The sequence below is a fragment of the Dicentrarchus labrax genome, unplaced genomic scaffold, assembly GCF_905237075.1.
Source record: "Dicentrarchus labrax unplaced genomic scaffold, dlabrax2021, whole genome shotgun sequence".
Classification (NCBI taxonomy): domain Eukaryota; kingdom Metazoa; phylum Chordata; class Actinopteri; family Moronidae; genus Dicentrarchus; species Dicentrarchus labrax.
This window is the reverse complement of record NW_026136714.1, coordinates 25,844,260-25,915,777: the sequence shown is the minus strand read 5'-3', so window position 1 is coordinate 25,915,777 and position 71,518 is coordinate 25,844,260. Positions and strand designations below refer to the sequence as shown.

The 71,518-nt window shown below is 39.2% G+C and overlaps 1 long non-coding RNA gene across 1 annotated transcript; it reads left to right on the top strand.

The window, feature by feature from the left end:
- Positions 1-21,222: 21,222 nt before the first annotated feature.
- Positions 21,223-52,704, top strand: LOC127376466 (uncharacterized). The gene is made up of 3 exons (XR_007887529.1): positions 21,223-21,576; positions 45,440-45,492; positions 52,515-52,704. It is a non-coding gene; the product is annotated as an uncharacterized LOC127376466 (long non-coding RNA).
- Positions 52,705-71,518: the final 18,814 nt, after the last annotated feature.

The following is a 71,518-nucleotide window of genomic DNA, read 5'->3' as shown; positions in this document are numbered from 1 at the left end:
ATGCATCTTTTCTGTTGGGTGACAGTTTGGTTTAGCTAAAGATCATGTTGGATATATCATTCGTTTATTTTCAAGGTAGGTGAAGGGAAAATTTTGAGCAGCAGGGAAAGTTTCTTGCTCGGAACATTTGTACAATGTTCATATTGAATGAATGGGTAATGTAATTTGGTAACTAGTTAATGTGATACATTTTAAATACTGTTTAATTTTATATTTATGCTGCATAGTATTACCTACAGTATACTATTGTTGCTGATTTAAACAAAAAAACATACATACATACATAATACATTTTTACTGTATGGGATAAAGGAAAAACAGGATACAACAAAAGTCCACTTTCTTTGTGATGACTGAACAGTGTTTTTTTTGTCTGACACAGGATAAGGTACACGAGTGTGGCTCAGATGACAAACAGTCTTTTTGTCCACAGCACAAACTTGCTCCTCTGTGTGTTATTGTTCTAACTGCTAGTCCTTTAACTTTGAAAAAGGACCTCTGCTGAAAACAAAAACTTGCAACAATGTTACCATCGCTTGTTCCCTTGAGTTCTGAAAAACTTCCCCAGTACCAAATTACAGCTACACAGAAAGTTTCTAAGGCAACAGTGCAGCTGGAGAGATTCATCCAAAAGCGAGTCATTTTCACCACAAGTAAGACCAGGCTGCATCTGAAGACTGTCTTTATTATGACAGAACATCATCAGCATCCAAAATCCAGTGCAAAGGCTGCACTCTGCAGAGGCATGTCCTCCCTCCCAGCCATCCGTTCTGTGGAAGAGATTTTATTTTTCCTGCAGGACCTTAAACATGCGCTGAAGCTCTGCCAGGCCTGTTTGAAGTCCAAGGAGGAGCAAGTGGTGCTGACTGCATGACTTTCCCTGCACAGTCATCAGACCTTAACAACACTGAACAGCTCTGGCAACATGTGAAAAGGCAAAACATACTGTAACACCTTGAGGCTCTCTCTGGGACGCTCTGACAGAGCTGGAATAAAGTGGATCCTCAAGTTCTGCACAAAAACGCACTGTGCAAACTGTGAAGCAAAGACTGGTCTCATATTGGGAAGTCTTGCCTTTCGAAAACATATTTTACCTACAGCAGTGAATAAAAATATAATCTGCCCTGAGAAATACATCTGGATAAAAATATAATTTTGGTACCGATATATGGAACCCAAAAATAATAATTAATAATAAATTGCCTAAATTATATAAATGAAATAATAATTTGTGAAATGATTTAACAAATCAATCAGATAAAAACTATATTATTATATTATGAAATGTTACTTTATTCATTTTCTCTATTTCTTTCTATTACCTTATATATTTTATCTTTAGACAACTCCATCAGAGCAAAATGTAATCTTTCTCTAGCCAACAGGAGCTACCTGCTAACACTGGTTCTTCATTCTGATACTGAGTAACAATATTAAACAAACTGGGGCTCCATACTGAATTGAGCTTTTGGTGGTTCTGTACATTTAAACCGGTTTATTTGTACTTATCACAACCAAAGTGTTAGTACTCACATTAATACCTGACATCATAATAATATAGCATGAGATTGTAACATTAGGCCCTGAAATGTTTTTCAATACGCTGAAATAAGCAGTGCCTCTGTCTAATTTAATAAGTAACCACAGGTTATTATTATTTTTTAGAGCAGTGAAATTCTGAGACATTCAAATTACACAAATAAATGCTTACCATACGAGCTAAAGTTCAGTAAACTCCACAGGCATAAATCACTTAATATGTTATTGTTATAAAGGCAAGGCAAGTTTATCTGTGTACCTTTCTACAACAAGGCGTTACATAAGACACAAAGGCATTCACTAAATATATTTAAAAAAAACACGGGAATATAAAAAGGCATGCATAAATATGATTTTAAAAATAGTAGACTAAAATAAAATAATAGGTAAGATAAGATAAAACACTAAAAAAAACGCAGTGGGTTTCAGGCCCTTGTTTAAAAGAAGAGTTTGAGCAAGTTTTCTGGGAATTGTATGCACCAGATATGTGGTGCATAAAAACTGAATGCTGTTTCTCCGTGCTTAGCCTTGACTCTGGGGACAGAGAGCAGACCTGTCCCAGACGACCAGAGAGGTGGATGGATCATACCAGAGCAGCAGATCACAACTGTTTTTTCTGGCCCTATACCCTTCAGTGCTTTATAAACTAACAGGTTTGGGAACCACTGAATTATGGTAGAGGCCTAACCTTTTCTACCAGTTAATATTAGCCTGTCTGTATGCTTGCCATGCCTCCTTGGACTGTCACACTGCTGTCACATTACATCCATTCCTCAGTTTGTGACTCAGCTCAGGATGAGTTTCCCACACACCTGTAAGTCCCATAAGTCCCACATGTGTACAAGTGTTATTGGAAGAGAGGATGACATTTTAAACAAATTGTCACCTAATCTGTCTCGGTAAGGGCAGTACTTGATAGGTGAACTTGGAACTTTGAGGGAGATAGCTTTTGAAATGTCAGCTGCAATAAAAAATAACACAATGGCTCCCAGATAAAGGAAAATATACTCCATGCTCCCAAGGGCTCAACAGAGACTCTGGTGCTGCCATGAATTAAATGGAGTAACTACATCACAGCTCAGTAACTTGTGAGATTCATACTCAGCATGGATATTTTGAAACCAAATTTTGTTAGTGTGCATTTACTTTCCAATTTGATATATATATATATATATATATATATATATATATATATATATATATATAGTATTTTCTTTTTAAGCTTTTTTACCTTATCCTACAAAACCCATTGGTACTATAATATCTCCTTATTTTCACACCATCCAAAGATCTTTCTTGATTTTAGAAAGATCCATAATAAAAAACAATCATCCGCTCTGCAGGGAGAAATTAGAGTGTGTCTTTTGAGGCAATGGCACCAGATGCACAGCATGGTGAGGCAGACAGTAATATACAGTAAGAGGGATGAGCCAATCCAAATACTGATAAAACACTGGCAAGTAGCCTCACTCTGGGAACTATAGAGGAGCTGGCTGGTAATCTACTTCAAAAGTGGCTTGCACTGGGTAGGGAGACATGCAGAGTTAAAAGCAGGAACAAATCCCCCCATCCAAATGTGCACCTCTCTTTCTCCCCATGACTGACAGTTGTTGCAGTGAAATACTGGGCTCCAGGCACTGCCAGAAGGAATAAAACCTCCACTGATTCTGATCCAATTTGTGGGAGCCAGGTTACAGACTTGTGCATTCATTGAAAAAGACAAGAGTTTTGGAATTGACATTCTGCAAGGTGCTCTTGGAGTGTGCAGACGGGCAGTGTTACATTTGGGGGATCGATGGTGTTTTCTGGCACGGTGCAAAGCACACACACACACACACTCGTCCGTCAACAGTTCTCTAGGCTGGGCTGATAGTAGACCCTGAAGATGAAACCCAGCACTCTAATCCAGTAGTCCACTGTAAAGCCACTGCCCTCCTGAAGGCTCTGCTTTCACATGTCAGCGCCTCCACGTGTTCCCACAATAATTGGGATAGAGAGAGCTTTGGGTAGTGGGCGGTGGTTTGTGTTATTCTGCTGGAGAAAAGAATTTGCGGTTTCCACTGCGAACAGGAATAGAATTATGTAATTCTGGTCCCATTCCTTAATCATTTTACACCGCATGTTTCCTATGACTCCCTTCCAGACTGTAATTGCAACAATGAGGCAATGTACACAGAAGAATAGCTTAGTATGCTGAATGAAGTAAGCCATGAACAAATTTGTACATTGTAAATAGGTGTGTAATGAGAAGCATGCTTTTCTACACAAACTGTTTATTACACATGTGCTCTGAGAGCTGCATTCATCAAATGTGCATTTTCATTTTCAAGTTTTTCTTGCAGTCTGAATACTGGGTAAGCAGCAGCGATTGAATCCATCTTACTCTGCTGTTTTTGCTGTACCAAATGGCTTATATAGTTAGTTTTACTGCAGCAGCCCCACAAGCTAACACCTCCTGCAGCTAATAAGCCTTCTTGTGCTGAGTAATCACAACCATGTACCTCCGGTGCAACTGAAAGTGCAGTTTAAACATCTTGAAAAACCACGAAAATCATCAGGTTTGATGAAAATGCCACCTTTGAGGTGTCACTTGTTTTTCTTTTCTGGAATACTGTTGTGGCTTAATCGCATTACAAAGACTAAAGAGGCTCTTTCCCGGTGGCTGTATTGAAGCAAACTCTTCAAGAAAAAAGTTGTGCTTGAGAGATTAGCACATTATCCAGTGTGATGATTTCTGGAGGACTCTGTTGGTTGTGGAACATATGGAGCAATTTCAGAGTCACACCAAACTTGTAACATACAGTATATCTTCAAGATCATGGTCTTTTAGAATTAGGTGTGGATTTAAGGGCTGCAGGAGGATATCTTCATCTCAAATGACTTCTCCTCATGTGCACATACTATACATTTTTCTTGCTCTGCATTTTTAGAGGCATATAACTGACAATTTTTTAAGCCCTGCCCCTCAGTTACTGTTGCTATATGCACTTTCTGTTTTGGCACAGCACAATGGATTTATAACTGAACGGGCATACTTGGCACCGAGCAGCAACCTCTGTGGCGGGCGAATGAAGCTGACACAGGAGTAACAGTTGCTCGAACAGCCACAGGCTGGCTACAAAGAAAGCTCAACTTTGCAGCAGAAATGATCATGTTAAGAGCCTGGTAAAAAACGGTGTCCACAGCTAAATGACCCATTTGTGATAACTGTACAGGGGGTGTATTTTTATATAATTCACCCATTTAAATAATGTTGAATCAAAGTTAAACTTCATTAAGGGCGTGGCTGGTCTTCAGATCTGGGTGTTTGCCTTATTTAGTGGCCCATTGCTTCATAATCTTACTCTTTACATTACTCTTAACTCTAATATACTGGCATCTTAGTCCCAAATAGGTGTTTTTGAACATAACTGGTAACCCCACTTAATAGTGTAATTAGCTAATGACATACCCCTTACCTTTAAAAAAAGGTACAAGGTGTAAATAGTAAGCTTGTAGCTGGTCATGCATAAAAGTTTCCAGTTTAAAGAGCAGATAAGAACACATGTTTGTTTTGGGATTTTGGAAGGGTGATTATTATTATTATTATTATTATTATTATTGTTATTATTATTGCCTCATACTCAGCGTTTAGGCATATGGAGAAATCACAGACCTGCCAAGCCTTGTTACAGTTGCTGGAATTTTCAGGAGCGTGGTTTAATGAAATCCACCAGTCCAAAAAGAGGACCACATCTGCATTGCTCCTCATTGTCCCTACTCATCTTGGAGAGCTCTTCAGCTCTGAAAGGCAATGTGAATGTTCCCCTTACTTTCAGCTTGGAGGGGACTGTTCTCTTGTTTGGCATGCTGGCTTCCTCCCAGCTATTATTCTGTTTCCTCTCTGGATTTCTCTTGATGAAAACTGAATTTGTGCTTGTTTGGCCATGATAACTATACAGTTTTCTTCTATTTATTCCAAAAACAATGTGCTGTCATTGCCATGAAGGTGAATGTCCTATCTGCACAAACATTGTTTGCCTTGTGAAAGTGGAAGTGGGTTTGCTTAAAATCCATGCACATTTTGGCTTAGTGGAGTCCACTGAAGAAATTATGAAGATTGAATATTTGAATACAAATGCATGCAAATAATGATCTCTTAACTTCCTCTTGTATGTCAGCACTGATAAATCCGACAAACATTTTCTTTCTTTTTGTCATTATGTTCTGACAAAAGTGCATCAAACTAAATGGGCTGGCAGACAAATAATAAGCAGAACAAATCACAAGTGGAACAGGTTTGTTAATGTTTTGTGAAATAACTCAACCGTTATGTCATACTCTTCACCTTGGCTGAGGGGGTCTCCTCCCTGCCACTAAAACACTCCTGGCTGCCCACCTTCCAACAATCATTTGCAATATTTGTGAGCACACATTATAATAAAAGGACAGCATCTGTTCACTGGACATGTACCATAAAATCTGGTTTGTTGGGATAGTTTATGCCGTACATATTAAACAATTTAGATAAATTATGTGTGTGTTTATGTGTTGATTAATCATCTTTAGATGTGTTGGCAGATGTATTTTTGAACTTTGTAAATATCTAGGCTAGCTGTTTCCCTCTGGTTCCAGTCTTTATGTTAAACTAAGACAATTACTATTTATTTTATTTATTATGGCATATCGTAATCATGATCAACTTAAATAACATGGATTGACTTGAAATAACTGTCTATTGATTTATTTTGAACAAGGGAGTAGTTGCAGTATGTTTTTGTGCCATTTTAAAAGCATGGTTATCACGATATATTGTGTATTGTAATTATTTGGCCAAGATAATTGTGGCATAAAATGTTCATATGGTCCCATGCCTAGCCTCCTTGCATCAGCTACATACTTAACACACTGTCATGACAGTTGTATTGATCTCATGTAATTGTCAACAAGAAAGCGAATAAAAGTATTTCACAAAATGTTGAATCATTTGTTGATGTGTTCTTTTAATGAGAGCAGCTGATAATGCTGTTTTTACTGACCTCTAGTGGTTGGAGTTCTCACTTTGCTGCAGTGACGTAGAAATGTACTCAGGGAGTGATCAGTACAAATCCAGGGTTGGATCAGATTACTTTGAAATATAGTCACTTACTGGATACAAATTACATGGCAATTTTTTTGATTAGTAAAGTAATCCACCGGATTACGACAAAAACTGTAATCTGAATGTTTTGAATACATTTGTGTTTTTCGAAGTGTGATGATGATGAGTGATGCCGATATTGCCAGCAATGGAGGGCTGTTCTGAAGGGACTGCTGCTGCTTGAGCCTTCCATATTAACTCAACACTATTCTGTTTTCTCCCACCAGGTGCACCATAAAGTGGAGCACTTCTCTACGTAAAAACCCCACAGGTGTTTCTTTCATTAGTTAATAGAGCATTGGCTATCATGAAAAATGTTTCATACTGTTTTTCAAGACGTAATCAAAAATGTAATCGAGCAATCCTTGACAGCATAGCTATAATGTGATTACACATTTTTTCAAATGTAATCTGGGCTGACTATGGTTACTTATTTCATGCAATCTGATTATGTAATCCCAAATTACTGTACATGTAATCCCTGTGCTGACATCACTCATTTGTGGTTACAGATGCAGCAAAGAAACGCAACATAGATTTATTACTACTGATTATCAACTCAATACAGAGTAACAAATCAGATTAAAAAGATAATCCAAGATCATAACATTCATTTCCACATCAATCTCACAGTGTAAATGAAACTAATATCAGCACTAATGGAACAGTTTACATTACTCAAACGTGATATGCATTTGTCCTGGAACATTAAGATCCATTATGAATAAATATGTGCTATAATGCGCTCATACACATAACATACATTCACATCCCACATGTGGGATGTCAGTTCCCGCTCCAGAGAATTTCATGGAATATATCTCATTCCATCTTATAAATTGTTAAAGAAAGTGTGTGCTGCGGTGGAACAAGCTTGGTTCCCAGGAGAGCGTGGCCCAGTCAGATGTTGGGGGGTGAAATGCTACCTGCCTGAGGAAAGTCAAGTGAGGCTCAGTGTGGAGGCGACAGACAAGGAGGCCTGTTTGATCCCGCCAGTGTCTCCCTTTCCGGGGCTCACGTCTGATTGATGGAAGCTGTCATGTGCTAAACAGATCTATTTTTCTCCCGCCGCTTCGTATGCTAAGGCTAGATTGTAAACAAACATGCTGTTGAGTTACCGTGTACCAGTTGCCCTCACCACTTCCTGTCAGCTTTGATCTGCTGGAGGGAACTTGTTCTCTTTCTTTTTTTTATTTTGTCATTGAAAATGCATAGGCGTCAGTACTCTTTTAGCACAAAGTGGGTGACTAACAGTAAAAGCCAGGATTTCTAATGTGTATAGCATACATCATTGCCATGAACAGGCCCCAGCGCTAAATATTAAACAGGAGAGCCTTGGCTTTAAGTAGGAAGGCCATGGCTGCTCCTCCGAGAATGGTCATTTGCTTCAATACTCCTGCTTCTCTTCTTCCCATTTGGCTCAAATTAGTGTGCTGGAGCTCTATTAAATGGAGGACAGAAAATGAAGATTTGATAAAGCCCGTGCCATAGTCTCAACAGGGCATGTTTTATGGATGTGCGCAGCCGCAGCTGAATTCCAGCCCGCTCTTCACCCTCTCTCTGCGGTTTATTCATGACAGCCTGATGTTTTGCTGTTTTGCTAGCTGCTTACCTTTTTTTATTAGGGTGTTAATCTCTCCAGAGTTGAATGACAGCATAAAACCTGTTCATTTGTTGATCGCTGGGTGCCACACTCGGGCTTAGGTCTTGCTTTCATTAATGTCTCAGAAATCCACCGAAGGGCATTAACAGGGAAGACCCTGTTATACACACGCAGGTACAGGGATTTTGGGAAAAAGTTGCATTAACACGATTTACAGTTTGTCTGCTCTGTGAACATATTCAGAACATTGGCAAGACATATAGAGACTAATTTTAGACTGACGCCTTGCAGTGGTTATAAATGAGTGACATGAACGACACACTACATAATTAAAAGTTGTCTCTCAGATGGCACACATTGTTTTCATGTGCGTTCCAGCACCAAGTGCTAGAAAAACACTGCCACTGTTGACTCACATCAGTCTGGACTACTAAATGTCTTTGTTGGGGATGTGAGAACATCTGCTGGAGGTGATGGGTGAAAACAATTCACCTTTCTTTGCCTTGTTACATACAGTAAGTTTCTTCAAGTCCGTTTTTCTAACTTTGTAAGATTTGAGTGTCTGAGTTTGACCTGCAGGTGGGAATGTATCTTTTCATAATGGTTGTAACCTTTTACAGCATGTAAAGCTTGTTGTTGGTGGCTTGGTGTTGGTAGTTGGATATAATGTGGCTTCCGAAGAGATGCCCTTTAGCTTGTGGCTGATATTTGTGTTATTGTTGTAAGACCTTTTTTTTCTTTTTTTCCAGAGTTTAAAAATTTGCTTTGGTTTGTTTGCTTCTAATTGGTAGTTGGAGGTACGCACTAATGGTGTGTCGTTCAGCTCTATAAACCTGCTGCTTTGTGAATAATGATTTTTTTTTTTTAATTGTTATTGTAAAATGAATACAAGACAGACTCATAAGATGATCCTTATATTAATGAAAGAAACGTCTCACTTTTGTAATAACATTAAGACTGAAGCATGGTGAGATACAACATACAAAATGTTGAATACACACTACAAACACTGTTTGATGTTTTGGTGGTTTTAAACTATGGTATTCTGGAGATCTGACAAACGGCTGTAAAACGGTGGATGAATTTTTATTTAGCATCCACACCCTCGCAAAATGATCAGAATTTCTTCCATTTGGTCCGATAACATTTGAAAGTTATTTTATCCCCATTCAAATGGGTAGATTTTTTGGCTTCTCTATGCATCGAACTGCCGAGATCCAGTGTTGAAATTTGCAGGTTCCACAGGAGTGAACGGAGCCCGCCTCCAACGCTGTATCCAGTTCTCCTTCATACATCCATGATTTCAAACTTGCCATTTGCCCAAAGAAAAGATGGGACTGAGTTTGAAACTTGAAAAAATAAAACATAACTGGCACATGAATTATTATTATTATTGTTATTATAAGAGACTGGAGTTCACTGGGTTGCTGTGTGGGTTAGGTTTAGGCTACAAAAGCGCCTTGGTAAAAGTTTTGGTTGAAAATTCAAAAAACTGTGCCAGGTGTCACCACTGACTTTTTCAAAATTTGACCAAGGCAACAATCTTTCTCTGACTGTAACCAAGTGCTTTCAGTTGCCTAAACAACAGAAACATGATATTGTTGGGGGAAAAAACGATATGTTGTTAATAAATGTTTTGCAGATACAATCAGTTGATATGTTAATAAAAAAATACCTATGTTGTATTAAATATAAATATAATTTGAGGGATAATTTAGAAACATATTTTCTGTTGCAAATGAGCTGCATGTAAACTTTACACTTTAGGATTGCCTTAAGACAGTGCTCTCTCCAGGCTTGGTGCCATGTTAGGGCTATACCTATGTTGCCTGGGAGGGGGCACCACCTTGAAGTCTAAAGTCTGTAGGAACAAAAGTCTTCCTGTGCAGTACATGCCAGAAATCATCTGAAAGACTGGAACATGATTGGCTGCAGTGTTGCTCTGCAAGATGGGTTCTCTGGTTACGTTTAGTTACCTTCTACCACTGCATATACCACCTAAGTGTGTTTTCTAAAGCACTGTACTGTATTTTGCAGTTTCTGTCGGATTTACTGACTAGAATACATCTAAACAGTTTCTATAATACCGATGAGAGAGGAACTGATCTGACTCGGCTCCAATTTTTACCTTGCTCTCTGCTTTTAAGATTTATGAGCGTGAAATGGATTTCTTTTGCCCCGAGTTTCGCCTCCCAGGCAACATAAAGGCTGTGTTACCTTATTGCTAGAGGTTGTTGAGGGACGTATACAGCCTTTGTCAAAGACTGCAGTCACTATACATGTTTCTATTTACAATTAACACTTTTTTTGAGGTTGTGTTTTGTCATAAAATATCTTTTAAGAAAACTAAGCACTGGCAGGGTTAATACAGTCTATCTAAATTTCGGGTTTTCCATGTCATTTTCTATACCTGCATAATTTTGAAAAACATGATAATGACTTCATATAAATGTGTATAAAGGGAGGAAATTGCATTCACTTTTTTCTGGTTGAAGGACTTGTGATTTTATTTGTCTCCCCCAGTTCTACCATCACTCCTACACGCTTGCATATAGTTTATACTGGATCACCCTGAGCAAAGCCATTCTACTTAATGAGTACTTTAACCTTTGACACTCAAAGTAAATGTTGTTGCTACTCTTTACTCTGTGGCACTGTTACTTTTTCTGCAGTAAAAGTTTTGAATATGTCTTTCACCTCTGGGTAGACCGTAAATTCCCCCTGGAAAGTAGAATAAGAATAATCGGTAATATAATCATAATGAAAACCTAATAAGTTAGTTTAAAAGTTACAGATGTAATAGAATATATAAGGTCATATTTGCAATATTTCTGAAACCCGATAATGACCTTGATTCAGAGACAGAGATCTTGTGATGCAGCCATGAATAATTTTGTGCAGCACTAAATTTTCAGGGCGCTACATTTCCTGCCGGCAAATAATAAAACACTTCTCACCTCATATATTATAACCTCACCTTCACCCGCTCAGCGAGACGCATCATCATTCCAGCAGAGGAAATAGGATGGGATGTGTCTTCTGAGAGTTTATTTTAGTTAATTTTGTTTTGTATATTTAGCGCTCGCGATATGTTTTTACACTTTTAAACCCATTAATCATCAGCGAGTTATCAGTTGCTTTCATACGGGTGCAAGCATTACAAATCCTGTTTCTACTGGAAGAAAAACCATGTTTAGCCGCACATACATGTTGGGGGTTTAATATTTGAACACCCATGTTGTGTATTTGTAGACGGTTATCATATTGTTTGTGTTGGGATTACCGTTGAACCTCCAGATGTCATTATAATGAAGTAAACAATAAACTTTGTAAATAAAGATATTGACAATTCTTATCAGTGCTCGAATATATGCCACCTCTGTTGAAATTAGATTTAATTAGCTGCTTTAAATAACCTGGACTTTAATTAACCAGATCAGCTTAATCGAAACTGTACACAAACAACTTAATTAAAATCGCTTTATCTGGCGCTAAGATGACCGCTAATACCTCACCTCCTAATCACACTGCGCCCTCAAAGGCGGTATCGCAGTGAAGAGGAAGTGAAGTGAAGCACAACTGAAGAGAAGAGAAGAAGGTCTGGCTGACTTGTAATAAGGGTGGTGTTACTGATGGAAGCATAGCGTGCAATATGTTATGGATTAGTGTCGTACAGGATACAATTTCTGGCCTGCAAACACTCACATTGCATATTCAGCGGGGATGATGTCTTAATGATTTCACTATTGCTCATATCTTCAGGCTGGCTCGCTTACTGCACTGTGATCCGATTTATAGCCGTGGGTGTTCCAGCCCGTATATAACTGTGTCCAAGTTGGGTTTGGTTTATGTCTGGGCAACAAAGTCATGACGGTAAATTCTGCTGAAGTAAATAATATGTAAATCTCTATGACAGGAAGATATATGATCTTTATTCCAAAATAAGAGCGCTACCATTTCACAAAATCACAGCATGATTATAACAAAAGCAATTTATTGCATTCAAACTCATAGCTGCATGGTGGTTGAAGTGCTTTGTTTACAAAATCAAACCATTTTTATAGTCTGCACTATTTTCCAACAGCCTGGGGCCTTGTTAACAAAAATCCTCTGGGCTAAGATGAAGTCAGCCTTAAGATTCTTCTAGGAAAGTGGGCCCAGAGAGGTGCAAAAGGCAGACATCCTGTAAAGTTATGTAAGTAAATTTTTCCTTGAATGCTAATGTTTAACAGCCAGGTTTGTGATGCTTTACACCAATGGAAACCCAAGGGAGTAAAGATGATTTGTCATTGGTGAGTGCAGCTTCCTCTGGACGGACTGCTCTACTTACTGATGTGTGTACAGTTCGGATTTCATGATGTTCAAGCAGTCATGGAAATCCTGAACCTATTGCTGTTATACTATATTTATGTAAACATATTATCACACTTCTGAAAAATGAAGAAACTGCACCTTCAGTCAACAGTCAACATGTCTGCTTTAGGCTTAAAAGCACAATAATAGAACCCAGTTCACGTGTATAAAAACAGAGTATATAGCCTATAGCTTGCTGCGTTTTTATTCCCTGTGTTGAATGTCATTAAAGGGATAATATCGCTGAGAGCTGCTGCCTGTCTCTCATTCAGTGCTTCTTGACACAATATGTTTTTTTTCTTTTTTAATTTTCTAAAGCGCTAATGACACGCCTCCGCACAACCCTGCGGGATGGAGCCGGATTTTACGTGAATGCAGCCACTGCAAGCTCTCTGTAAAACCTGCAGCTCTTTATACATCCATGACACAGACGGAGAGCAGAGGAGAGAGATGGAGACAGCAATGTAACCTGGTCTCTATGTTTTTATAGTCCCGACCACACACCTGCACACTGGCCAAAGGTTGACGCCCAGAATCGTTCCAGTGAAGATAAGAAGAAAAACTCACCTTAGTCTGATGTGTTTTTAGTTTTTTACTATTTGATGTTGTTTTGCTGCTTTTATGCTTTTATGTAAAGTGTCTTTGAGTATTTAGAAAAGTGCTTATAAATAAAATGTATTATTATTAATAATATTCTATTTGTGTTCCCTATAATTTCCAATCTTTCAATATAAATACAGTTTTAATCATTTAGGTAACTCCAGAGTACTTGGTTAGGGTTAGGGTAAGATTGTGATTTATACTTGTTGGAATTTTGTTGGAAACATGAATATATCAATATACAGCACTTGCCTAAACTCAAGCAAAACCAGGCCATAATCACTGGACATAATCCAAACTGCATTTGACTACAAACACATTTGGCAAAACAAATTAGTATAGAAATGAATTTCTATGAAATTATCAGGAGGAGAGACAAAGCACAAACACACTATTCCTGACCATGTAAATAATATATTTATATTTTCATAAACACCACAGAACACACCAAATAGTTCAACGGTGATAAATAGTTGTGTTTTCTTTAGGTTGTATTCACACATCTCGTTTGCAGTGTTTGTTTAGGCATATGTGAACACAGTAATTGCACTCAGATGCGGGGCAAAACAAGCAGGCCGATATTACCAAGAAAGTGTGGTCTCCGCATGACTCACAACTACTCATAAATGAATGTGTTTTGGGGCACCCTACCTAGTAGAGCTGGCGCCCTGTGCACCAAGGCTAAGTGCTTGGTGCAGTGGCCATGGGTGAGTCCGACCTTTGGCCCTTTAAGCCATACATATTTAAGTGATCCCAAAGTAATAAGCCTCGAATCATTACTGCACAAGATGCCTCCTTTTTGTCCTGTCTCTACCTGTTAGTCATTATTTATAGCATGCAGTCTATTTACAGTGTGATAATGCTAATAAGGCTTACAATCTGTTATTTCTTTGGGAGCTCTTTGAGAAACTAATACAAAAAATAATAATAACATAAATATACCCATCAGACGCATTAAAGGGCTCCATAAACTTCTGTCATGGTGAGTGTGCGTACTGGTATATATCTTTCACACCATGATGTTGTGAGCTGGCAAAAAAAAAAAAAGGGGGAGTGTGAATTTCGGTGACACTTTATTTAGAGCTTTTTTGTTTCACTACCCTGTTATCTGTCATTTAAATAAAAACTTCACTAACATAGGGATGCGTGTGTGATTAACAACCTTTTTGACAAGCCTTAATTCCGTTCTATCTTGAGTAAATGTTTGTCACTCGAGAAAATAATTATTATGATAATAATCGTTATATAAATAATCAAATACATGATCTTGAAAAAAAACGTCCATTATTCGACTGTATTATTGGGGAATAACTATAGCCCACACCTTCAATTGACAGGTTGTTAAAGTGCCACTAGCCATGCAAAATGGATGTGCCAGTGATACAGCTGCTGCTTTGGCGCTGCTGGAAGATATTGCTACTGTGCAATTTAGACGAGAACAAGTATTTAGAGGGCATTTGAAGTCAGACCACCTTTTTATCAATCTCCTCCAGGGTCCAAGGCTAAAAGCTAATGGTGTTCACTTCCTCTGTTACATTCTGCCATTCACCATACTTCATTCAATTGTTTATCCCAGAGGTTAGGGATCCAAATAACACCCCTATTATTTTGTCAGTTCACCATTAGTGCCAGTTCACATTCTGTAAAATGTGCCTCTTCTTCTTCATTTGTTTCTTTGATGCTTCTGCCAGTTCTCCTCCAAACGTTTCTAAACACTGATCCTTCATAAGCACATGAAGGGGGGAGCCATTTATAGTAAATCGTGGTCAGAAGGCACGTGCAGGTGCGCACAATTTCCAGATGATTGAGATTTATGAAAAACACATAGGAACAGACGTACGTAAGGGTTTTATAAATGTGATGAAAAGACTGCATATGCATGTTTCCTGTTGTGTGTGTCTACAGATGTCTGCATCTAAATATACACAGAATTTTATGCATCGGGCCCCTGGTGTTGCTTATAGATGCTGACCTGTAGCACAGGTGCTACAGTGAGATTGACGCACACATGATTCTCACCTGTCAAGTAGCTCAGTAACATGTTAGCAGGTGTTCATTTCTAAACCTGCTGGCAAGTATTGTGTGGTTGCTGTACACCTTCTGACACGCAACCTGAAATAATGTTTAACATCAATTAACATCAAAGTGTTTCACCAAGCTGCTCCCATATAGGCATCTATACATTAAAATCTTCACTCACAGAGCTTTCCTCTTTCATCCTCTGTGGTGGATTCTTGCCTTTGCAGAAAGGAAACCCCTTATATATTGAGTCTCTTCAAGCAATTGAATCGAGGGAAGCTTTTATTAGAGTCCACAAAAAGTCCAGCTGAGCTCACAGTCCAGCAATAGCCAAGCAGTGTCTTTCAGCCGGACAGACCGTGGCCTATTACCAGTGTTGTTCGCATGCCTGAGATGAATGAGAGAATGGAACCCTCTGCTGAAACACTGAATGTATTTCCATAATGATTCACTGTAAGGTACTGAATTCCAGGGCTGGATTCATTTCTCAGGACTCCAGAAACATGAGATATAATGTGATATCTGACCTTTGAAGAAATTAAATCTTTGGCTCACTTTATGCACAGACTGGTATTACTGTATACGCTGGCCAAAGATGGGATTCGCATGAGATTTGAAGCCATTTTTTAAACATACATTATATGCTAAAAAAAGGGGCAATAAAACCAGTTTGAATGCCAAAAATACATTTTCCATTAACAGACGGACATTTGCGGTAATATTCATACTTCTGAAAACTTTAGTATAGGAAAACTTTTATATTCTTAGACCAGCTCTTTCAGAACATTCAGATCACATTACTGCATCATTAACATACAAAGTACTGTAGTGTTTACCATGCACAACAATGTAAATAATTGTGTCTTGGAGTTGTTTTAAGACAAGTCTGAGAGATTTTTAAAACTTGGATAGATAAAATAAACTGCCTTCTAAAGTTTAACTGGTTGCATAAAACGGTGGTTCCCAACGTGGGGCTTGGGACCCCACTAGGGGTTGCCAAAGCTTCACAGGAGGTTGCAAGTCCTTCTTAATTTTAGGGGTGTAAGAAAACTTAAAAATATACACAATATGGCCTATATTTCAGCATTTTGTTAATTTCTGGGGGGGAAAAATCATTTTAAAAGTTTAGATTATTATTTAAGATCTAAACTCTGAAGACCTGAACACATGCTATATTCACAGAGCCTTCACTCTCTGATAAACAGCCTCATCCTGCATTAGAAAACAACCAAGAGCTAATAGAACAATGGCCAAGCACCAGATAGAATAAAACACTGAATTTGTCCAAAAACAGAAGCCTACTAAGATTGTTGCAATGCAGTATATAATCTGCTTATTTTTACAAAAACTTCTGCAGTTATTGTGTGTATTTAGCTTCATTGGCTCACAACAGAGCCACTAATCAGAAGGTCTGCGGTTTGATCCCCGAGTAAAAGGTGCTTTGAGTGGCCGGAAGACTAGAAAAGCGCTACACAAATACAGTCAATTTACCATTTAATTGTTATGCATTGAATATAATATGAAAAATATACATAAACTATGTCACTCGTTTACTCAATGATAGAAAAGACAAACGGTTGGCAACCACTGGCTTAAATCTTATTACACTAAATATAGAACATGTCATTTCTGCTGCTAAGGGGTCTCTCACATCAAAACAATAACAAAATACTAAGTTTGATGACATTGTGAATTAACATGGGATCATGGGAGTGGTTGTCTTCACCAGCATTGTTGTCATTGCAGTCAGCTTGTCCTGGTTAAGATTTCTTTAGTTTTCATCAGGAGGTTTTTAACAGGAGCTGAATTATCCACAAACTAGTCTGCTGATTAAAACCAGTAAAAACACTGAATTAAACAGTTTAATTTAAAAATCTGTGTTTCTGCAACACTGTTTGGTGGACAGACAAAGGATGTTCTAGGGGCTGTGAGCCGAGCTGCTGCTAATGTTAGCTCAGCCAAAACTGACTCATTTCCACAAAGATCAACAATGTGTATCATAAATGTGTACAAAAAGTAAACTGGATAAACAGTCAATGTATGTCAGCTTCTGGCAGACAACCACAACGCTGACGCATGGACAAAGGGGATATGACGCCATCGACAGGCGACCGGTGAAACGCAGCGTTACCTGAATAAAGTTACAGATTTCTCTGATTTTGAACATTGTCGGAAACATTTGGATAATGTAAGTACACAACTCGACTACATATAGAACATAGTGTTTATAGACATTTTGATGTGGAAATTATACATCTTTAAGAAAGACTGGCTGCTTAAACCATATTACACTGAACTGGAGCCGCTGTGAAACATTAAAAGTCAGGACAAATAACCTGGAGGAAACCACAGGTAACACAAAGGTAAGGTAAAAAAATAACAGGTTGCGTTGAGAGCTGTTCTCTCCGGTAAAGTAACTTTGTAATGCCTCTTAATTTGTTTTTCTCCTGCTCTCTCTCCCTGTCAGTATCTCATTGTTACATCCCGGCTATAGTCTCTCACCCTTTATTGCCCGATAAAACAGTGCTGCAGATTTTACACCTGCTTTTCATGTTCCCTCTGTCGCAGTGGTCTGTCTGCAGAGATAAAACAGGTGCTGAGTGTATTTGTGTTCATTTCCACCTTCTCCTGTCTTATTTTGTTTTTTTTAATTGGAACACCTTAAAATACATATTGCATGAGCCCACGCACGCAATTGTCAGTAGTGCTGCTGTAGTTACATTTTAGCAGCGCAAAAGCAAGATGTACTGCTTTAGTAAATAAGGAAAAGACGCAATTTGACCGTTTGCCTGAGAATGACAAAAATGGTGTTCTCATTACTTAAGTCTGTCTTAAGTCCAAGGCTTAAGTCCGCTTTGGAAGATTAAAAATGCCTAATGCCTCTAGTTGTTTTTCATTTTGGCACGGCTGATAAGTCTCTATCTCAAAAAAGGAGAAATGCTTTGTATTTAGTAGGGGCAGCTCTCTGAAATGCAGTGCATCTCTTCACTTTGTTTCCTGTGTTGTGGTTTGATTTTAGTGTGGCAAACAACATTCATGTCACAATGAAAAATAATTGATTCAGCTATAGCATACTAAATGCTAACTACTTATTTTCTTAACATATTCTTTTACTTAGAGGTGTGTTACATTTAGGAGGATCTATCTATCTATAAATGGAATAGATAATTCCATAGGTGTATATAGGTTTTCATTAGTTTATAATCACCGGAAAATAACAATCGTTGCGATTTCGCTACCTTGGAATGAGATGTTTTTATCTATAGATGTGGGTCGCCTCTGTGGAGGCCTTTATTTTGGGCAGTCATGTTTCTACAGTAGCCCAGAAGGGGCAAAACAACCACTAGCTCTAGATGAAGCAAGGGTGAAGCAAGTGAGTTGCAATCTGCAACTATACCTCTAGATGCCACATGCCACAATAAATTAATACATAAAAATAAAATACATATTGCAATTTTTATTTATTTCACATTATTTTTTCGTTATTTAGGCATTTTAATTCTTCCATATATTATATCTGCCATACTGGCACCACTCTAACACACAAGCACCTGCCACTGTGGTGATGGACAGCTAAAAGCGGCTGTCTAAACATAGAGTAGTTATTGCTGTAGTTAGCATGGAATCTACTATCAACACATTGTTGGCCAATGCTATCTCAGTATGGATCTCACCTAGACTGTTCTCAGCTGGTCTCAGTGAAATCCACACAGCTGCTGATCCTCTCTTCGCTCTACAGCTCCCAATGCCTGTGCACTAATCTTGATCATTTAATATTACATCTCCAAACGACCTGGTTGATTAGATGTTTGATTATCATCATGCTGGAGTGGCCCGTGGAGCTTGTGATAGCAGTCTAATTCCACATGCACTGTGCCTGCATGCTTCAGTGATTATAGGCCTCGGCCAATGAAAGCCTTCTCCAGGGCTATATGAGAGTATTGGCAACAACAATTACTTTGCTGCGAGACTTGCTCTACACACTTCAAACTGAATGCCAAGACTGCAGTGCCAGGGCAGATAAGATGAAGAAGAGATCAAAATAATTTTTTTTGCCTCATCAGACGGCTACTGGGTGCTGGAACGATTGTAGCTGCATGTTGAAGGCTGACTCTCATATAGTTTAAATTTATTTTGTCAGATTCTGTCAGTCCTATAAGACAAAATCCCATCCGAGGTGTAATGTCATAACACAGGCTAATGAGTGTGTGCAATGTGTTTTTACAGCCATGGTTTAATGTGCAGAGGCAGCAGTTAATATATTCCTGTAGTGTTTATACCTTGTGTCTTGAGTGCTGCCACCTCATCAGGAGAGCCACTGATCTCTCTGTTGTTGCTTTGTTTGGGGGGGAAAGACCAAGCCGGGCCCCCTGCTGTTCCTGGTGCTGCTGTAATTATTCTGTTGTTTGAGGAATATTTGGCCTGACATTTTGTATTCCCTTTGCAAGCCAGAGAGATTGGAACAAAAGCAAGCATTATGGCTTGCCATGTGGCAAGCTTATTGCTTTGGATGTATATGTCTTGGTTTTTACCGAGCTGGATTGCACTGTTTGATCATTGCTGGGTTGCATTTGACGTAGTGTTGTGTTTAAGTCCATTTTTATGTGATGCTGCTTTCAGCTGTGTGCACTCATGCAGAAAATGCTTTGGAAATATAAGAATTATTCTTACAATTGCAGCAGAGTTAAATGTTTGCCTATTGCAGTCTATATATGGAAGCACAGTGCCTAAAAAATCAGTGTTAGTTTAAAGCAGGGAGGAAGAGGGAACTTTCAGTGCATCTATTTGTGGCTATGTAAGATTAATAATGGCAATATGACAATGTTCAACAAAGTAAACTTTGTTTAGTACTGTACACCTAGGTAACATGGGACTGATCCAATAGCTATATTGGGTGATACTCCACACAGATCCACGTACCAATCCAGATTCCATGACCAATATTTTTATGGATATGCAATAGTTTGATTTTGAGCCCATAGCCCAATTATTGATAATAGTTCTACAAAGATATCCAGTAGTCCCCATATTTTGTCACCTAGAATTTTATGAGTCACACAAGCAGGCTGAGCTTGGACCATAAACTCCCTGTATCTTCCAGGGTCCAGTGTCTAACATTGAGGAGGATCTATTTGCAGAAATTGAATATAATATTCATAGGTATGTTTTCATGAATCACCTGAAAATATTAATAGTTGTGTTTTTGTTACCTTAATGATCCAATGTTATCCACAGAGGGAGAAGGTCCTCTTCCCCACATGCTGCCATGTTGAACCGCAATGTTTCTACAGTAGCCCAGAACAGACAAACCAAACACAGGCTCTACATCGGGCCATTCGTGTTTTTTCACGCGTTTTGCTGCCACTGTAGTTTCCCCAACGCACTTGGAAGGCTGAGCTGTATCCAAATGGTTACAATCTGCAACTTCCTCACTAGATGCCACTGCATGCTAAACACAGATTTAACAAGACACAATCTGCAACTGAGTGAGCTAGAAATAGTTGGCTCACTCAACATGTCCTTAGTTTGTAGATATTTTAGCCTCAAAACACAGAAAAGCAAGACAGCAACTTGTAATGTGTGTAAAGCCAACATGTATTTGTAGCTGGGTGTAAAAGTACAAGGGGTTAAAACAAGTTCATTTGTAATACAAATAATTATTTCAATTATTTAATTAAATAATTCAGTAATGCAAGTAAACTGAAAGTAATTTAGGTTAAAAGCAGTGAAAGATGAAATGTTAACCGAGAGATTAACATAAATTCATAATAAATAAAGCAGAGTAAATAGTTCATTAAGTAGTTACATTAAACTGTTCTATAGCAGCTGAAGAAAAGTGTGGGGTAAACCAAACATGAATATTTTTTGTGTCATTGGTTCATGCTGTTTCATTTAATTGGTTGCTGTATATGTCACTCAGTGTCACCTGTTGGTAATTGGCCATAGGTAAGGGAGTGAGCGAAAAAGGGGCGGGAAGAAAAAAAGCGACAAGAAGAGAGACGGGAGAATCGAAGAGAAGGAGAGAAGAGAAAATAGAGAGAACTGTGGAGCTGAAGTAAAGTTAAGAAGTAATGACATTTTGGTAGATAGTTTGCTGAATGTTTCAGTAACAGAAGAAGCTGTAGCTGAGGACAGTAATTTGGACACAGTGGATTAGGACGCTTGAGTTTTGCCAGAGTGACTGTGCTAACTGAGCTAAAGCAAGCGAGCTGCTAGCCAAGAGGACGCCATTGCTGAACGGGAAGGACTGTTTCGCGCTTCCTGAGGAGGACTTTGCTTCTGCTGCCGTTGGCTTTCTTCTCCATCTCTTCATGAACTGTTTCTCCAGGACTTATTCCAGACCGTGAGTTGGATTTTCTGTGTGACTGTTAATTGCCACTGAGGATAAGGATTTGCCTGCCACACCACACCGAGCAACACACAGGCCTGCAACTTTTATTGTTTTTGTGTGTGTGTGTGTGTGTGTGTGTGTGTGTGGGCGGGCCCACTGTTTTGTTTAGAGTTTAGTTAAGTACCATATTTGATCTGAGTCTGATGAGTACAGAGAAATCATATTTAGAGAAGAACTAGGAATTTTAGAGACCTGAGACAATTTAAGTTTTGAATAGTATTTCGATATTGCTAATTCTATTTTGCTTATTAAAAGTGTCTGACTTTAACCTCCCCGTTCTCTCTAAGATTCTGGAGAAAGTAGTCGCCAAAGAGTTGTGTGACTTAACAATAGTTTATTTGAGGATTTTCCGTCAGGATTTTTTAAAGGTCATCACAGCACAGAGACAGCTCTGGTTAAAGTTAATAATGACCTTTTGATTGCTTCAGACTAAGGACTTGTGTCTGTACTTGTATTATTAGATCTTAGTGCTGCATTTGACACCATTGACCATAATATTCTTTTACAGAGACTTGAGCATCTAATTGGCATTAAAGGCATACTATGCAGTTTTCCGGTTTTTGTCAAACAGCTACCCCTAGAGTTGCTGCGGAGTACTTGTATTTAACGTTAGCTGTCGTAAATACCACTCACCAGAGCCGTCTCTATATACGGCTCTGCATCTCTGCACTCACGGCCTGATCCCCTCCCCCCTGTATACCGGTAGATAGATAGATAGATAGATAGATAGATAGATAACTTTATTAATCCCACAATGGGGAAATTCAATTGTCACAGCAACATTTGAGTGAAATAAATACAGATATAAAAAACAGGAACATTTGCATACAGCAGGTCAAAGGTCTCATTGTCTCTGGTGGTGCATGTGACAAACTGGTGGAAGGTTGGGAGTGTGGACGAGAGAGAAACATGGTTGAAGTCCCCTGTGATGATGATGAAGGCCCCTGTGGTGATGATGATGAAAGCCTCCGGGTGTTTCGTTTGTAGTCCTGCAGTCACAGTGTGGATGACGTCACACGCTGCTTCTGCTTTCCCAGACAGAGGAATATAGACAGTGATGGCAATAACACTGGAAAGGTCCCGTGGCAGATAATATGGACGAAGTCCGACGGCAACAAGCTCGATGTCCAGGCTGCAGACGCTCTTTCATACGGACGTGCCCGGGGTTACACCACCTGTTGTTTATGAGCACGGCAAGTCCCCCTCCTTTCTTCTTGCCATTCGTGGTGGTGTCCCTGTCGGCTCGAACCGTCTGGAAGCCGGGCATGGTGACATTGGAGTCCAGTATCTGCTCAGGTAGCCACGTTTGTTTCCAGTGATGACTGCAGGGATGTAGAGTTTAAACTTCCTCTTCTTCATCCTCCGTTTAACCCCCGCTCTGCAGTCTCCTCCTCAGCTCCTCCGGTATGGAGGGTCTCTCTCCAATCAGGATGCTCGGGTGCCTCAGGGCAATCATTTGGTTGCGGGTGTAAACAATGCGACTCCCCATCGCCATGGAGACCCGTGCAAACAAAAAATAAAACGTGCTGAAAAATGCCAAAAAAGTATTTAGGTGACGTGAACAAAGTAGTAAGAAAGTAAGAAAAGAGTTAAAAATAGCAAAAAACACACTGAAAACACACATGTTCAGTGGGATGGAAGCTCGGACATCGAACAGGCAAAGATAGACTCCGAAGATGTCTACTGATCAGGTAACGTCTGCAGGTCTACAGTCTGCATGCTGAAAAACACTTTGTCTAATTTTGCAGGGAATCGTACCCAGTGACAGGCCTTTAGAATAACTATAAAAATGGGATGTAGGTCATATAGAGGCATCAGAAATAAATTGAGACTGTTTCATAACCTGTTGAAAACGTATTGTTGCAGCTTTAAGTAGCAGACTGACTAATACATGTGACAAGTCCCTGCATGGTGCACAGCAAACATGTTCCTTCCTACTGTGTACCAATCAAATTTAAAGCCCTGGGGTTGTATTCACTCACTCACTTCATTCATCTTACCACTATGAGTCCACTAAAATGGCCCTAAAAGTTCCTCACACATAGTTTGCTCTTGAGAGCTTTTCACAAAGCTGCAGAGAGCAACTATTACTGGGGGACTGAGAGATCTCCTAGAGGTAGGCCCAATTGCTACAGATGACGTGTTTCATGAATGAATTAATTTGTACATTTAAATAACTGAGTTGAAAGTTGTTGAGTTGGATTTTAGGAAAGAAAAGTCAAAATAAAATGTTTATGCTCTGTTGAGGTGGAAAGGTTGGTGTATCAATAAAAGCAATGCTGCAAAGTGCAATGGAAACAAGCTTATCAAATTAAGCAATGACATACATGAAGCATGTGACTAAACTTTAATTTTTTTAACCAGTTATTATGGAAGACTCGAAGCCGTAGTTGTCCAATGAGTTGTTATTTTAGCTGCTACAGTAAAAAGTTAATGACCGGAAATGCCTGACCCATTGACAGTGTATATAATGGACAGAGCTTCTGGGTCTGTGAAGTGAAGCCAGTGCAGAAGTGTCTTAAACCTGCATTCTATGTAAAGGCCCGCACGGGGAGCTCCACTGGCTGCAATAAAAACCAATACCATTCACTCTAATGGAGAAATGGGCCTACTTTTGACTTGATTTATGAGCTCAGTAAACAGTTTCCTAATAAGTTTATGGTCTTAATCTCTAGTTTCAAGTCTTCCATACAGCATGATGTTCATTTAGTAAATTATGGTCCCATTTAAAGTAAAATAGACCCTAAAGCAGGGTATGCTTTAGGGCTGGGTATTGTTAAGAACCTCGTGATTCGATTTGATTTTGATTCTTTAGGTCACAATTCAATTCGATAACGTTTCGATTCGATATTGATGTAAATGCTTCGATATCGATTCAGTAATGAGTAGAATTACAGCTTCGGGACGGACGACTTCCGTCATGTGTTTGCGTGTTAGTATGGCGTATCGTGGTTCGAGTGTGTATACCATCTTCTTAAAACCCCTGTTTTCCACCACACTGTACGGTTGTAGGTCCTTACATATGAAGACGGCCACAGACTCCGTTATCTTCTGTGCGCGGGCAGAGTTTGGCGGCAGTTTGCAAAGGAAGGATCTGTCAAGTTGCGTCTGTTTTGAATCCACAGGTTTAGCCGCAGGTTGCTGCAGAGCATCTGGATGATGTCGGCTTAAGTGGTTGCGCAAATTTGTTGTGTTACTGCAGTATTTAGTACTGCCTGGCACAGCTCACACACTACCTTACTTTTGTCTATTTCCTGTGTTCCGGGTTTACACTGGAATCCAAAATGACTCCAAACGTCTGCTTTTGAAGGCCTCCATCCGTACAACGCAAATCACACAAAGGTGTTGCTCACCGCGCCCCCACTGGCCAGGGGCTTGAATCGATTCAGAGGATTTAATGAATCGATATTGAATTGGGAAAAAATATATTGCAATGCATTGATGAATCGATATTTTTACCCACCCCTACTGCGTTGCCTATTTCTCAGCCAAAATGCTTTTAGCAATATATTTTAGTGTAGCTGTAACACGTGATCATGTGTGACCAGGCGAGCCACCACTGTTTTCAGTTACAGACGACTCGAAACTGCGCAGCCAATGAGAGAAGCTCAACAAGCAGTACGTCACCTCCGCTGGCTCCGACAAACTATCATGGTGACGGCCATGAGGAGGACCAAACAGTCTGTGAGGATCATGTGACACACTGAGACAAGGACAGAGATGACCTGTGTGCTGTCCTGTGCTCTGCTATTGTGGCCATATGGTCATTTTACACAAGAGGACATGAAGTGATTCATCACTTACTTGAGGAGAACCAAACATAAATAATCAAGTCTTCTCTATATCTTGATCTGTGATATTGTGAAAATAACATACCCACTAACATGGCTCTGTTCAAAGAGTTTTACTCAGTGACTTTGAAGACATCACAGTCAGAACAGACCCTGACAGAAGCACCGATAATTCCACTGAGGTATACCTGCTAAGGTGAAACCTCTCCAGTTCAAAACTGCAAACTGACCTGATTTGAAGGATTTCAGGGGAGCCAATCAAGAGCATGTCCAACTGTGATGGATTTACTGGAGAAATGGCCTGGAGGAACGGATGAAAATTTAAAAAGTTGTTTCTTTAAATTTAACCTTGTGTAAAATATTTACTAAACAAGAGGAAATTATAATTTGACACAGGAGTTTACTTAAGGCTAGTTGTAAATAAACATTCTGTCATATAGTGTAAAGTGCAATCACTGAGTATGAGAGTCTCTGAAACCTCTGCTCTACCACCCAAAACTCTCTGAGCCACTGTGCTATAGCTGTTTTGCCTTTTTCTGTAACTCTTGGAAGCAGCAGTGTGATTTGTCTATGCTAGGTTAAGTACAATACCACTCATGGCTGCTAGTTTCTGGCTCCATTTAATCTTTGAATGAATGGATTCCATTCAAATAGTCCTACCTTTTTCCTGCCCATAAAAGCAGAAGTTGTTTATTTTTTCCTCGTCTAATGTTTGGAGCAGCGACTAAAGGAGGAAACATTAAAGGTAGATTTTCTTGTAAACAGTTATGTACATACGTTCAGTGTTTCTCACAAAAGTATGGTGTCCTTGAGGCCAAACAAACATCATGAATATATTTGTTGCTCATAAAAACATTTGCAAAGATGATTTTAAAAAAGGAAGATCTGTTTTTTTTGGTCTCAAGTAAGTGAAAGATACAGTATGTGAAACGTCCAATTTAGTCTTGATTTGATTGATTTTGATTGTTTTTCTGAAGTAATATTTGACCAGTATTCCCACCACAAAAGGCTGCCTTAGGGCCGATTCAGACCAATTCATGCCCTGCAGTAAATACCCAAGTCCTCTCAATCATTTGAGTGGGGGTAGTCGGTTTAGGTTGCAACGGTGGGGAGAAACACAACCCGAAGTCATGCTGCAGCGGCCGATCCGACGATCAAACTTGTTAAACTGCTCCACAGTCAGCCTGAAATATCACTAAAACGGGCGCTTTCCAGGCCAAGTCCATGGACCAAACCATGATAGACTCCCAGCTGTGTCTTTGTTTGGTTTATTTTGTGTACCCAGCTTTGACGTCGGTCTATCCTGAAAAATAGCAATACTAAGGAGCTTCCTTTGGTTTGTGTCTATTTGAGAGAGAGAGTAAGAGAGAGAGAGATAACGTGGAGAGGGAACACAGGTAGCAAGAAGGCTGGGGAATCTGAGAAATAAATGTTATTTTCTGATTGTTTCACAGTGGTTACAATCACAAATAAATAACACAAATAAATGCCTGGTATGGTCTGAATACAGCCACACAGCACTGTATTGAATTATTCGATTATTCTATATTCTGCTCACTGATTCAGAAAGCGAGCCTGGTGATGTAGTGTATTTCTCTTATTGTCAACTAATCCAATGAAAAGACCAAATGCTATTTCAACCTTACTCACAAGTATGGTCTGTAAATCTAAAGCCTTATGTCTTATTCTTCTGTGCCTGTTCCTCTGTGTGGAATAAGGCTTCATCTGATGAAAATGTCACTGAAAGACGGACAAAATTAACACAGAGACACAAAACAACCAGGCATATTACGTAGCAATATGACTGCAAAAGATGCAAAATAAGCACAAAGAGACGTGTGTGTCTTGCCCATTTGTAGGAGGGGTGGGGAGGCCTTTTTACATGAATAGGTACATACCATCCTGCTGCCCAGAAATACTTAATAGAGCACCAAATGTAATGTGTGTTAATCTGTGAAAAATTCTGAAAACTACAGTTCTCAGCTGTTTAAGGAAATTACTAACCCTTTTTAAAATAGGAAACTACATATTTGTGAGCTGTCTTTAGTTATTTTCATCTTCAGAAGGAATTGATGAGCTTGGGGCCTAAGAGAGGGTAAGGAAGTGGAAAAGTACTGAAAGATGAACAAACACATTGTTGGTTTGTGAGCAACAAACATTTCATTTTGTTTTTTATTTGTTTTACCACAAAAATGTATCATCAGAAGGCTAAAGCCATCAACAGTAGTGGTCCAGCAAACACATTACAGACTGCAACACCAGACACACACTACTCTTTTCTCAGGATGCTCTGACTTTAAACTAATATTTAAACTAAGCTTTAAATATAGATATTCTGTATGTTATAGTTGACACTGGTGGCTGCAGTGTTTTTAGTGTTTTACACTCGGTGATGAAATGAGTAATTCAATTTGTCTTTACACTGATCAAAATATACTCCGCATGACCACGTTAAATCAATTAAGAGGGGTGTTGTGTAACAGTAATAAAAGTAGAGAAAATGAAGCATTTATAATTCATACGTAAGACTGCTTGATTGAAATTAAGAATTAGAAATGTATCATTGTTATACCAGCATTGCATTACTATAATCACTTTAGAGTTAATTTAAAATGTGGGATTATTAGATTCAAATTATTCAAAGCGATTGCCTGCCAGCGATCCGAACGATACTGTAGACGTCTACTTTGATTGAAAGTTAGAAACAACAGTGAAACTTCTGCAACACCTGAATTATTGAAGGTAAAAACTGCCTTTATTCTTCAACCCTTCTCTGCAACCTATTCTTGTCGAAGTGAGCCTGTGAGAAACTTTCACAATGAAAGCACTTTTGTGTCTCAGAAGAACGTGTTTGCAGAATTCACTAAGAGCGGCACTGAAACCAAAATGTGGCCATACGAGTAACCAAAAGTGAAAAAAATGACCTCCTGCTCCGAAGGCTCCCCTCATCCTGCAGCTCTGAATCACTCCTCATACATCCATCACCTGACACGCAGGTCCCCTAACTAAACTGAGCACACTCCCCCCTTCTCCACATGTTCATGTTTCACATTAAAAGCCCTGTGGCTGTGATGTATTGAGGGTGTGTGTGGGGGGGTATGCTATGTAGTGCGTATGCTATGCAACATCAAACCAGTCTAACAAAGTTGCACTCTGATCCTCTGTCAGGCTTTCTTCTGGTAATGGTAAAGTGATCACAGGGGGGAGAGCTTTAGGAGCCGCTACATGACATACTGTGTTTGTCTTCATTCGCAACATCTGAGGAGTGGGGCATCTCAAATGTTGGTAACCATGTAGCTGTTGGAAACTGGGGCATCCAAAGGCTGGAATATTTGTTCACAGCAGGAAAAAATTATGCCTCCATCCTAAGAGGAGAAATCCACATTGATGCTTTTATCCCGTTCTGCGGCGTGTTTATCAGCTCAGAGTAGGAAATAATTCCTAACTGGCCAGAAATTCTCAGAGGGATGCATTTTTGGTCCTACTTTCAAGACTAAAAGCATTTTATCAACTTTCTTAACTTAGGAAATCCCTCCAATCACTGCTAATGTTGAGCAGACTGCCAGAGCTGTCCTAACCAGAGATTCAATCAGAAGAGAGGTTTTGGGAACACTTATTAAAAGTCCATTTTGTCAAAAGCTGAATAATTTTTGAGACTGCCTTTGTCTGAGATAGAGGAGAATACGTGATGTCTCTTCAGAAACCAGTTTCCTCGCAATGATGACTTTTTTGGAACAGTGAAAATGCAGCGGTGCAACACCGATGGTTCTGTCAGAACCAACAGCTTCGGCAGTCATAAATGAAACTTTGATCACGCTTATTTGCCTCATAAAGATAATGCACATGACGAGGCTTCTCGGTGAGAACAGACTATAGCCCCGTTTAAAATCCAGACTTTAATTTGCCCTAACCCGCGTATATTTTTGTCATCGTCATCTGCATAATGAAATAATAAATCACAAAATCAAGAGATCATGTGCGAATCCATCTTGCCAGGCTTCAATCTATGTGCTCTAAATAACAGTGGTTTGGACCAATCAGTGTGAGAAGGTGGCATGGAGATTTTAAGGAGTGGCCAAAGTATATGCTGATTTAACTGCAAACACATATGTCAGTAGCCTGGAAAAGTCCCCAAATTAAGACAAAACATTCAATTATTGCATCACATTAGTAAAGTGTAAAATAGAAAATCAGGCTACAGTCAGCCTGTGTACAAGATGCTGCACTGTTATAGTCTGTGAAATGATGTGTAACATATAGGCTACATTTATTTTTTTAAAACATGTGAGTGGTTTGACAATGTTTATTTAGAGTGTAAATGGCATATTTGCAAATATCAGTCTGACAAAATGATTTCTACATATTTATATAAAAGAGGCTTCATATATTAGTCTCAAGTCCTGCTCTGAGGTAGGAGTGGTCTTTGCTCTGAGGTAGGAGTGGTCTTGTCCAAGGTTTACTGTCAGCACCATGTGGTAAAAGTGATTTTGAGAGGCTAATAAATATGGTCCTTGATGTTCAGTTTATTCTAGAAGATACATTGTGTGTGATTTCACTTTCTTTTAACTTGCCTCACAAACTTTTCCTTTTGAGTTCCTTCCCAAAACCCAGAGACCCCATCTTGACTTGTTGCATCCAGTCACAATTCTTACTTGAGAGTGACCCAGCTCCCCAAAGCGCTTTCTAAGCCCTCGGCCCCGTGCACTGAGCCTCCCTTCTTGCAATTCCTAGCCAGCCATCTGAAACAGAGTCAACCAAAGTGCAGCCTTAAACTTAAGTACTATCCCAGAGGGCACTGCAAGTCAAGTCACTACCCAGAGAGAGCAAAACCGAGAGAAATAAGAAGAGAATATTATGCAGCACATTAGAATCTGAGCTAAAATTTGCCTTAAGTGGAAGCTGAGTGATGTACTGAATGTGCTGTATGATGAATCCTGTTGGTATTTAATGTACATATTTTTACTTTGTGCTAAGACAAACTACCTATGACAAAGTGCCTTTCTAAAAATGAATTAAAAGATGTTGAAATACTGAATATAAACTTACATATATTCAGTATTTACTGACTAAAACCTAAAACAAAGGGATTCTGAAGAGGCCATAGCACAGAAACTGAGTTGTTAAACAGTTAAACTGCCTCAGACAAAGTGATGATGTAGGAAAAAGTCACTGCACTGGTCCTGTTCGATTTAAGTGCTGTATAGTTATAACAGATTACACTGTGCTGATAGAAACATGTAGTTATCACTTGAAAGGCCCTAAACTGGTCCACTACCTATTTAACAGGTTTTGTAAGTATTGATGACCATGTTTCAAATACCATTTCCATATAATAAAATTAAAATTGAGGAGTTCTGCATTGGTACAATAAGTTACACTATGCTGATAGAAACATGTAGTAAATATCTCTGGTAAGGTCTTAAACTGGTTCCATATTTAACATGAAGACAGTTTTTTGTAAGTATTGATGACCATGTTTACATATGGTGTTCTACAGGGTTCAATACTTGGTCCATTCCTTATTTCATTACACATGCTTTCACTCAGCCAAGTTTATGATTATATAATACAAATTGTACATTGTGTAACTATTTGAAAATAATAATTGAGGATAAAAACAAAAAAATATATATATTGGATTGTCGCTGATTCTTAAAGAGACACAATTCTGGAAATAAAACTCTGGCATAGCTGACTCAATCTAGGGATCAAAGCCCAGGTGTCCTCATAGATGTTGATTTTAAAACAGTTGGTGTTTTGGTGGAAACAATGGCAGTCCTTCTCACATTGCTTTTCTACTTCCCTACCCTGTCAGACACTTGGCCCCAAGCCCATTGGTTCCTACTGAACCAACTATGAATTTTGTGCTCAGTAACTTTCCAAAACTGCTGGTCATTGTAGTTTTTGGCAAACTCAAACGGGCAAATAGTGCATTTGTCTGTCTGGGATTAGTTTCAGTTGTGGATTAATACACATTTGGTACTTGGTGGAGTATTAACAGGTAGCAGGATGGCAAATGTAGGACTGAGTCAATGTATGTCCTCATGGTGATGCAATAGTGTGGTTCATAGATATGATTTTTAAGTGAAGCTTTATGGCGCAGGGGAATTTGATGTATACAAACACAATACTCGTTAATTTGATACATTCATTGTTGGTCTTCATGGGATTTGTTGACAAAATCTAGCTACAGCTATAATAAGAAAGCTACATTGATCAATATGTTTATGTTATGGAAAAATGACGATGATGTTTCTGTGGGAAGATGGGTCATGGCTGTGTCACTGTTCGTACATGCTGTAAAAACATAGGTTCAGAATTCACCTTCTCTTGTTGGTTTTGTTACGTCTACCGATTGTTGTCTTAATTTCCTTGTCATGCCTTTATGATTCTGTGGGAGAAGTAAACTTGTCTTTGTTCAGTCGCTCCTGTTTCCAACCCCTCCTCTACTCTCAAAGGGGACAAAGGCCACAGTATTGTCTCCCACAGTGTGTGCAGACAGGGAATATACTGTGCAATAAGACGTCGGCTATAACTCTATTTCCTCCTCTGTAACGCTCCACTTGCAGGACATACTGGGCTCAATATGAGGCAACGACATAGTACGTTAATACATTTTGCATTGAGCCGCCAGGAGTCAGATTCTTATCAGTGCCTCCATCTTGGCTCAAGGGGTAGAGTTCCATATGAGAAGCCTTTGCCCTACAATCTCCCAACTTTGATCCAATACTGTCACTGAAGTTTTATTGCCATTTGGACCTGATAGTGACAGTTCTGCAAAATTGATAAGAGACCTCTGGTGTAAGGAAGATATCATGAGGTGCCAGTGCAGTATTGATGCAATCATATATCATTTATATTTGAAGCTAATTTTAGATTATCTTCAATTAATAGAATAAATTAGTATAGTAGTAAACTCATACCTGCAACTCATCTAAAATTAACTATTAACTTCCTTCTTACTGGCTAAAATAATCAATGTACACTTTTGTTATGAAAATATCACCCATTTCAAAGCTATTTGATGTATTGAATGGTGCACTGTGTAAAGCATTCATTAAAGAGACAAATGACACTGGGTGAAGATAACAGAGGAGGTGAGAACACACACAGTTAAAGAGACATTTTGAGTAATCATGATCCTTTATGTTCCAGAGCGTGATGGATTTAGCCCCTATGTAGAAATAGGAATGAGGATGTGCAGCATGTCCATGCTCTATCTCAGCAAAAGAGCAAGTAAGTACAGGTTGCTGTTTATCTGTTTTGAATATGGGGTACTAGATAATGCTAATTATTTAGATAATGTCAATTTTTATTTTTGGGTTAACCATTCCTTTAATATAGTCTAAATGTTTATAATGAGGTAATGAGAACAAGTAAAAAATCAAGCACCTCCTACCCTCAAAAGGTCTGTTTCTACAGAGTCATCTGTAGAAACTTCCAGTTTCCAGTTATGTTTTCTAACAGAAAGAATTGCTGCCTGGTTTATTTTCAATAGATCTGACATCATAAAAGGTTCACAATATAAAACAAAAAGGATTCTGAAGAGGTCATAGCAAACAAACTGTGTTGGTTAAAGTCTTGAATGACCTCAGAAAAAGTGATCATGTAGGCAAGTTTCTGCACTGGTCTTCCTCGATTTAGGTGCTGCATTGGTACCATAGATTATACCTTTTATATATGGCATTCCACAAGGTTCAATACTTGATCCCTTCATTTTTTCATTACTCAGCCAAATTGTACAATATAAATGATGTGATGTATAACAATTATTTCAGATTAATTGAGAATTTTACAGAGGTGGGTGTACAAAGCACAGGACTTTGACACCAGAGACCAATGGGTACGTCCAGGAACAAGGTTAAGGAACTATAGGGGGTTTGGTTAGTAGTTTATGTGTATTGTCTTGTGCTTCAGGTTAGCCCATTTTTACCTAAATTTAATTTTAAGTCCTTTGAGTTGCGTTGCGACAAGCAGATATTGTAGGAAAACAAATGCATATAAAGATATGTTTGCATAAAGGTTCAGTATGTGCATACCCATTACATTTTCTATAACAAAACATCTCCATCTTATCAAGTTTTTCATGTCTAGATTTTAATCTTAAAATTAATATTTTCCGAAAACAAGAAAAGAAATCTGCCTGTACTTTTTCGATAGATTTCAAAGCATGTCAAGGATTTTCAAACAATGATGACTATCTTGAAAATAAATACATAAATAAAGCACTAAAATAAAAAATAAAAACTTCTATTAGAAAAGTTAAAATATTCTAATAGCACAGACAGAACATTCAATTTCAATTCAATTTTATTTGTATAGCGCCAATTCATAACAGAAGTTATCTCAGGACACTTTTCAAATAGAGCAGGTCTAGACCGAACTCTTTTTTACAGAGACCCAACAGTACCACCATGAGCAAGCACTTGGTGACAAGGGCAAGGAAAAACTGCCTGTTAAAAGGCAGAAACCTAGGACAGATCCTTCGGCTCTAGGTGGGTGGTCATCTGTCTCGACCAGTTGGGGTGAGAGAGAGAGAGAGAGAGAGAGAGACATACAGACAGACATACAGACAGACAGACAGACAGAGAGAGAGACACACAGAGACCGAGAGAGACAGACAGGTGTACAGTAACAACAGTATTGGCAATGGCAATCTAGCAGGACCATGGCAGGAGGCTCCACCAGGATCGATAAGAATCTGCAAGACGAGAAAGCACAAGAACTCCGGGGAAGAAGTGAAGTTAGTAACATGCATTAATGGGATATGAATCAGTGCAGAAAGAGAGAGGAAGAGAGGAGCTCAGTGCACCATGGGAAATCCCCCGATAGTCTAGGCCTATAGCAGCATAACTAAGGGAAGGTTCAGGACTCACCTGATCCAGTCCTTACTATAAGCTTTATCAAAGAGGAATGTCTTAAGCCTACTCTTGAATGTGGAGAGGGTGTCTGCCTCCCGAACCATAACTGGAAGCTGGTTCCACAGGAGAGGAGCTTGGTAACTGAAGGCTCTGGCTCCTGTTCTACTTTTAGAGACTATAGGAACCACAAGTAGCCCAGCATTCAGAGAACGTAGTGTTCTAGAGGGGTAATAGGGTACTATGAGCTCTTTAAGATATGAAGGGGCCTGACCATGAAGAGCTTTATAGGTGAGGAGGAGGATTTTAAATTCTATTCTACATTTTACAGGGGCCCATTGCAGAGAAGCTAGTACAGGAGACATGTGATCTCTTTTTCTAGTTCATTTTACTTGTTTGAATAAAGTAAGCTTTTTAGATTAAAATGACCAGAAACGTGTGTTGTTGTACATTAACACAATTTTTCTTCCATGCAAACACCTAAATAATAATATAAGTTATATATAATTATTTATATATATATATATATATATATATATATATATATATATATATATAATACAATAATTAAAACATTTAAAAACAATATCTGTTAAAAGAAAAAAAAGGGGTAATTTTACTTACTTACTGAAATTCAGTTCAATTCAATTAAATTTTATTTGTATAGCGCCAATTCATAACAGAAGTTATCTCAGGACACTTTTCAAAATAGAGCAGGTCTAGACCGAACTCTTTATAACATTTACAGAGACCCAACAGTACCACCATGAGCAAGCACTTGGCGACAGTGGCAGAAACCTCGGACAGACCCCGGCTCTAGGTGGGTGGCCCTCTGCCTTGACCAGTTGGAGAGAGAGTGAGAGAGAGTGAGAGAGAGAGAGAGAGAGAGAGAGAGAGAGAGAGAGACGATGACAACAACAATGGGGGACAATGAGCAGTGATTATAGTACAAATAGTAACTGTAGTCATAATAATAGTAATAATAATACTAACAATAATATCAGTGATATTAGCAGTGGGAGTCAAGCAGGACCATGGCAGGTGGCACCACCAGGATCCATGCAATGAAATACATCTTTGATTTTTGTCATTTGGACACCTTCTGGACTGGTCCATCTGTTCCAAAAGTTTGCTGACTGTGGAACATTTAAACAGGACATCTTATCCTGTTTTCAATCATGTAAATCATTTTCAAGTGGACTGATTACATTTGGAGGGACAAAAATGGATCTGTGTAAGCAGCTATTGTTTTGTTGTGATATTTTTGGTCAGATGCAGCATCTAAAAGCTATTTTTCTGCCCAGTGTTCCTGAAGCAAACTAGAACTGATTTATTTAGGCTTCACTAGATAATAATACAATCCTGATGTACCCATATGGGGTTTTGCTATTCATTTTTGGGGGTTTACGGACAAAAAATGTTGATTGCAATTTTTCATATGTTATAGTTGGGACAGATTTGCAATCAGGCCTGCCTCTGTGGCATTAGAAGGTCAGCCACATTTCATAAGTCTAATTTCAAAAATGGATAGGCCTAATGAAATCTGCAAAATTAAAATGTGTCGTCAGTGCAAGCTGTAGCTCTCTCCAGTGTTCTGCTGAAGAGTTGCTCCATTAATTGCAGTAGGCTGTGATTATTCACAAGGGTTTATAATTAGGAGGGAGTCAGGAGTGTTTTATGCCGGGTAATTGTGTGTGTCTACCCGCCACCATTTAGCTGGGGAGCAGTAAGCTACAGTACCATTGTCAAATCAAGGGAGGCTGCTTTGACCCTTGTTGCTTGAAATTGATTTTGAAGCGCTCATCAAGCAGATTGCTTTTTGTAAACATCACTCTTCCTTAATTTTACAGATTCTGATGATACGCTGCTGAACCATTATCAATTTTCTGTTGAATTCGGGTGAATCATTCAGCTTCCCACCAAAGCGTTTTGGGGGAGGAGGTGAAGGCTACATAATATGCAAATTGCTTAATATTTTTCTCAATTTTAAACTCCAGACAGAAATGTATAATCAGTTGTGAAAGGCCAGGCAATTGGAAAAGCTTGTCACCTTCTATTTCTTTGTAATATGAAATGAATAGAACTAAATGGCTACATGCTATTTTATCTAGAATGTGGGACAAAGATAGACTAAAACTCTATTTTGGGAGAGAAGTTTTTTTTCTAGGGCCTGCCAGTGAAAAAGACCTTCCTAACCACTTTTATTGTATTTAATTGTTCCCCATTTCACTGCACGTGAGAACCTGCCTGTTCTAAATTACTTCAGTCTTGCAGCACTTTGAACGCTTTAATAAAACTTGTCCACACAAATATGACTGTGTTAACATTTCCCAATCGTCTTTTTGGCTCTGTGACTCTACCATATGGTGCCATGTGGTGTTGTTGCACAGGCTGCTCAAAATGCAGAAAATTCACATTAATTTTCCCCTATAAAGTCGGGGCATCCATTTGGATTTGCATGACGTGTCACAGGGGCCACATGGGGACTCGGTGAAAGAGTGCGGGACCAGTCGGCAGCTCCACCAAGGACTGCTGCAGCAGCTGTTTTTCTGGATGTCTGTTCCTAGGTAATGTGCCTCTAAACTTGATGGGCTAGAACAGCTTGCTCTTGTTCCATTCTGTTCAGCGGGGCAGACTAGTACCGGAGTTAACTTGTCACAAACTCAACATCTACTATGGGAAGCAGAGGGCTGCCTGCCACCTTTACTTCGCTCTTAAGCAAAATGGATGAAACGCTGCCATGAGATAAGACTGCAGGAGACGCAGGAAGGATGAGTGGTTGCTGTGCTATTCATTATTCAGCAGCAGTGGTCACACAGTACACGGCAGCACTCATGTTTGATTTGAAATGGCATGTTATTGCGATGTCGAACCTTTCGGAAAATATGCTTCTCAAGACATGTAAGAGTTGAAGGGGAACTTGTCTATCTTGCACTGTAATTGTGCGGAAAAGCCTTTTTATGAGGCGAGTACGACCTATAAAATATGGAGTATTTTATGCCTCCATATCAATGGGAATAATTCTAAAATGGCTTTTACTACATTCTGCTGTGCTTCATGAAATACAGCATTCATTGAGGTGGGCTTGTCAGTGCAGTGGGAGGGATGGCTTCAAAGCCTTTGAGCGGGTCAAGGACAGCAGTGAAAGGGCCGTGAATTTTATATGTTGCACATCATAAATACTCACATCTGTAGAGGGAAAAGACAACTATGCAGTGTCAGTATTTATCAATGTTCAGCATGCAGGGGACAATTCAGTTCGCAAACGTTTCTATCACTGAAGTCAAAATACTGCATCTGACATCCCATCTCAAAAAAACTACAGCTGATCTTTTTTTCATCCAGTGTACATTATCTAAGTGAAAACAGCAGTGTAAAAAAAAACTTAATAAACTAAAATAAAATAAAATGTTGTTCCTATGAGAGGCAAGACGAAAGACAGAAAGCTAGTTCAGTCAGACAACTCACGTTCCAAATGTTTATTAAAGCACTATGGCATATTTAGATTTTGGCGTGTTGGCTCCGACCTCATCACTCCCCGCAGATGTGTTTACATAGAGGTATCGGGGAGTCAAGCTAGTTCTTGAAGTAATGTTATAGCCAGGAAATGCTCAAACTTGCGTGCATTACCTACTGTAGCCATGCTGTAACTTGAGTTGCTCTGATATTCTGTTTAAACCATGACTGTCCTGACAATGCTGAGGGATTTCAATACGTGCTGGTAGGATCGTCATAGGTGGATGAGTTAAACTGACAAGCAAGCACTTTAACTTAAACTAGCTTGCCAGCTAGCTTAATGTAACAGTCACCTACCAACGATTGGAGGCAACCTGCCACAAAATCTTGCATTATGGTATAATTATTATCAGTAACCAACAGTGATTAGTTGGTAGTGTTTAATTGATGTTAACTGATGTGTTTAATTGATGTTTAACTGATGTGTTTAATTCATTTAAACTGTTTAAATTGTGGATTTCAGATCATCTTTTCAATCAGTCATCAAGACTTCAAGCTAAGCTTCACATATGTCGAGCTTGTGAGTCTTGGGAAATCTTTTACAGTTTATTGGACTCAACACAAGTGTGCAGATGCAGTTACCTGGTCCAGGACAGGCCATTGCTTATCTGAATGGAATTAAACTTCTGAGGCTGGTACCACAGTAGTGATTTGTAGGGACTCAACATGCACATTTGTTTTGATTGTTAAGATTAGGAATTTTATGAGTTTATGTTTTTAATTAACCGAAAATCTTGTTACTGCATGTATCAGTATTCACTGATCTTTTGCATTCTTTTTCAGGCTCGAAAAAACAGATGATGCAAAACTCTAGAGGACTTTTGGCCTCCAGTCACACCTTCCTCACAAATGGAAGTAAAGTCTTTGCCGACTGAGATCCAAACACTTGATCGGACAAATGAATGCACTGCATACGCCCCCAGTTCAAGCTGAGTCATCAAAAGCACTCCACAGTAAAAATGACATTTTGTTATGAAAATACTCAATGAGTTTTGGACACATTTGGCATATACCAAGAGTTGAATCATTAACACAGGCACACAGGATTCAAACTTGTATTTTTTGCCTCACTGTGTCTTTGGATTGTTGTACGTCCAACCATGCACCCCGACCACCACTCTGTTGCTTCTGTGTGATACCAAAACAAAGCGCTAATATGAATTGGAAAACTGTTGACAGGAAACAGAATACAGGAAGCAATTACGTTTCACTTATTTCACTATATTTGTTTAACAAATTAGTCATAGGTAAAGGTAATTCCTAGGAGACAGGCTTGTTCTTGTTATCTACAAGTTTACTGGGATTTTCCTGTTTATTTATAAATATTTATAATTTTTTTAAATAGCCTGTCAATATTACATAACCAATGATAAAAATAGCCTGTCAATTTACAAAATCTGTTCCTGTAAAAAAGTAATAAAATTACTACTTATTTAATGAAAATGTCCTTTTTGCTACGTAAAATACATTCCCAAATTTTAGTAATATTAATTACATTTTTAAATTCAACTTTAATACTGTTTACAAATTTCTATGTCAAATTTGTGAGAATTAACAGTAAAAAAAAACAGTATTTTGGGGGCTCAAAGGTACAGTTGGTCGTCCACTAATCAGTAGGGGTTGTTGGTTCGATCCCCGGCTCCTCCCTGTCGCATGTCGAAGATCTCCTTGAGCAAGATACTGAACCCCAAATTGCTCAAGTCATAAGTGTGTGAATGTGCATGAATGAGTTGGTTTGTGTTCGATGGGCTTTGCCATCACTGTGTGAATGTGTGTGAAAGGGTGAATGTGGCACGTAGTGTAAAAGCACTTTGAGTGGTCAGAAGACTAGAAAGGCACAATACAAGTACAGTCCATTTTATTTGTTCTGTAATTTTACATGGATTTGTTTGTTAATTAATTAAACAAATGTTGAATAAATGTTTTTATCAATGTATAAGCATTGCTGTCAAAAAGTTTGTATCACTGAAAATGACAATAATTACAGTTCTATAACTTTTTCAATTTTGATTAAAATAAGAAAAATCAAATAACAGCACTATTGTGTAAATTTAAGCCTTAAATTTTGCTTTATAGCAGTAAATATTTATACCAAAAAATGACACAAGATTTTATGTAAAATTAAAGCTAAGAACAGTTTTTTTGGCGCCCCAGCTGCCGTAATATATATATATATTTTAATTACTTTCTTCTTTTTGTTTTAGATTGCAACCAGTTCAGTTTGTGCAGATTATCTTTGTACAACAACACAACGCTAAGGATGTCTAATTAATGTTATTTTTAAGGTTAGGATTAAAGGGTTTTGGACCTCGGCATAGACAAAAGCTGCGACTGTCAGTGTTAAAATGCAGGTGGGCAGACTGACTGTCACAGGTAGGTAAAACTGACTGGCTGCTTTTTGTCAGTCTGCTAGCTACAGGTAAGTTCAGTGCGCGTGTGTTTGCAGGCTTCACACACTGTTGTGTTTATATTGCTGACGTTTTGTCTGCCGCGGTGATGATCTATCCTGCTGCTGATTGTATAGGAAGTGTTACCTGATTAATGTATGTATGTATGCAGCACCCGCTGCGATGTCCATAAATAGGCTGTGGGTTTACTGTTGGCCTCCTTCTTAAATGGAGTGATGTTGGTGCTGTTTGTGAAGATGTTTGCTGTTTCCATAATACAAAGCAACTAAACAAACTCCATCCATACAGAACTTTTCAAAAACAGAAGTTACTTCCTTTACAGGAAGAAGGAAATGGGAGGAGACAGAAGAGAAGAGATAGAAAGAACAGTATAATATGTTACCCGCAAAGTGAAAGTCATTACAGTTTTTCTTGATTGCTTTGATGCAGCACTCAACTTAAACTCCACATTTTCAAAACAGTTAACACAGGCTGAAACAGTGGCACTCATGGTCAAAATGACACATTTGCAAAAGGCTCTAACCGTGCCAAAACATTTAAATTATGCAACAAAAGCAAATTTTCCCTTCAAACAACACAACTTGCAAACAAGTGTATGAGCTCTTCCAATCAACCATTACACAGTGGACAACAAAATACAAAATACAGCACTCAGTGCGAATCAGTGCACCATTTCTTGTCATTGTAGCCTATTATTGTTTGTAGCTTTCATGCCAGTGCCATTTGTTGTCAAATTTGCCTTCTTGCAGAGAATTGGATCCAGAATCAGAAATGCTTTGATGCAAATTTTATTGATTCCATTGATTCTTTTTTTCAAACTGTGGCTGAAAACTGAAATACTGTAAATGTTACACAAAATACATGTAAACCAAAATAAAATCTATTAGAGTATAGATTACTTTTCTTAAGAAATTAAGAAAATAAAAATAAAATCAGTATAAAAAAAAATATAAAAATCTATTACTGTAGTGTATAAGAAATAGCCACTATTGATACTCAGTCTCTTCTGTCTTGACGATGGGGCCACATGGCCTCATCCACATCACATTCAATATCCTCTCTTGCAATGCACCGAGGGAAAAATCTTCTTGCATACCTTATCCAACCTTGACATTCCTCTGCACCTATTTCTTGGGCAGCAGCAGTCATTGCATTCAGTAAGGGCATCTGCTCATAGGGACGGTGATCATAAACCTTCCACCTCCAAGCACTGAAGAACTCCTCTATGGGATTCAAAAATGGGGAATATGCTGGAAGGAACTTCATCATCATTCGAGGCTGTACTGCAAACCACTCATTGACAAGGTGAGAGTGGTGGGACACCACATTGTCCCAGATAATGACGAAGAGTGGCATGCCCCTCTGTCCTGGAACTGTGATAGTGGCACTGTACCCAATGAGGCTCCTTCCACGTTTCCTCACTTTACAGAGATTGAAGCCAGCTTCATCAACATAGATGAAGACATGATGTGCCCCCTCAGCTTCAAGCTCCATTATTGTCTAAGTAAAATAAGGCAAAATGACAATGAAAAGTGACTCCAGTTGACTCTAAATGCATGATATGACAAGACATTACAGTATACTGTAGTAAAGTTTCCTTACCTCCACATCAAAGTTCCTTTGAAATGGAACTGTATAGAGCTGCTTCATGGCCATATGGTTCCTTCTTAGGATGCGGTCAATGGTGGTCACGCTCACGTTGTTGATGTTCCTAAACATGCCCTGATCTGCGATCACTGCTGCCCTGATTTCATGCAGCCTTATGGCATTGTTTGCCACAACCATTTTCACAACGGCTGCCTCCTGCTCAGCTCAATTCTCCCTCTACCACCAGAGAATGGTAGCCTTTGGATTCTATAAAGAATACATGTAATGGGAATGAGGAAACAATTACATAAAGTATATCACTGAAGATATATCCGTATATACTGTACAGCAACATTACCTGTTTTCCTGTCGAAAAATTCTGACAATGGATGCGACAGTGTTTCTGTTTAGAACAGGTTGGACTCTTTGTCCAGCCTCTCTAAGTGAAAGGCCATGATTGATCACGTGATCAATAACAGCCCAAATTTCATCAGAAACCTGAGCCCTTCCAACTATACCTCCACCTCACACTCAAACCCCTCCACCTCTTACTCTCACTCTAATCTGCCTTAGACCTCTTCCATCCATGTTGGCAAAGAACAGCACAGACGCTGCACCTTTTAAGGCCTGCAGACTGATTGCTAATTGAAGATTTGTGTGTCAAACAGGTGCTTCAGTGATTTCATACTGATGTAGGTAGTTTCTAATAGCTAGGAACAGATAGTTTCTGTTTGGTTACCATGGCTAAAACAATGGAGTTTGGACTGCTTGAATGACATCCGTGTTAACTGTTCTGCAAAAGGGTGGGGAAAATGTGTCAATCCAATGAGAAAGGGTTAACACATTTGCAAGAGGTGTCTTGTGCTCTGCTGAGACAGTGATGATGAAAACCGAGTGGATCCCAGTTTCTTTAAGCAGGTCAAAGCAATCAAGAAAAACTGTAAATCAAGAAAAAGACAAAGAAAGCAAATTAAGTTTTAGTGATTTTGACTTTTCACTGTTTTTAGAATCGATCTGAAAACTTCTCATTTAGTTTGAGAACTTGGTTTCCATAGCAACCAGCTCGCCTGAGTCTGCTAACTGAGCCTGCTGCAATGGCCACGGTTTGACACTATTTTCCAGAGATCAGGCTGCGTTTGTTTGTTCGTTTTTTTTTTTTTTTCTGGTCTGCAGTAGCAGTGCTAGCACCAGCAGCCTGCTCTCCTTGCAGGTTAATGTCCACGTGGCTGGGCTGAATGTGGTTCTGCATTGCTCCCGTCAAGTGTTTGTACGTCAGTCCATTCTGACACAGCCTACATTCCACCAATCACACACATCTTTATTGCACACACAGAGCTGTTCACCTCTGTTGGCAAGACAACCACCTTTGTTGTCTGTTTGTTTTTTATTTACCCAGACTGTGCAGACAAGTTGTCGCAACTTCAAAACAAAGAAAGGATGTAAATATAGAGAGAAAATACATAAATAAATAAAAACACAATCACATTTACTAATGTAGTAATGAAGAAAAACAACAACAGAAAACAAAATATCCATAAGCCACAAGCATAAAAAGCAAAGGAGTAGAAAAAAAACTGTTTAGGTGAGCAAACAAATTCTGATGCATACGATAAATATGCACTGTTTTTTTATTTATGTACATAGAGAAAAGAAAAACTCAAAACAAAAGTTAGGGTCTTTTATTCATTGGCAGATTCAGCGTTTTCAGAAAGTAGGGCCCAGGTGTCATCAGTTTCAGCTGTTTTTAGATTTTTGTTGGTTGCAGAGATTTGTGCCATTGAGACATATTGTGCCAGCAGATCAAACCATTGGGACATTGTTATTTTCTGTCTATTGAGCAATATTGTCTTTTTAGCAATGGTCAGGGCGATAAGTACAGTGTTGTAAGTGACTGATGGGTGTGAGGTCTCCTGAAAGGCAGAGGGGAAGGGGGAAGCTGAATGCTGTGACCCACGATTTGGGAGATGTTAGTTATTATGTCGTTCCAGACGTTTTGTGTTGGTGTGCAAAGCCATACTGAGTGAAAGTAGTTGTCTGTGGAGTCAACAGTGCGTTGAGGACACATGTCAGTGTCTGTGAAACTCATCAAGTGCATTTTGTGTTGAGTTCTGTGTGTCCTGTGTATGGTCTTATATTGAATGAGCTCTAACCTGGGGTTGCTAGTCATTGAGAAGATGTTACTGCAGATGTTTCCAGTGGGCTATATCAATATTAGTTGCCAAGTCTTTTTCCCAGGCTGTGATAGTGTTATCTTTGGTTGATGTAATGAGTCTGTATATTAACTGAATGTTTTATGCACTCTATATATTAAAAAATTAAACAACCATAAAAAATGCAGAGGACATGACCTTGGTGTCCTCAGTGGTAGCTACGGCCCTGCTGCCCTTACCACAGCTTGAGCCACTCAACATGCTGCATGTTCAGACTGCACTCCATTAGGCAGGTCTCCCCACTTTCACCACCACAGAACATGCAGCATGTATGACTGAATGGAGCGCTCCGGTACACACAGTAAGAACAGTGTTTCCTCTCTTCAGTACAGACTGAGTGGTCCTTCATGTGCTCAGTGTCCTGAGGCAAGTGGATTAATATTTGAATGTTGAACCTTTCTTGCACAAGGTTTTCCCAAATATTATTATGTTTTGCTTCCACAATGCTCAGACATCAGATGAATCCACTCACTTTGCGTCATCTATTTGTCTAGTAATTCAGCAATAAAACCCAGGACTGCATGTTTTACTGAGACAACAAGGAACAACAAAGGCATTATGGCTGTCACAGTGGTTACTAAGGCATGCCCACTGTCTGAGAAAGTTTTCATCAAAATGCTGTACAGCAGCGAATAAAAGTGATATGATGAAATCACTATAGTGCTGTTGTAGAGCAATATGGCAGCAATTTCCATTTTTTATGAGGCACGGCTTATCAACACATTTAAAAGCGATACATCTTTAACCAATCCGATTGTTTGCCCCTCGTACGAGAGGTCATCATACCCTTCCTGTCACATCAGCATCCATCAGCCACACACAAACATATCAATCAATGCGATGCTATCTTTAATCCTATCTGACATGGCAATCTGTGTTCGATGGTCTGCCACCTCATGATTACCAATTCCCACACAGAGATTAGAGCTACACAGCCCTACACTGACTGAAGCTCAATGTTCTTAACAACCTTGCTCCCAAGGTGCCTCTGCAAACGGGCAACATGATGATGTTGCTGCCAGGATGACTCTAGCACATCCAGGAAGGAGATGTAAACAGAGTGGATATGGGCAGAAGTCACAAAGGCACAGTAAACATGTTTTTCACAACAAATGAAACAATCATTTCCCAGCACTATAGCTGCTTTTGTAATGTTGAATATATTATATAACACTAGAGCACCAAATGTGGATTAATCTGCTGCTGAAAGTAGTCCCCAACAAATGCACTATTTCATCCTGTTTGAGTAACATTTAATAAAACCTTTTCTTGTTGTAGGTTCACCAGATTGGCTGCAGTTCATAAAGTTTCTTCATATGACTACAATATGCATTATACTACTTGTGTTGCTATCGCAGCCTCTCTGTGGTTTGTTTACATAGCCAGTCTGCTCTGTGTGCAGCTGAGTAAAGCGACTGAAACTGGTGTTTTTCTTATCTAACCAGATGCAGAGTTGGTGATTGTTGGAACAGCGGAAGGAGTAAAAAAGGCTATTTTGGTGAGTTTTATTTTGTTTCTCTCCACTTTGAATTAAGTTACAATGATATGCAAGGTAAAATTACAGTTTTTGGTCTAAGGAGTCTGGTGGTTGATGGGCACATTTGTCCGGCTTGCGTTGCGGCCATTGCGGCCCTTTTCATGGATATTTTCACATCTAACTCTGTAAATTAAGGCTTTATTTCTACCAAACCAGAGTTGTTGATTGTTGGAAAGACTGTGGGAAGACTAACAAAGGGAGTTTTGGTGAGTTTCTGTCCCTTTGTTTTTATTTGGGTTTCTGGTGGTCTAGTGTAACATTCAGCTGCAAGTGAATTGCATATATATATATGTGTGTATCATGAACATTTAAGTTAAATTAGAAACATTAAAGTAACTGAGCCCCTGTATTAAAACTATACTTTTTCTGTCAGTTCCCCATGATGGATCTCACGATGTGCGTTGGGTCAATCATAAGCAATGACTGGTATAAGTAGAGAACTCTGGTGTGTAATGAAGCCCTGAATCTTCCTTAGCAGAACAGACAATGGTGCACAATGAAAGAGATAACTGGAGCCCTGCTTGAAGTGGAAGATCTCGGATGTCTTCTCTCCTCACTGCGACATCCTGCTTGTGCAAATTCAGAGCTAGGGGGAATGCAGTCAAATAAAAGAATAAGTAAAACACTTTTCCTCTTAATTAACCCTAGAGCTGTTAGTCAGCAAGCTGTATCCATTAGCTACAGAGCTGAGTGATAGAACAACCTATATACTGAGCTGAGCAGAATAAATTGCTCAACACAACCTGAATATGGTCTTATCGTATTGTCAGAGCAGTGACAGGGCCATCATATGATGTCTCCATCCTGGAGGGTTTAGACTTACTGTTGCCGTCTGGCTGGACAACCGCCAAGTGTCTGAACCCAGCCCAACTTATAGACTTCTAAAATATTAATGAAAAATGACTCCAAATATAGTATTTCTTGCAGATGTGCAAAATCTTTTCTGAAGCAGTTGTATTGAACTAGTGAGTGTAGTCTTAAAGTCAGCTCTGTTTTACCGAATCAGCATTGAGGTGAAGAATAATAATGAAGCTGCCATTTATGTGTTTGCTTCACAGTTCATTCAGTCTAGGGCTTACACTAAAATGTGAGGTGCATGAGATTTGATTATTTTTTTCGTTCCTGTTGCTCCATGGCTGGCTGGCAAATCAGCGGCAACGCAAATGAATCAAAACAAACCAAACAGCTCCAGTCAGCTCGAACAAAGCTAATAGAAACAAAGCATTACACAGTCCTGTTAAGTTAAAGCTGTAACCCTCTGTTTTCAGTTTTGTGTTTCCATCTTTTAGTGCTGCAGTAACGTATTGCTGTGGTGTTTCTGTGGGGCTCAGCTGTCAGGTAAACAGTGGTGCTTCTTTGGATTTTTTGGAGTTCTTATTTTTTGTGTGTGTCTTTTGAGCTGTGGGTGTGACTACCAGATTTTATCCTGAACATTTTAGGATTCAAGGTTATTTTATTGTCACGGATGTAGAATGGAATTCAGATATAGTTCCCTTTATGCTAAAAAAAAAAAAAAAAAAAAAAAAGAGTCATAAAAAGAAAATATTTTTTAAATTTGTATGGTGAATTGTTGAGGAAGAAGTTAACAGTCTCCCAGTTTGAGGGAATAAGTTGTCTTTAAGTCTAGTGGTAGGACAGTGGAAGCTTCTGGTCCTCTTCCCATATGGCAGCAGGGTGAACACGCTGTGGCTGGGTGGGTGCAGGTTTTTAGTTTCAGTTTGGCTCTCCGCAGGCACCTCACCTCACCAATTTCACATATGCTGGGCAGCTGAGTACCAATGATCTTCTGGGCAGTTTAGGAGGGTCTGTTGGCAAAAAATGTAATATAATCATAGGTATGTTTTCATTAGTGTATAATATATATATAATATACAAACTGAGCGTTTCATTTTTTATATTTATTGTAAACAAATTTTGGCATTTCAATGACAGCAGAGAAAACGTCACAGGAATAACCAAAAATAATCAACGTTCACCCTCTGAGGATGATGAATATCCCCAACGAATGTAATCTAAGGCCGCATTCAGACTGCAGGCCAAAGTAACCAAAATCGTAATTGTCCAAATCCCATGGAATCTGAATCTTTCTATTGTGATTGATATACAGGTCTTTACTTTTATGCCACTCTAGATTGCCATTCTTCGTGACCTGTTTACACTGGAATCTGAAATGGGCTACATTTAGAAAATAATGAGAACAGCCAAGCAAAACCAAAGAAAAATCAGATCTGAGCAATAAATCAGGATTGAGTGCTAATGTAACCCAAGTGGCTCCAGGAATCCACGACTCCGCTTAAAAATACAGCATTCTCAAAAATCTATCACATGTGTAAACAAAACTAGACAACTAGTCAGTTCACTTTAGTATTCCAGAGTGATTTTTACTTTCAATCCAATTGATAAGACAAGGTTTTACTATTTACAAATAGTGGATATCTGATTGTGGAGCTAAACTCTTTGATTTGAAAAAGAGTGGTTACTGTTGTCACGATCTGCCTGAGAGAAAAATCTCAAGATGGATCTGACTCCTTTACTAGGATTTTCTCTGTGTTGCTGGAGGGTTTAAGGTAAATTGTCACTTCAGTGAAAGAGCAGGCTAAACTGACTGTAATCAGATGCTATTCATGAAAGAAACAAGCCCGGTGGAAAGAAAAATCAAGTCCCATACACACAACCATAATTATTAAATCTTAAATCTCTAAAAGATCATCTTTTAAAACTTTTGTAACAAATACAAATGCTATTATTTCATCAAACCACTGTAGTAAATTGTGAAGGAAGGGATCATTCATTATGAGGACAATGGACTTCTTGAGATTATTTGTTATCATAAAGACAGATCAAAATGTGCAATGGAGACCAAAGTGAAACATCATATCTAGTGAGTTGTAATTATTTTTATTTTAATCACAGTATCAGTATTTGTAATTTTTACTGTTTTCAGTGGGAGGCTGAAGACCTAGAAATACTATTTTCATGCAAATTGAACTCAGCCATAATTTGCTTTCATTTGTTTTTTCCTCTAGATGTGATTTCTTTTGCACGTCAAAGGCAATCAAGCCTGTCTCCCAATTACGTTCATATGTAACTAATTTTCAGTCCCACTTATGTTCAGTGGCAACATTTAGTTCCAAAGCAGGAACATGCATCCAGCATAGGCGGGAGTTTGGAGAAAACAGAAGCAATAGAATATTTCCAGCATCGGCCTCAAAATCAATTTACCTGGATAGTGTTGAACATTGTTTTATGCTTTGATTTAGTTTTTAGATTTTGCTGAATTGTAATGTTGTTTTTTCCGTAGACTGTATGCAATTACAGTATAAAGTCACCAATAGGGTTCTGATGAGCCGTTGTGAAGCTCAGTCGCCTCTGGCCGTCGCCATCTTGGCAGTTCTGACTGGGTTCCCAACTAATCCAAAAATGTGCAAAGACGTGGAGTTTGGGTGGAGATGAATGAAGCCTGGTTGCTGAAACCAGCCGCCTGCCACTTGAAGCGGGCACGTTCGTAATTATGCATAACTTAATAGCCTTAATATCATTTTAAACGGTGAGTTATGTCAGGGATAATGCCTGATGAACTGTCCATTATCAGGAACTACTGGACGCTGAGGCCAGAACCTCCTTGAAGTCCATTAATTCCTGATTATGGACACCTTAAAGGGCATTATCCCCATTAAACCATGGTCACTTGCAAAAAAAATAAGATGATTATTTTATATTTTCATGTGTTTTGCAATCAAAATCTAACTTTTATTTTAAAAGCCACAACTCCGTTTTCCTAAGGTCCTTCCTAATACCTGAAAGAATAATTTCCATCCCTACAGACAAACCTTAGATACGACTTGGTAACAGCAGATTTAGTTCCCTCTAGAGACAAACGTTTTTGTAGCAGGCATTAAAGATGTTTATTTCTGCTGTAAAGTTTGGCATTTTAATAAAGGGCCTTATGGAGATTGACTCACTTATTGAGGAATTGCAGTTTATGGCACTTCAGTGTTGGCTTCATTTGCCAGCAGTAGAGGTAGCAGCTTGTTAAACTCTAACTTTAGTCTAACAAAATAGTCTTAAGCCAAATCTGGTAGTAGTATACCAAAGTTGCCAGTGGGCAAAATGTTACCTCAGTCCCATCTCTGTCTGTCTTTGAGACACTACTGTCTGTTCGAGATGAATGAAAAGATACATAACCTTACGCATTTGTTTTTTTCCCTGCGCTGTACCTCTGTATTTAACCAAATGTAACTAATTAGTTACCGTGCTTGAGTAAATGTTACTTTCCATCTCTGGATTTACATTATAAGTCTGTTATGATTACAGTGTCATTTTCAACATATTGGTTGATAATGATAGGGTGAGTTATTTTCACATCCTAGTCTTGTGAATAAGGCTTTAAAGCTGATAAAGCACTCACTCAGATTAAGAGTCCCTCTTGCAATGTAAAATGGGGTATGACATGAGCAAGGGAAGAGCCTGCACACTAGGGAAGGCCACAGCGCCGGAAACTCTGCGCCTTGCATGATTATTCCTGAATTGATCAAAAAATTAAAAATAGAAAAATATGGAAATGAGGCCAGCCTAAACATTGTTTCCTTTTGGAGCGTGGATGATTTTTCTTCTTCAACAGTTTCATCTTATCCAGTAGGATTTCATTTCCAAAATGTCTAGACCTTGACAGTTTACTTTCCTGCTTCTGTGCACTTGTACCATGCAATACAGGCCTGCAGCAAAATGTTTCCTCCTCCTCATCTTCCTGCCACTGCAGACCTGATCCCAGCCAACCTCAGCGGCGCTTCCCCGTATCATCGGCAGGTTTTTGTGCTGTCCGCAGCAGCCTCATACTCAAACAGTCGATTATTGCTGTATGTGATTCTGTACAGGTACTCAGTGCAGAGTATTAGATAGACTGCTGTTTCCTCCTCCGAGTTAACTGGAGGACTTGGTGGGTATGATCACACGCAGCTCACTCCACCAGCAATACTTTCATCATCCAGCGCTGGTACCTCTGGATCCAGATTTCTCCATGACCTTTTGATATCACTTAATTTCTACCTCAGGAAAAAAATAAAACACATTCACACTCTGAGCCTGCTAGCTGGCTCTCCTTCCGCTAGATTAAGTGGTGATATTCACACAAGCCTTATATAGTGCAGATATGAGGTTTTGAGGTACAAATTACTCTGTTTCGTAAAGAATAAATTAATATGAAATAATTTATAGTTCAAGAAAAACATACATGAAATTTGGGTAAATGAGGTCAGGGAGGAACCTCCATTATGTGACGATGAGAGGGTGAATTAATATTTATGAGCAACCTTACTTGTTTGAGTATATATAGAGGATATATGCCAGTTCAGTTCAGTTCCATTGTTGCATGTTGTATTTAAGGTGAATTGGGGGGATTTGAAATTTGTTTAAAACTTTACCTATAGTATTATGAGCTAAATATATTTAGATTTTAAAAGTAAACATACTCATAATGCACAATTGCTCTTTTCAGTAGTAAAGCATTACATTATAATGACATGACATGATAATGATTTGTTATTGCAGTGGTTCCCAACCCTTTTCCTTCTCTGTATCTCCTTCTTTTTATGACAAATTCATTGTTTTCTTCTCTCTGACACATGGCCATTGTTTGCTCTTTGGTTGTGTATTTTTCTAATGCAAGATGAGGCTGTTTATCAGACAGTGAAGGCTCTCTGAATATAATTCGTGTTCAGGTCTTCAAAGTTTAGATCTTAAATAATAATCCAAACTTACAAAAAATAACAATTTCATTCACAGAAATTAACAAAATGCTGAGATATAGCTCTCCTGTGTATATTTTTAAAGTTTTCTTACCCGCCTTAAAGTCAAGAAGACCTCGCAACCCCCTGTGAAGCTTTGGCGACCCCTAGTGGGCGTCCCGACCCCCAGGTTGGGAATCACTGTTATTGTGTAAGCAGCATTTATTGTTGTAGTTGGTAGAGATGGGACTAGCTTAAACAACTTTATATTAGGGCTGTGACTATTTATTTCTTCTTTCTGTAATGACCTGTTTGGATTTAAGAATTAGCCTACATGTTAGTTCAAATTAGTTAGAACTTGACTTTCTGAAAAAATGACAGGCCTACTTTATGTACTGTTGGGTAGCCGAATCTATACAGCAACAGTACATCAATAAACAAGATGAATTGAGATGACTACAGTATATCTTATTCAGTGTTGGGTAGGGCTGGGGGTAAACGATTATTTATCAAACGATTAATCGGGCGATTATTTTATCGATTAGTCGACTAATCTAACGACTAATTGGACGATTAATCTAACGACTAATTGGACGATAAATCTAATGATTATTTAGACAGATAACGTTAAAAGCTACTGCAATCTGCTTGCTACCGTTGTTCGCCTAATTCCGGGTCGTTGCGTTCGCCGCTCGCCTCAGAGCACAGGTAGGTGCACCTTAGCGTGCTGGTTGTGTACATTCGTCAGCTTTTCATTTTAACTCAAATTGTAACTCTTTAATAATAGATCCGATGTCTCCATCGTGGTCGAGGCGATATTTTATTTGTTGTTTACGGCGCCGACCAGAGCATAGTCGGCTGGTCGCATGATACGTGGTGGCTGTCTCCCCTGCCACGGCCAAACCCTCTTCACCCCTCTCCCTCTTTGAAAGGGACGCCAATTAACCGGACTGGGAACCGGATATTATGAACGCTAAAGCTAAGGAGAGCACTGAGTCATCACGGCTATTTAGTTACGGCTACTTTGTTACCACTGTTGCTTCGTTGCTGACCCTGTTTCCCGCTGCTGATGTACGTGGCGGTGTGTGTGTGTGTGTGTGTGTGTGTGTGTGTGTGGCTGCTGCTCCGCCGGGACTCTCAGCCACTCGTTTGGACTGTGTGTGTGTGCGTGTGTGAGAGTGTTTTAAAGGTAATCTGTAGTTGTTTAATTAATTTCTTTAATTGTGAGCCCTCTTAACTGTGCCTCTTATCTTCCCCTAGAGCTGAAGGCCGACGGTGGTGGTGGTGATCCCTTGTGTGTGCGTGACCCTCGTTCAAGATTGTCTTTGTGTGCACGTCATGTTTTTGCTGTGTGAGTGGGGACGTCACTTTCCCCTGTCGGCCCCTCTTCCAGCCGGTGAGCCTCAGCCTGTACCACCTTCCTTCCCCACTTGGGCTCCCTTGTGCCAAACCTTATGTTCATTGGAACAATAAAATGTTGTATGTGATCATTGAACTGTGTCTCCTGCCCTCCCTGAGTGAACGAACCTGAGTGTCCTTTTGTAAGAGGTGATAATTGACCTTTAGTACGGGTCCTCGGGCCCTAACTCAAGGCGGCGTTGTCGGTAACAAACAAAAAAGGAAAAGATCTTCTGATACATAACTTAGTAATCATCCCACCCTCGTTTCGCCACAGATAGCTGTGTTCTGCAGCCGTAAGCTAGCTACCATTCAAGCCAACATCAGATGATAACTAACGTTAGCTAAACACAGCTGTCTAGGCGCCAGTAGCTAGCTTACGTTAACGTTAGCTACTAACCTAGCGCGAACAAACTGCACGGAGAGCTAAGATAGTTAGCTAGCACCACCGAAGTGCTCAGAGCTCAAGCTACACAACACACCACACAAACATGAAATGAATTTAGCCAACGTTAGTACTGAACTGTTATTGTCTCCTTCACGAGTGACAATGGGCTGCCTCCGTTTCAGACGCTCCCACATTGCTGTTGTGCTGGTGTGGTATGCCGACTCCATTTGGCAAAGAGCGCAAATAACGACACCTTTACGTTTGGAACTAAATTTGAAGTATTCCCATTCCTTCGATGATTTAGGGCGAGCTGTTTTTTTAGGACTTTTTCTTTTATTGGGGCTTTTTGCAGGGCTTTGTTGGGAATTCTGTGAGGAGGTTGCTGTTTCGTCCTCCATTCTGCAATGTTTTGGTCTCCCACGTGTGTGTGGCGAGCTGAGTGTTGACGCAAAGATATGACATCGACGTAATTTTGACATCGACGTCATCGACGTGTCGTTGCAGGCCTAGTGGTGGGCAATAACCCATTACAGAATAACGTTTTACAGTAATGTGATTACTTTTTTCAGCAACAAATACAGTAAGTAATTACAATTTCAAATTTTCAGCTGTTAGAAGGCACCTTTTGACATGAGTAACAGAACCTAATGTAACAAATATTGTAAAAGACTACTGCTGGAATGAGTCCTAAAGCCCAGAAATGAGTTAGCAATTTATCCGGTTCCCTCTACTCAAAGTCAACTGGTTTTTGGTTAGATGGCTGAAATAAGTTCTGTGGTTAAAACAAGCTTAAGAGAGTTTCATGTTTTGATCTACGACACAAAATAAATCAGTAATACCCCACCTGTGAATTTTGAAGCTTTTACGTGTCTTAAAAAAGGGGGTTGCTAACAAGTGGCTAAATGAGACTACAGAGGTTGCCGGTGACATTAAACATCAGCACATGCGGGCATTCAACAATACATAAAAGCGGTGTTCATTTGTGAAGATTATCTTGCAGAACAAAACGTGTGAGCGTTCAAAGTAACCAGTCATTCATCGTATTAATAAAAGAATCTACTGTAACTGAGATTAACCACTTTTACAGCACTAATTAATTAAAGACACTATATCCACTGTATGAATTCCAGTAGCTCAGATATGACACCATTACACCTGACACCTATTTGCATCTGACTAAACCATCATTAGGGTTAGTATGTACAGTATCAATTCTTAATTAACTTGAAAATAATAATTAGTTGTAACCATATGTGTGATTTTACTTTCACTACATATCATATACATATATACCAGACGAGGCTTCATATATTAGGTGCACTACAGTGTATTTAAGATGTAAGGTCAGCTTAAATACTTCAATATATTTACTGGGTTTGGTTGAATGTCCAAAGGAAAACCCTGAGTAGAAGAAAAGGAAAAGAATACACTTCATTAGCTAATAATTATCTTTCCAAACAACCACACAGCCTGAATATTCCCATTAGTAAAGGATTCCTGTTTGAGGGGGGGTATTTTACGTTGCATCTACAAGGTTGCTAATTAAAATCCATACCCCTAATGAGTTTTTAGCACCCCTATTGGTTAACATGATTACCTAAGATAAGAGCAGTAAATTGAGGTCCTTTTAATTAAGTGTAAGATTTACAACCGTTTTTACTGAAGAGACTCTAAATTGACTTTCCTTCTGTACTTCTCATGGCCAAGCAGGCTCACAGAAGGGTCAAACTCTTAGCTTCAAGTGCTCTGGAATCACATTTACAAATTCAGCTCTATGCTTTGCATTCAGTGTGGTGGCTTCAGAGGAAATAGGCGGAAGGATGCTATGACAAACAACTGTTTTCTCTCAAGTTAAGTTTATATAGGCTCATATTTTTTGAATGACATTAATCACAGAAAGTCCTGACCCACTTTTCTTTTTTCCTTTAGCTCCATCTAAATGGTGCTAATTGCTGTAATGTTATTCCACTGCACGTCCTACAGGTCGCTTGTCAGTCAAACACTGGCTGGTTTGAGTTTCAGTACATGGGGCTCTAGTTTTGGCTACATTAGCTGGCTCTAGGGATGACATGGTCTTTCACTCGTGTTCCACTTTGGTCCAGACTGAACAACAACAACTTTTGGACGTATTGCCTTGATATTTGGTACTCACGGTCCCCAGACAATCAGTCTTAAGGACTTTGATGATCCCCTTACTTCACTTCTAGCCCTGGAATGAGGTTGACGTTTCATCTATTGGATATAATGCTGTGAAATTTGCTACATACATTCTCCAGAGGATGAATTCTTTATAATAAATATAAACCAACCAATACTTTGGTTTATGATATCTGCAAAACCAATGATGGTAACACTTATATTACGGTCGTCATATTCTCCATTAACAAGCTGCTTATTAGTATGCTAATTCTAAATCTACAACATTTAAGAGGATCTATTGTCAGAAATGGAATATAATATTCATAGGTATGTTTTTCATTCGTGTTAATCACCTGAATATAGTAATCATTGAAGGAGACGTTTTTTTCTACAGATACTGTGAGTCACCTTCCAAGGAGTCTGCCCTGTTGAACCGCCATGTTTCTACAGTACAGAATGAACAAACCAAACACTGCCTGGCCTTTTGTTTTTTTTCTGAGTTTTGTGGTCACCTTAGTTTCTCCTACAAACCCGTTCTCATTCCCAGGTCGTTAAATACAGACACAAGCGGTGTTCAGTTTGTTGCAATCTGCAGTTTTACCTCTTGATGCCACTAAATCCTACATACTGGTCCTTTAAGTCTTTCTTATTCACGATATGTCCCCCATTCTTAAGTGAGGTGAAGCTGAATACAAGTTCAATAGCTCAAAGTGTTGTGACTTTAGCCCATACTGAGAAAAACATATTAGTAATGAGAAAGTTTACTGGACACTTTTAACACTTGTAGTTTTGTGATTTGTTACATGAGAGTAGACCACATTTATTAAGTGTTATGAAAGGTCCAGAATGACTATTCTTGTGGTATTACCACCTTATGAGGCCCATACTGACCAAAGTATATTAAGATTGTAATTCATACCTTACTTACTATCAATACGCAGCAGGAGGTCACTGAGGTTATTAACTCTTACTTAATGCTCTAGTAGTTGTAGAATATGGTCATACAGAATTAGGCATTAATAAATGCTTTAAAAAGTCTAATTAACAGCCAATATGCTGCTAATAAGCAACTAGTTGGTGTACTTTTATATGAAGTGACATTCCCATCAGCCTCGCCTGCACTTGTTTATTTCTAATTAGTAAATGTTAACTTGTCAGCAGGTTGAACCACGGTGTTGACCAATACCTGCTAAACATCAGCACCGTTTAGCTCAAAGCTCCTTTGTGCCTTATTACAGCCTCACACTCTTGTTGCAGTGTACTTCCCACCTGTCAGTCAAACTGTAGCTTGTTGGTGCATTTTATTTGTTCAGCCATGTTTATTCTGGATAAAGCACATCATCTGTGTGGAGCAGCACATTTTCCCAGGAAAAAAACTCTGACAGCAAGTGATTAGAGCTCCAAATGCAAAAGCTTTCATGACCAGGACATGCTGAATCATTTGGCGAGAGGGAGCAATAAAAACAGACATTAACATGAAAAAATGTCACGGATTATTACTTGAAACACTGGGAATTCCACACAGAAACCTCCTGATTTTGCCCCTGTCTGTGTGTGATTAAACAGCAATGCGCAGAGAGTATTAAATTGTACCGTAGCGTAGACAGCGGCGCGGCACTGCCACTCTGGCCCTGGAGGTGTCGGTGCCTTGGCCCCTTTGTCTTGGCTGCAGGGTAATTGCTTTTCTGCACCGAGGTTATTCATGTATTGCGATTGGATCATCCGACCTAGAGCAAGGGAAGCCACATTTGTGGCAAGGTTGGGTTGTTTTAGTGCTTTGCCTGTGAGCTGATTGTTTCAGCGCAGCTCTGTATCCGCCAGCTAGAGCCGTTGATACTGGCATATTCTGTATTCTGTCTACCCCACTGTGAAGAAAACGGACTGCTTTTTATTAAAACTCATTTCCCATCAGAGACACCTTTCCCCAGTCTATTTATTTCTACCTATGAAGCCTATTAATTTTTTTTCTTTGACCCTTTTGGCTTTTAAAAACACAGCTGAGTCCTCTGTGTCTGTTCTAATGGGATTTTTCAAATGATTTATTCGCCTCTGATTCTCCTCAGCTCAGGTTTTAATTGGTTTCTGAAAAAAAAAATGGTAAGAATATCTCACATTCTGTCATCACAAACTCTGTGACATTGAGATGAACAGTTAGCGTTAGTTTTCCTGCATTTTAATGAGGAGACTGTTTTCTAAATATTCCATTTGTACTTTGCTTTACAATCTAAATTCACTGAACCATATTGTCATCAGCACAGTGGGATGCAGCTCCTCACTGTATCCAGGTGCTTTAAATAAATGTGTAAAATCATTCTGGAAAGGAAGGCTAATCATTTATTTGTAATCAGTCAAACAAATGGCTCGTTGCTGTTAGTTGTTTTTATTACCCGGCTATTAACTTTCTGCACTATGCGTGTTCTTTCTGAATACTGACGGCGATCTCTGACTGACATCTCACTTTATCCCGGCATATATTTGTCTGACATTTTGCACTTGGTCTTTTACAGATCCTGCATATAGCCTCTCTTGATTTTCTCCTCACCCCGGGGTCACAAATTATCAGATTGCCTTGCTGACATTTGGCGTGGTCAGAGTAGCTGATACCTGACCTTTCTGCCAACTGGTCCCTCCTGGCTTTCAACTGTTGCCCAGCCTCACTACACTAGCAGCGGGATGAATTGAACTCTTAAATATTCCACACCCAGTTGACAGTGCCAGGATTTTATTAGACTTATAAAACATGCAGGGGTGTGAAATTGATTGTCTCATTTGACTGGGAAAGCAAATGATGTATGGAAAGTACACCTGGATACAGGGAGGTGTCAGTGGAGGTGAATTATTGATTGGTGAAGCTGTTTGATGTTGTGCTTTGGGGACCTACAGCCAGTCATCTCTGCCAGTTAACGGCGTTCATGATCTGCTCAGATGCTGATTCAAATAAACGGACTGGATTTGTTGTTGCACGGACTTTTCCAGCAAACACTTGGATATTGATGTTTCAACATCAATGCCTGTGTCAACATGAAAAAAACAAAACTGTGTGCACAGTTAAAGGGGAATTTCCTTACTACTACTACTACTACTGCTGCTGCTGCTGCTATTAATAATAAGAAGAATAAGAAATTTTTTTTGTATAGTGCTTTAAAATGTACTTTACATGGAAACAGTGAGCCAACATGCACAACAGCAGCACGCTGACTGTGTTTGACTTCAATGGAACAGATCCTTAATTAGCATCATTGGTTTACATTACTATTTCATGTCAAATTGGCTGCTGTGAAAAGGCACTATTATGAGAATAAGACTCAATAATAATAATATTATAATAATAAGACTGTTTTGTTTCTTTGTTAAGAATAGTGCAACTTTCCTCTCTAGTCGTCTAAACCTGCATGATTTAGTAAAAAATGGAGGGAAAACTGCCTCTAAAGTTCGGATCTTTTCCATGCTGCATAATATTTCAAAATATTGTGCTCGTTAGGGCTACATGGCATGTCAGCTTAACATCAACCCTAAGAGGTGGGACTCGGCTGCCTCCCACACATTGCTGTCCATCAAACATTTGCTAGGTTGAAGCAGTATGATTTTTCCACATGTTGACTGTTCCCAAGGTGATATTCAACAGCAGAATGTGTTTGTATTGCTTAGACTGAACACTAGCACGGAGATTGCCACCGCCCACTGCCGGCCAGCTTGGATGAAAAACCGGAGAGGGGTGATTACTCATTGGCCCCTCAGCGCCACCAACAGCAACCCCACCACCACACACACATACGCCCACACACACTAGGTGACCTTGGCTAAAGGTTTTGTCAATCAGGCAGGGATCTCTTCCTGCACTTGGGTGAACATTGACTTTCAGCAGGCAGGACACCTCTCTGGAGTAGCTGCTGTGGCTCCTCTAGGATGAATCTGCCCGCTAGATGATAGTAAAAGGGCCACACAGATGTTGCTTTACCCTCACCTCAACCTTCACTACCACCGTGTTCCCGCTTTCTGCCCAAGCAGCCAGGTAACAAATTGGAGAATCCTTAAAAGAACTAACATGCTTCTAACTGTTTTTAAAGTTGGATTCAATCAATCAGTTCACTGGTTAAGTTTAAGTAATAATGTGATAGCTTCACATATATTAAGTTGAGCTTTAATATAAAATTGATTTAATCTACTATTAATTATATTTGTGGCATTTATTTACCTCAATTGAATGAACCATGCCTCAATTTGAAACAGACTTATATCAGAGACAGGCCTTTATTGCTAAATTTAAACATATATTTGATTATATTAAGACAGTAAAATGCTGCTGTAAAATGTGTACCTCTAATCTTGGTAAATTTGTGATAATTTACATTTCCACACTAATTTAGTAGTCAGTAGAACATAGTCATAGATTTACCACACTGTTGCTCTGACATAGTCTTTTTTACATAAATACTGTTTCCATTAACTAATTACTTCCAGTCAGTTTTACTTTGCTTTTTGACCACTGCCAAAAGCAACTTGTTATTTTTAGTTAAAGAAAATATTATTGTGGATCTAGTTATTAGCTGTCATAGTCAAGGTAATTTCACCCCTCTAAGTTTTTACCTGGCTTTTATTTGTTCACACTGGGCTCCACACTGGCTATTATTTAAGATTGCCATTATGTGATTATGAGGTTTTATTCATAGTGGCAGAAATAATATATGCTGATTTAATTGCTAACAATCACATGAAGATTGTTAGCCCTCAAATTAAGATATTTTAACTCAAAAACATTACATTATTGCACACTAGTAAAGCACTGAATGGAAATATCTAATGGTAAATTAATTGTTTTATTTGCAAATCATAAGACATTTTCCAAATACGTATTTTTTAATTGAATTTAAGCCCATAGTCTGAAATGTGGCCAAAGCAGAGCATTAAATTAATTTCTGTTTTCAAACATTATTTCTACAATTAATCTAAATTAGTTTAATTTGACAGCATTTGACACCAAACTGGGGCAGCAGCCGGTGTGGCAAGCATTCTCTAGAGGTGGCAGCTGGTGACCCCATACTACACCTCTGGATCCGTCCCTGTTTGTGAAAGCTTTGCAGCTTTTTAGTTTAGTTAGTGTGAAACAAGCAGAAGATTTAAGGTAGCTGGCATTATCAGGGTTTTCCATTCTGGCAGAACACACTCAAAAGAAAGTGCCACCTAACAGGAAGATGCCACAGGGCACTGTTAGACAGTCTCTTGTCAAGTGCAGTGAAAACACCACAGTAATAAAGCCAAAGCAGGAAAGCTGGACACCAAAACACACACTCCAACAATGAGCACTTAGTAACAAAGACAGAGGCAGCATAAGGCACAAGAAGCTCTCAAGTTGAAATGAGGCCTAAGCATAGCTGTTGAAGGAAAAAAATCTTAACTCCAGGTCCAATATCAGTTTTTTGTCAGACTTTTGTCACATCCATAGCAATCTTATCATCTTTGAGAAGAAAATATGAATTTTGGCGAAGAGGGGCTGGGGCCGAGGGACTTTTCAGTCCAGCCAAAATCATTCTGGAAGTTGCCAGGAAGACACACATTATAAAAGTCAAATTAGCTACTGAGACTCCTCACATATTGTGTTATATTCTGAAGCCAGTATTTACAGGCTGATAGAAAAGGCAGATCAGCATGATGAGTCAATGGTGACCCTGGACATGGTAAATGGGTTAGATAATGGTTATACAGCTCTGTAGCCATACAGTAAGGTACTTCTGCATTGGCGGCTTTAACAAATCCTCACCTCCTGGAATTGGGGGTAGGAATATGGTATTGTTTAAGTTATTTTAACATGATTAAGTATATTTTCCAATATCAATACACATTCTCTATGGCAAATGTCTCAATAATTACATACCTATGAATAAACCTGATTATATTCACACTTCACATTACATGAGATCAAACCCAGTGTGTAACATTTCTATTGTCAGAAACTGAATATAATATTCATAGGTATATTTTCATTAGTGTATAATCACCTGAATATAGCAATCGTTGTGTTTTTCTTACCTTAAAATTAGCTGTTTTGGGTGCCCGGTTAGCTCAGTGGGTACAGCTGGTGTCCCATGTACTGAGTCCTTGCTGCAGCGGCCTAGGGTTCGAATCCGACCTGCGGCCCTTTGCTGTGTGTCATCCCCTATCTCTGCCCCCCTTTCCTGTCTGTCTTCAGCTGTCACTATCAAATAAAGGCAATAAAAAGCCAAGAAAATACTTTAAAAATTAGCTGTTTTTATCTACAGACGCTGCAGGTTGCATCGCCATGTTTCTACAGTAGCCCAGAACAGACAAACCAAAGACTGGCTGTAGACAGGGCCTTTCGCATCTTTCTCCTAGGAGTTTCTCCTACAAACTTCCCAGCCCATTTTTGATTTCCAGGTCATCAAATACAGACGCGAGCAGTATTCAGTTAGTTGCAGTCTGCAACTTCAATACTAGATGCCACTAAATCTTACACACTGGTCCTTTAATACTGGACTGTTCTTCCAGCAGCTCGAGTGGCATAGCCCTATCCATTCTTGGTAGGTTTTTAATTTGAAACATCTCACTGATTTAACAGCAGTTCAAATAAAATACAATAAACAGTAGGACGACTGTAATTAATTAGTAAATGCTCATAGTTTTAAAAGCACTGACTTAAAATGTGTCAGTACAACACGACTGATGACTTTCCTGTGTCAGTCTTTGTAGTGCAGGCTTTTCCCCTCACAGCCATAATTAGCAACTGCCCTTTATTCATTTGCAGCGCCTCATGTTGAGTATGTTATTTGATCATATCTTAAACATCAGTAACAGTCTTTGCTAGCAATGCGAACTTGTTCAGAGTCATTAATTTGGACTACACAGTTCTGTGTCGAATTTCTGTGATTCAAAAAAGCATAACATGCTATGATTATATCATCATAGCTGATAAACAATAATGGTAACTTAACTGCCAGCTTTACACTGGGATGTAGGTAAAAATCAAAGATTTCCAATTTAAAATCTGATTCATGTCTTTGATTCTGTTCTTTTACAGCACATCTGGGAAGCAACAACTGTCATCACTGCTAAGTGACTGTGGGACCGTTGAGTGGTGGTAAACGCAGTGCCATAAGATGGCAATCCAAACAACACAAAGCTCACTTCACACTACATTAAAAAATGTGTCATGTTTGAGAACAGATACAAAGCTTAAGATCTTGTCTGATACAGTCGACAGGATTATAAGTGCATATGATGGATCCCGTCTGGGTCTGAGCTGCACAATTGATCTACAATGGCTCTGAATAAGCTCAGTTTCATCAGGTAGTTTCTTTGCAATGTCACATCCCTGCTTTGACTTAATGTAGTCTTTTATAATACCCCAAAGTCAATATACCGATTTGGATTCCTCACGCAGGGCTGCAGAGAGTAAGTCAGGGCTGTTGGTTGTTAAGTATTGCAACCTACATTAACAGCAAAGAGATAAACTCATGCGTCCCATATTATGAGACAGACCCATGCATCAGAGCTCATTGGGGTTATCAGCGTTCACAGATCTGTGCTTGGGTTATGGAGGAGAAATCAGATTATGCGGGACCGCAACTTATTTCCCTGCAAAGCCAAAGCCGCCACAGAATCACATTACCAACAGCTGCACGTGGAATTACAACGTATTCTTGCCGACTTTATGAGAAACCTTGTGCACTGCTCAGAAATTTTTGAGTGGGAGGGCCTGACTGTGGCACAGTTTTAATGAAGAGAGAAAAGTGTTTTAAGACTCAAATTTAAAGCCCTGCTTCTTGACAATAACAACCTGCACATTAATAGTTACATTGTTAATTCAATGTAATAAACAAATACCAAATAAACGACTTTAAATATTTCAATATGAAACTGTATCAATAAATACATGCTATTTGTAAAAAAATTGCCTAAAGCCATGAACAGATTACGAGACTACCGGGCCCTTGGACATGTACATGGCCACCCCTCCTACATAGGAGCAAAACTGCAAGACTGAAAGAGACGCAAAACAACTGCAAACCATGCATCTCTTTGGAATATTTTATTGTGTCTCTGTGTAGCAATTTAAAATCTTTTGATAGTAGTTTTGCAACTCTAAATGGTTGTTTTGCATTTCTTTTTTGGTCATTTGGTTCCCTTTTTGGTTGGTTTGCATCTGATTTTTGTTATTTTGCATCTTTGTAGTGGTCTTTCTGGTTATTTTGCATGCTCTTACGTTTCTTTATAGATGTTTTATGTCTCCTTGTAGTTATTCTGCACTTCTGTGGTTGTTTAGCCTCTCTGTTTGGTCATTTGGGACTCGTTTTGGTTGTTTTTTTCATCTCTTTGTGGCTGTTTTGCATCTACTTGTAGTTGTTTGATTTTCCAAAATGAAATTTCAAGAGTCACTCCATATAGAGGCTCTGGTCGAGGAGCACTGGGCCTGTACCCAGTAGGCCCATTCTGTAGTCTGCCCATGATACTGATACCTGTGTAACCCCGCTGGCCCGCCCCTGTGCGCTGCCCTCTAGAGGTTTTACTATAGGTGTCAACGTTCTATCATTGGTCCCCTTATAGCTCCTCTCTGAGAGTATATCCATATAGTTACAAAGAGAATAGGTGTGACCCTAAAACGAGCAGTGCGGCTGAAGGCAAGGAAGTAGAGCACTGCTGTGCTTAAGGTTACTGCTTGGTGGGGGGAACTAGGCTCCCGTGTGAAGCTATGATAAATAAAATGGAAGGGGAAGGCACTGTCTGTGCAATCCACCAAGATTAATGACCAAAGCACTACATAAAGTGAAATAGTTTATCTCAAGCCTAACAACATGAAACTTGTAAATGTGCCTGCCATTATTCTTTCGGGGACTCTGTAGCCATGCTCATGTTGCATTCATCGAGTTCAGCTATTACACATTCTGAAAGGAAAGCTGCGGAAAATATTCTCCCCTTGGACTCTACATTGGCTATTTGTCCAATCTATAGGTGGCTTGGGTGCCGCCTGTCTTCATATTTTGTGTCTTTTATGTTGAAAACTTGGCAGATTCACAATAAGAGCAGAGCGTAGTGTTTCATACACAATTCAAGGCTATGCAGCCGAGAATGGGCAGGATAACATCAATTCCACTCAATTTCCTCAGGACCTTGAAATGTGGGCCATGCTTTGTGTCGCTTTTCTCTGTAAAATACTGACGAACAGCTTTCAATTTTCACTAAAACGAGTTCAGTTTTCTTCAAACTGCTTGAGGATTTTGTTGTACCAGTACAGGATATTGCATTTGGCAACCCAGTTTGTCAGATTTAGCGGAGGTTTGTCACTGCTGCCACTGAAGGTGAGCTTTTGTTGATGCATTATTAACCGTTTAAACAAATGCTCCTCGGTGCTGCACCACTCAGCTCGGCTGCAACCGAACTGTTGATTTCTATTTCATTAGGAACAATCATTGATCATGAGGACAGCAGACAGGGGCTAAATGACACCGTTTTTCTGCGTGAAGGCATGCAGCATTATTCCATAAAGACCATTTTCAGGCAGAGCTATTACACTAGCGCAATATGAAGGGTTTTTCAGGATCTATTTGGCCAAATAAATGGACTTACCTACTGTAGGTCCACTAGAGATTGTCTTGCCGAGGGTCGTGTGTGTGTGTGTGTGTGTGTGTGTGTGTGTGTGTGTGTGTGTGAGCACAATTACATCAAAGAAGGTCAGCTGTGGTAGCAGAAATTCCTCTCACTGTTAGAGTGCAGAGAATTAGCACATTGCCAGTGGCTATCAATTTTGTCTTTTTAATCAGTCCCATTGTGTCAAAGAAAGAAAAAATAGAAGTACTCAGCCAGCCGATCTGCGCCTGCTTACAAGCGCTGTAATGACTCATCACAAAGGAAAAATTCCAAGGTCTTGTACTGGTCGCTGTCTCTATCCTTCAAGAGCAAAGTTGAACTGAATGTCTGAATTCATCACAGCATTAAATCCATTACATTACCAACATAAATGAGCAGTTTATATTACTGTTTCAGGACTGTCAGTGCAGCCTAACGTTTGAAGGAAAGATAGAAACCTACTTTGCACTGCGTTTCAGGGTCTATTTTCCTGTTTGGTGGTATTTGTCTTGACCAAAGGTGAAAATGTAATATCCTGCTGAGATATTTCCAGCTGCTACAATAGAGTTTAATAGCAGAAAATGTATCATCTACGTAAAACAGAATAATAAACATCCTTCAAAATCACAGTCACACTGGAAAGAATCCATCCAGAAACTGGCAGACGCCCATTATAGAACAGAAGCCAGTGAAGCCACAAAAGGAAGCAAGTAAAAAGACTTGTGTTTTTCAACTACAGATGCTACTTCAGCTCCCTTGCTGTTACTGACACTAATGCGGTTGTTACTGCTTCCTCCACCTACAAATAAAACCCAGCAGGATGCAACAATTGCAGGCGAGTCTCTGGGGAACGGAGGGAATCACTGTCTGAGGGAGAGGTTCAACTAGACGAGTCAGGTTGGGGGAAACGAGAAGGTAAATCACAGCGCCTCATCACAAAATAACTCATACATTGAAAGTATATACAGAGCCATACAAAGTTATAATCTTAATTTGCACTTTTCAAGCCTGATTTTTGATGCTATGTATGGCTGGTATTTTTTCAGCACTAGCCACTGAATGTATTTGCATTATGTAGCTGCCTCTTTATATAGTCATTTTCAATGATAGTGTTTCACAATATCACAATGAAATGATACACGCACGTCACACATGCTCGTTCTGTAATAAACTGATGTGGAAGTCCTATACAGTTGGAGCACTTCCAACGTTTGAATGAACATGAAACTCTCATTGTTGAATCATCACTAAAAATGTGACATTCATGACTCCATAGAAGAAGAGAGAGTAGATTAAAAAAACTCCCATTCTGGATTGACAAAAACACAACAATTCTTGTATTCAGGTGATTATAAACTAATGAAAACATACCTATGAATATTATATTCCATGTCTGACAATAGATCCTCCTAAAAGTTACCTACTGTACTGTACTGTAGCGTTCGGTAAAAACAAAACCAACCAAAAACATCCAGTTACCGAGCTTGAAATTATTTGATGTGTGCTGGAAGCTAAAGATTACCCTTCTTAGAAAACCTTAGAAAAACCTAGAAAACACATTCAGCAGCTGAAATCAGTTTACTTCCATGTTAGTTTTGGATTCATTTGGCAACTGTTGTACCATGTTTTGTCTCCAGTTCTAACAAGCACATGTTCTGAATTTCTTACAGATCTGATTCGTGCCTCTGACTGGCTTCTTCTCCATATCACCGGGGGTTGGCTGTCATTTTATTAAGATCCAAACTGACTTTAAAAAAAGATTTCACAAACAAAAGTGAATTAATTAAAGTGGTGGGCATAACATAAACCTATAGCACTGTGAGATTAACTAGGACAATGGTTCTATCATTGAGGAAACTGATGACCCCTGACTAAGTAACATATTTTATGGATATCTCATATTATATTAAATGCATAACAATAATAGTACAGAGCAACTAATAAACTGTACAATTAACTTAACCCAAATGGTGAGTGAAGGCTCTGTGAGTATAGCATGTGTTCAGGTCTTCAAAGTTTAGATCTTAAATAATATTCTAATCTTATATGCAATAATTTCATTCAGTTTTCTTCAGTGTACCAGAGATATATGCTGTGTGTATTTTTTACGTTTTCTTACCCCCCTTAAAATCAAGAAAGCCCTTGCAACCCCCTGTGAAGCTTTGGTGACCCCTAGTGGGGGTCCTGACCCTCAGGTTGGGAACCACTGCGTTATTGTGTAAGCTGTAATTTAATGTTGTAGCTGGTCGAGATGGTCAGCACCATCAAGACCTTTTGTTAATGGCTATGTCAAATTCACCATGTCCATGTGAAAAGATTCCATTTAAATAAATCGATTTTACTGCAAAATTTGCTGCTAAAACTCTGACCGGTGTGAATAAATTGCACTTTGCCATTGCCACCAGTAACCACATGTTGCCATATCAACCAGGACTGAAATCTTAAGCATTATAAGTATACAATAAAATAACAATACAGTATCCAGAGTGACACGGCTTCCTGCAACAGTGAATGTCTCACCTATTGTATGTAGGGGATCAGTGTCGGTGATATGCCTTAAATGTTAATGTAGCCCTCCTTTTGTATTCCAACTGACAAACCTTTCCATTGATGTATTCAGGCACAAGCATTATGTGTTTTGAGCGGGCATTCTCTTTAAAGTGTTGTGGTGCTTCTATCTCTCCGGTGGGAGACGACTTGAATATCAATATGTCAACTTTCATCCTGCGTAGAGATAACAATCTGAAAACAACATCTTTGAGATACACTTGTTTCTTTTATCTATGCGGCATTAATATTGGCATTTAGCCCACTCCGGCCCTCCCCTCTAACGCACAGAATTCCACCCCTCCTCATTTTCACGCTTATAAATTTCAATGCCGTTTCCCTCTGAAAGACTCAATACAATTTCCCCTGACTCACCAGTTTTCTTTTAATGTCTCATACAAACCAAACGTGTGATGTTCCCACTCCAACTCAATGACCTTGCTGGGGGAAAATTATTATTATTATTTTTTTTGAGTAAGAGAGGAGTCCGAAATTTGAATCAATGGCGAGATATATCCGTCAGATGATGAGTGATGTCTTTGTGAGTAGAGGCTGGATGGGTGGACCCAGAAAAAGCACACCAAAGACTCATCTGCCTGCCATCCATCAGTGTTTCACTGTGGCACATTTTAGGTTGTGAAACTTTATTATGGCACTTCAGAGTCATATTATTGTTGTTTGTGTTAATTTGCAGGTAGAATAAATAAGTCAGAGCCTGCGGACAAGTTGACAAGTTTTCTCGAACTTTACCTGCTAATTGGGAGCGGTTAAAATGTGCCACAGGTCACACTTCAGATGAGCTGGGGTTTATGTCAGGAAGTGCCTGTAATTAGAACACGTAATCAACACTGAAACATGATTTTACAGAGCGCATGAGCGCTATAATTTTTTGCAAAAACTGAGTGTTAGAAGTCACACCCTGGCCCTAAAGTCAGCTGAAAAGGTATACACCAGGGTGAAAACATGAACATGTATTCATCTCGCTTCCACACAAACACACAATTTCTAATATGACAATCTCTTCAGATGTCCTATTCATCTCCCACTTTCAGATCCTAACAAAAGCTAGCATCTGTATGAAGTACTGCATATGCCACAGATGATGTGTCACTAAAAAAAGGTCCCCGACTTACGATAGACACTTACACTGCTCGGATCACTTGATATATGCAAAGGATTTACCAGGCTGACATTCTGAGAGAAAGGGCCCAGGCGGAGGAATATCACCTGCTCTGATCTCTTTTTGATTGCTCATTTCACATTAGCTCATACGCCACCTGCGCACACGCCGGATGCCGAATACAGGCCGTTGACAGGCCGAGTTGCATAAAATAAAGAATGGTGCGGAGATGGGAGCCCATCACAGAGATCCACATCACTTTCTAATGAATGGCTGCCCGAATATCTCACCTTGTCCATCCTTTGCAAATGTGACACTTTGCAAGGCAATCTGCGGCGAGTGGCAGAGGTCATGCCAGTCATATCGCCCACGGCAGCGGTGGCAGATCCTCCTCATAATCTGTTGTCACAAACAGGGGCGTCCGGAGTGACAGGTGGGAGTCCAGAAAAAGAGAGAAAGAATTAAATGGCATAACATGAGCCATTTGCAAACCGCTCGGGCTCTGAACTGCTTTTCATTTTTTATTATTGAAGCTACCTGCCAGTTCTGACTTTGCTAATCCTCTGACAATTATTGATTCAGCCCAGCAAGCTGGACTTCTTCTGGCTCCAACTGCAGCTTTTAATTTTTTATCTGTGGCTCATATGACTTTTTCTCTTTATTTTTTTCCTCGTGATAATATCTCTCCCAGGTTCAAACCCTGGATGGCTGGCACTTTCTTAATATTGGCGGTTTGGATTATAAAGCCCCGTACTCGCAAATCCATTGAAAGCCATTCTCTCCGTCTAAATATAGTAGCTTTTACTCCCTATCCGCTCTATTCCTGTGTTATCTGTTGGTAGAGGAGTCTCTTATCTGAAAAAAGGAAGTTACCCCGAACTTCTGTTAGTGCCTTCTTGTATCCCTCCTTTGAAAAATTACATTCCATCTTATCCTCTGTCTTGACTTGCTGGCTCTTGTCAGCCTCCCTCCTCTATTCCATAATTTGCAGGAACATCTGAGAGGTTATGAATTAATAAAGTCTCCCATATGCAAATGACGGCTTCTATTGTTTCCATGGATATGAGACAGCAGTACTCAGCTTATTCAGCTATGACCACTGATTGCCACTTGTGCAGCCCAAACAAAGATGTTTAATAAACCCTCAGTTGACAATGAAGACGTCAGCTGCTAACTAATTGCGATAATGTCCCTGTGGCCAATTAAATGAGTCACCACACACTGGCTTTACAGCTGATCATTTATTGAATCATTAGGAACAGTCAACTTTTATTTTCCGTGGAATGCCACATCAAAATGATTGTGTTACTTGGTATTTAACTAAATGTTATTTCTACAGACAATAAACAGCTATGAGGCCCAGAATTATTGTCCTGGTTTTCCCTCTACTGGGGAAAGATTTAGATCCACAGAAGAGTCTTAAACCTATACTGACGTTTTCTTAATTAAATCAGCAGGTATGACCTTTGACCTGATGGTCTGAAAGGGAGTTAATGTCCTATAGAGCTTAAAACTAACTATAAAAAGCTACTCTATAATGGCTTTACCATTACTTTACCGTTTTACTTTTTCTAGATACAACAGCTATGATACGATTCAGGATCAATTTTAATATGTAACAATTCGGTGAAATATGCAATCTGATACTGTTTTTTAACTTGTTTAATGTAGACATTTATTTTACATTCTCAATTAATATAAGCCAATTATATATAAAGGTGACATTGAATTTCATATATATATATATATATATTAATTATTATAAAATACCAAAATACCCTAACCCCTAAACTGACCCCAGTATTAATATGCAATCTGTATCCGGATGAGGAAAACGCAAGTTAATGTAAGGTGTAAATGCATTGTGATCAGAATATGATCGGATCTGCCTGATCACATCTGGAGGTAGTCCAACTTGCATTGTATTGGATCTTAGGTAAGTGTAAACACAATCCGTGTAATGTGCTGGCATCCATACATCATAACATTGATAGGCCTGTAGGTATTTGGTTTTAGCTAACGTGAAATATAGGTTTATTGTTAATTTAAAAAGCGAGCGAATAAGTAAACTGAAAAAAGATCCGATTTCATTGTGGATAACTAGAACTCATTAAAAATATAATGTGTAAGTGCAAAGGCAAGATCAGTTGGTTTATTATCTGGATAAGGTATCCGGATACAGATCCTATTGTACTAACAAGTGTAAATGGGGTGACTGAGATGGACATCGCCCTTCCAGACAAAACCAACCTCCAGACACAACACTCCATCTGAATCTTGGCTTGTATAATGTTGACATGTAATTCATTATCTCTCAATAAGAATTGTCAAAGGCAACTGTATCTTTTGAGCTACAAAGATTAGGAAAGGCTTTGACAGGCTTATTTGTCATGTGCTGTTTTGATATGTATCCAGCAGGCTTGGGTTATGATTGTTTGTTCCATTGTATTTGCCTGCAGGCAAGGTTAGAAATCCATCTAATAAATGCTGAGCCTAATCCTCGATGTGGGATCCACGAAGATGATGATGTAGACGTTGAGAGGTCTGCTACTGGTGATTTCTTCTTCAGCAATATGGAGACTGGGAGTATTTGAAGCCCCTCATGTTAACACAGTGATTTATTAGATAGATTCTTATGTGCTCTGGAATACATCGTCTGACTTTTTGACTTCAGACTGACAGTATGTGGCGGTTAAACATGTGTTTGATGGTATTTTTAGGCGGTAAATCATTTGATCATTGTCAGTTATGAGGTTCAGTTTCCATCTGTAAACCTTAATATGGTAAACAAACTCATAATGAACATGGCTGTGAATACATTCAAAATAGAGAAGGAGAAATGATTTCCAAACTCAGTGTTGATCTGTGCTGGTAAATGTATGTACTCTTCTCATAATGGTTCAAACTGTCTCTGTGTGTTCACAGTTCATGTACCTAGACAAATGAGCAAGTGGAAGTTTGTTCATTTTCTGATGCTGACCACAGCTGCCTCAATTCCCTGTTTGTTAGCATGGAAATGTTGGCTGCAGGTGAATGTGTGGCCAACATTATCCATCACCTACAATCACCTACTGATGTTGCTATATGTGCACC